The sequence below is a fragment of the Copadichromis virginalis genome, linkage group LG22 (assembly GCF_057382275.1).
Source record: "Copadichromis virginalis isolate Kocher_CV1m ecotype Utaka linkage group LG22, C_Virginalis_male_GT1.1, whole genome shotgun sequence".
Taxonomy (NCBI): domain Eukaryota; kingdom Metazoa; phylum Chordata; class Actinopteri; order Cichliformes; family Cichlidae; genus Copadichromis; species Copadichromis virginalis.
In genome coordinates, this window is record NC_140638.1 from 1,100,771 (window position 1) to 1,168,090 (window position 67,320).

At 46.7% G+C, this 67,320-nt stretch overlaps 2 protein-coding genes across 2 annotated transcripts in view; one reads left to right on the forward strand and one right to left on the reverse strand.

The window, feature by feature from the left end:
- The window catches only part of LOC146682327 (uncharacterized), a 3,748-nt gene extending 2,809 nt beyond the window's left edge, over window positions 1-939 (forward strand). The window contains exons 6-7 of the mRNA XM_085446921.1: window positions 145-322; window positions 703-939. Of these exons, the coding sequence (XP_085303047.1) occupies window positions 145-322; window positions 703-839 (315 nt within the window). The 3' untranslated portion in view covers window positions 840-939. The remainder of the gene's footprint in view (window positions 1-144; window positions 323-702) is intronic.
- Window positions 940-10,391: 9,452 nt separating this feature from the next.
- LOC146682328 (uncharacterized) lies at window positions 10,392-52,722 on the reverse strand. The gene is made up of 30 exons (XM_085446922.1): window positions 52,719-52,722; window positions 49,092-49,879; window positions 46,898-48,377; window positions 45,927-46,630; window positions 43,518-43,629; window positions 35,631-35,788; window positions 34,794-34,844; window positions 34,153-34,412; window positions 33,614-33,784; window positions 31,797-32,569; window positions 31,614-31,676; window positions 31,127-31,517; window positions 30,311-30,478; window positions 30,041-30,157; window positions 28,712-29,281; window positions 27,782-28,297; window positions 26,957-27,106; window positions 25,971-26,362; window positions 25,080-25,640; window positions 24,611-24,695; window positions 24,305-24,397; window positions 23,436-23,701; window positions 22,439-23,156; window positions 21,738-22,135; window positions 19,286-19,936; window positions 17,690-17,974; window positions 17,519-17,641; window positions 15,608-16,027; window positions 13,918-14,050; window positions 10,392-10,491 (listed from the first exon to the last, which is right to left on the reverse strand). Exons 1-30 carry the CDS (start codon window positions 52,720-52,722, stop codon window positions 10,404-10,406), a joined length of 10,689 nt encoding a protein of 3,562 aa, XP_085303048.1. The 3' UTR covers window positions 10,392-10,403.
- Window positions 52,723-67,320: the final 14,598 nt, after the last annotated feature.

Sequence of the window (67,320 nt, forward strand, 5' to 3'; positions counted from 1 at the left end):
GTACACTTTGTAACTATAAAGTGTAATAGCTGTCAGATGTGATTTAAATACATAACAACGGCCTGTTGATTAAACACACAAGCACTTGCATACACATTTAAGACATGAGACACGCTAATTCCATCTCTTAAAATGTGTCTATAGGTGAGACGCTTTGCCTTGATTGGAGGGACCACACTGGAGGTGCGAGTCCGCCGTGTAATGACTTATGCTATTACAAACGAGCTGGCCTCGGTACTAAACTGGGCAGGGAAAAAAACCAAGGACCAGACAAAGCAAAAAAGGGCATTTAAAGATACAGCGCTCTGCAAATGCATATTTGGTAAGTTTTACCGTTTTTTTGCTATATTACTTTTTCTTTCTTAATAACAAGACTTTCATGTCCGGTTAATCTGGAGATGGAGTCTTTGGTCTTTGGCTTGTTTAGTCCTCGGGTTGTAGTTTGTACAGCCCGAGGACCCCATGTTTATTTTGTTTTAAAGGATACACGGCACACCATGCTAATAAGACTTATCACTTTTTCCACTCATAGCTCTTTGGGAATCAAATGCAGCAGTTTGCAGATTTACGCCTGGTGACTTTCATGTTTATCAGCCTAGGAGTTTACATACTTTCTCCCCGCTGAAGACAGTTAAAAAGAGCTTATTCATGTGCTCTAATTCACTTTTTTTGTTTGTGTGTGTGTGTGTATTTTTGTCCTAGATGGCCTGACGCAGCAGTTAGGGGCAAACTCTATGTCCGAGTTTGTCTTTGCACAAGCAGTGCAGAAATGGCTCCGATACGCCCCAGATCGTTTAGGTGGTGCAGGACGCACATCATGCATCCCCATCCCAGAGTAAAAAATTACAATCTTCTGTGAAACATATAAATGTAAATAGGAAACTGTCTTTTAATAAAGTATTTAGCAAACGAAACATGCCTATTGACCTTTTTTTGTTTATTTTTTTCTCTGTTACATCACATGCAATGCTTTCTTATTTTAGGATATTAATATTGACATGATACATTGTGAGACATTTGTTTTTTGTTTTTTGTTTTTTTTATAAAGGGTGTCCAATTTGAGGAATAAGTACAATTATGTGTTTAGTTGGTTTAAGTATTGATGGAAACATGCAGTAGTTTAGTATTGGTTAAAATACCTATAAAGAAAGGTAGATTTCCAGTCATGATTTAACTGTTTTAATAAAAAGCAACTGTGCGAAAGAGGTGGAAAATCAACACCATAGCTCACCCCCAATTTTGTTGATGTTGTGTTGTATATATTTATACAACACAACATCAACAAAGTCTTTCTTTTAAAAGTTCTAGCTGAAACCAAACCTGTGATCGTATAGTAGCAGTATTATTTATTTATTTTTTTCTATACAACAGCATCAATTAAAACTTATACTTAACAGCGCCTACCTGGTACAAAGAAAACAGCACACAGTCTTCATTAACAGTGTGCAAAGCAACTGCAACATTCAGTTCTGTTAAAAAGAATTAGAACAATTACAATCTCATAGAGAAGCACATACACATAGCCTTTAAGCATGTTAAAGTGGCAAACACTCAGTTTTCTCTTTCATCAGGAGTTTTTATTGCATAGCTAGTGTCACTTATCTTTTTGTCCACCTCAAAGGGACCGGAAAACTGAGCATGGAGGCTAGACCCATCTAAAGGAAGCAACACCAGAACCTTTTCACCAGGAGCAAAATGTCGGACCACCGTCTTTTTGTCATACCGGGCTTTCATGTTGCCTTGAGGTTGTTCCAAATTGTCACGGGCCAACTGACATGCACGGAAAAGACGCGCTTTAAAACTGCAAACATAATCTAACACATTATGTTCGGCTTGCTGCAACTCGGATAACCACTTTTCTTTAAGCAGTCGCAGGGGACCGCGCACAGTGTGTCCAAAAACTAAGTCAGCCGGACTAAATCCAAGGGATTCCTGAGTGGTTTCTCTAACAGCAAAAAGCAAAAGTGGAAGTCCCTCATCCCATTCTTTACCGGATTCAAGGCAGTATTTGCGCAACATAGTTTTTAGGGTTTCATGAAATCGTTCCAGTGCACCCTGACTGGGTAACCCAAAAGTTGAAAAGAATTTTGTGAGGGCTTTCACAACGTTCTTTGCCTTTAATGAACGTAATGGAATTGCCTCTGGAAAACGAGTGGCAGCACAACGGGTCCACACAGTCCAGCCGCGCTGGAATCGGGTGAAGAGGCGCTGGCGGAATCAGTTTATTTGGCTTTCCCACTACCTGGCAAGTATGACATGAGCGACAATATTTCACCACATCCGATCACATTCTTCTGCACCTCTGTGGTTGTAAAAGCAGTTGTATGTGAGTGTCAACTGTTAGTTGTGTTAGATTACCACTGTCAAGTTTAATAATCAAATTGGATATTTATGTTGATTGGTTACATTACAAGGAGATATCAGACCCCATAAAACCACAGTCATATAGTCTGGATTATCAGAATCACTCAGACTTTTGCTTTAAAATATGATAATTTTTATGCGTATATACTCTCTCTGTGTGTGTTTATATACAACTGCAGGATGTCACTCAATATTCTCCCACAGTTTGTGCTTGCTTGTTTTGTCTTCCAAATACTGCACGGTCTTTAATTTACAAAATGTGATGAGAGAACTATTGTGAGTTGCAGCAAAATTAAAAAAAAGCTGAATAAGTTAGTATTAACACTGACTATTGTAGAGAAATTGTTATTATGAGAAATTATTCTCATCCTTTTTTTTTTTCTTTTTTTTTTTTTGCCTGTCCCGTTTGGCTCTTTTGCCCTCAGAATTATTGTCTAAAGGCAAAGAAAGATGCCCAACGGATTTACTTTACCAAATTGACCATCCCAGCCTTGCCGTAATGGTCCATTTGATTCATCTTTTATTGTTTATTTTATTTTCACTTACTGAATACGGGACAGACTTGACTGGGGGAAAGAAGGGGAGAAAGAAAGAGGGAAAGAGAAACAGCTGAGAAGAGGGACGGGGGAGAAGGGCAAAAGACAAAAACCAACAGAACGGGCAGAGAAAAAAAAAATGCATATATCAATCACCTGGATCACCTGCTGAGAAAGAAAAAAGAAAACAAGCAGAAGAGAACAAGAGTAATAGAATAAACAGCATCACAATGATATATGGGAATATGACAGTAAATACTAAATATTAAACATTATTGTGCAGCACATAAGATCAACAGAACACAGTGTGCTTTGAGGTAGGAGCCAAAAAGGGTGTAGTTTGTGGGTGTGATCACCCGTGTGTACACCTGTGAGCATGGACGCGCTTCTTTTTTTTTTTTAAAAGGTTCCTTCATGTAATGATCTGCTAGAGGGTGTGGGGGGGCCACAGCCCCGTCCTCCAGGGTGTGAAGCAGGTATGGAGGAGATCAAAACTCCAGACATCCAGAGGCCCCCAGAACACAAGAGACCATGGAAGACCAACAGAGGGGCAGCCACTGTCCCAGTAAGAGCTGAGGAGAGTCCCAGATGAGGGCTCACTCAGCAGCCGCGGAGCAGAAGCCAGGGGGAGTTGCAGTGACGCGCCCGTGAGCTCTGCCGGCAGCCAGCTGTGCCTGAGTGACCGAGCCCCAGGCCGAGAGGCCGGGGGCACCCCACCTCCGAAGTGGCCCGAGCGAGCCCCAGGCTCCAGGCCCCGATAAGCGGCCGCCAAGGAGTGAGCCGGTGTGTACCTGGACGCCCATCCCCGGACACAAAGAACCACCAACGCACCGATGTCTGAGGGAGTCCGCCACTGGCAGGGGACGTGGTGGTGGGGGGAGATAGGCCTCCAAACCTTGGAGGGCCTGAGGTGTCCCCAGAGAGGTGGTGTCTGAAACCCAACCTGACATATAGACACAGACATACAGGCACACACAGATACAAACATCCATTCCCCCCCTCATGCTCTCATATGCACTTACTCCACACTCAACCAACGTGGAGACAGACATAAAGAGACGCTGTACACACGATCACACTCCCCAAGCGTACTCTACAAACCAGGTCTAGGTACCCTTGCCCCTGGAGGGGGGAACTGCACCCAGACCCAGGTGGTGTTACCCTTTTCCCTGCGGTGGGGGGGAGACCGCCCCGACTCCGCAGCAGCAGGGAGGCCCCACACTCCAGACCGCAGTCGGACGGCCAACTCCTCCTCCTAGCCCCCCTGCTCCAGCAGGTCGCAGAGAACGGGGGTGAGAGAAGACTCCAAACCTCCCTCCACCCGCTCATTGTAGTGTTGATGCATGTGTGTTCTAAGGTGCATTTAAAACCCAGGAGGGCATGGAGCTACCTGCCAGAGAGCAGCAGGTAAGCGCATGGTCCCTCCTGCTAGCCCTCAATGTCTACGTGTATTTAACATTGAGAGGTGGGCACCGACGCCAGGGGTGGGGTGTACACCCTGATGGTACTTTGGATTCCGTGTAGCGTGCCCACCCCCAAGATCCTACATGTATGTGTAATGAGAGTGTGAATAATGTGAATGTCTAAGTTGTGGGATAAAATTGAGGCAGAAGCAGCCAGAAGGGGACGGGGACGGGGGGGGGGGGTTGCCTCCTCTGCACCCTGGTGACATACCCCTACTCCAAGGTCCTGCATGTGTGGGTGGTTGTGGTGGAGCGGGAAGAGGGAGGCAGCTGGAGATGGGGAGGGAAGGAAGGGAGGGGCAAGTGATCCCTCCCTGGGGCCAGCTCCCCCGCTGACCCCAGTAGGCACCCCCATACTCGCGACCCACCAGGGAAAGGGGGCCCAGGCCCATCCAGACCGGGGCCCAGCGCAACAGCGCCTCCCGGCCCCACAGAGGCCGGGACAGTCCACCCAACCCCACTACAGAGAAAACTGCACCCACCCCACCATCCACTCTTCTTCCAGACTACATAAGACAATAAACACCCAGGCTGAGATCTTCCTCCACCTCTCCTGTATCTCCCCCTCCTGCAGAGAGAGCCCCTGAGGAGAGGAAAGCTCCTGCAAGATGTGACAATCTTCCCCACCAGTTGAAGAGCCCCCCAGGTGGCTCGATGCACCGGCGGCACCCTGCTCCAGGGCTGGGCCCCCATGCACCCACCCGCCCACAACCCCGGCAACACACCAACCAGGACCCAAGCCCCCGAGGCCCCAGCCTGGGCCCCAGCCCAGAGACGGAGCGCCCCCAGAACCTCACGCCCATCCCGGACCCACCCAGGGGCAGCCAGGCTACCAGGTCAGTAACCCACGTCCGTCAGCACAGACCCTCCCCTAGCCCCGCTGCACGCAGCTGCGAGGAAACAGTCACCTGAGAGCCAACAGAGCCCCTAACCGGACATGACCGCTACCCCGGGTTGAGCCCCCAAGGAAGATGCCTCCGGGGAATCCCCCGACGCCCTAAGCCTGTCCCTACCCCCACACCAATCACAACAGTGAAGGCGGGACCAAACTATGACCCCCCACCCCCACTAGGTGATGGAGCTGATCAAAGGAGCCCAGAGCAATTGATCTGATGTGGTGGCAGAGGCTGTATCAAGACTAATGTAATCTAATAGATAATTTCTATATTGGTTAGAATTAAGATTATTTTTATTTTTCCAGTTCATGAGGACTGTTTTCTTGGCTATGCATAGGGCAGTGAAAACCATATGGGCGATATTCTTTTCTGAAGTGACATTATCTAAGCTGCCCAACAAACACACTAAGGGGGAAGTTGGAATGTTACATTTCAGACACTTCGATAAGTCTTCACATATCTCGCGCCAAAACTTCTGAACTGGTGGACAGAACCAAAGAGCGTGGATATAATTGTCCGGTGAATTGGTTTGGCAGTGTGAGCAGTTGTTGGTAGACGTAAAGCCCATCTTGAACATCCGATGACCTGTATAGTGCACTCTATGTAATATTTTGTATTGAATTAATTGAAGACTGGGATTTCTGATTAGATGAAAGGTTTTTAAGCAAATCTGAGACCAGAAGTTTAGGTCTAAGTTAACTGATAAATCCGCTTCCCATTTTGCAATAGGAAGTGATATTGATTCATCTGTTTTAGAAAGCATTCTGTATATTTTGGAAAGTAATTTGGGGGTTTTAAGAGTAAGAAATTGAACCACACTTGGTGGTGTTTGTAGTTCAACTTGACCCGGTTTAAATTTCTTTTTTACTGTGGATTTAATTTGTTGATATTCTAAAAATCTTTTCTTGTTGATCCCATATTGTGTAACTAGTCCGTCAAATGAAATAAATTCTGTTCCTTCTAGTATATGTTCTAAATATTTGATTCCTTTACCACTCCAATCTGGAAAGTTTATCATATTATTGTTTTGTAATATGTCAGGGTTGTTCCAGATAGGTGTACGTTTGCATGGGATTAATGAAGACGCTGTCAATTTTAGAAACTCCCACCATGCTGTCAGAGAAGAGCTGATGTTGATGCTTTTAAAGCATTCATGTCGTTGGATGTTTGAGCTGATAAATGGTAGGTCTGAGATCTCTAGATTATTGCAAAGTGCTTGTTCTACATCTAGCCAAGGTTCATCTAAGAGGGTGTGTTTTAGCCATCCTGAGATAAATTGAAGCCTGTTGGCTAAGAAGTAGTGCTGAAAGTTAGGCAGTTCTAGTCCTCCTTTATCCTTGGTCTTTTGTAGTGTTTTTAAGCTTATACGTGGGGGTTTATTTTTCCAAAGGAATTTGGACATACATGAATCTAGAGATCTGAACCAATCTTGTGGCGGTTTAGTTGGGATCATTGAGAATAAATAATTAATTTTTGGTAAGACCATCATTTTTATAGCGGCAACCCTTCCCATGAGTGATATGGGTAGACATTTCCATCTAGCCAGATCATCTTCTACCTTCTTTAAAAGTGGGATATGGTTTAATTTAGTTAGATCTGCAAGCTTGGGAGAAACATTAATACCTAAATATTATATATTTCCCGATTGCAGTGGTGTAGAAGAGGAATTATGGAGGGAGCAATTAATCGGTAGAACTGTAGATTTTGGCCAGTTAATTGAGTAATCTGATATTCTTGCAAAAGAGTTTATCAATTCAATCACCCCAGAGATATTGGTTTGTGAATTTTGGAGAAAGAGTAACACATCATCCGCATAAAGGCTGATTTTATGTTCCACATTCTTGCATTTTATGCCCTTAATTACTGAATTCTGTCTAATTGCTGCTGCTAGTGGTTCAATAAAAATTGCAAACAGTGAAGGGGAGAGTGGGCATCCCTGCCTGGTGCCCCTCAAGAGACAGAAGCTGGAGGATGTCTGGTCATTTGTTCTAACACAAGCTGTTGGGGAATTATATAATATTTTTAACCAGTTTATGAAAGAGGATCCAAAACCAAATTTGTGTAAAGTTGCAAATAGAAATTTCCAGTTAACTCTGTCAAATGCTTTTTCTGCGTCTAAAGAGAATATTGTAGTTTCTAGGTTTTTACTGTATGAGTAGTCTATCAAATTAAGTAATCTACGTGTATTTGTTGATGAGTGCCTACCTTTTATGAAACCAGTTTGGTCAGGATGAATTAAGAGGGGGGGTTATTTTCTCCAGTCTCTTTGAGAGAGCTTTGCAGATTATTTTAAGGTCTACATTTATAAGGGATATTGGACGATAGCTTGAGGGATATACAGGGTCTTTGCCTGGTTTTAGCAGGAGATTAATGTTTGCAGAATTCATATTTGATGGAAGTCTGCCCTTTTCTTTAATTTCCAACAACGTTCTGTAGAAAACTGGTGCTAGAATCGACCAGCATTCTTTGTAGAATTCTGCAGGAAAGCCATCTGGACCTGGAGCCTTATTATTGGGCATACTTATCAGGGCTTCCTGGAGTTCACCTGGTGTCAGTGGTGAATCCAGTGCCATTGCTTGAGTGTCCAATAATTTTGGAAGAGTTATGTTGTCCAAAAACTGATCAATTTCTTTTTTAGACGGGTTTATTTGTGGTGAATACAACGTTTTATAGAAATCCCTGAAAATGTTGTTTATTTGTATCGGGTCATATATTGTGTTCCCAGATGAATCTTGAACAGCACATATAGTTGTTTTTTCTTTATTTATTTTTAGCTGGTTTGCTAGAAATTGACCGGATTTATTACCGTGTTCGTAATTTTGTAGGCGTAGTCTTTGTACTAAGAATTTTGTTCTTTTATCAATTATCTCATTTAATTCTAGTTTTGTTTTGCGTATTTTGTTCAATGTTTCCTGATCTTGGTGGGACGCGTAGGCTTCTTCTAGTGATTTGATGTTTTTTTCTAATTCCTGAATATTTTTGTTTTCTTTTTTCTTTTTATGTGATGAGAAAGAAATTATTTTACCTCTCATCACAGCTTTCCCTGCTTCCCATAGAACAGAAGCTGATGTTTCGGGAGTGTCATTATAGTCCAAATATGAAGTCCACTCTTTTTTAAAATATTTAATAAAGTCTTCATCTTTAAGTAGTGATATATTAAATCTCCAGTTTTTTCTTGGCGTAGTATTATTCTTGTGCATTAGTGTTAAAGATACAGGACCATGATCGCTGACAGCTATAGGATGAATCTCAGTGTCTGAAATGTCGTTCAGCAGTGAGCTGCTGACCAAAAAATAATCCAGACGAGAGTAGGAGTGATGGACATGGGAGAAAAAAGTATATTCCTTATAGGGGTGGGTTTTTATAATCGATTCATCGATTAAAATCGATTCTGGCTTGGATAACGTAAAATCGATTCATTTAAATCCTGAATCAATTTTTTTAATATAAATTTATTTTGCTTGAAATGCCAGAATCTTTGGTGACATCTCACAAAATTTCAAGAACCACCAAACAGTTAAGACAGTAAATGAGAGCAGGTACACGGATTCTGCACATAGACTTAAACACACAGTGCGACCCGCGGATCACAATCAGTTAGATGTCGCCTTTCTCACGGTTGGGGCTGAAAGCCGACAGCTCGCTGATCCTGATGTTTCGGCGGGTCCGCGCTTTGTGTTTACGCCCTTTTTGCGCCGATTCTAAAGCTGTTAGTTTGATCTCTCTCCAAACAATATTGACCGAACCAGCAGCAAAAGAAGATCCAAACGATTCACATAAAATTGTCATGAATTCACTCTGACTTTTACTGTTTTGCTTCCACCGCGATGCACAGCTCTCTCTCTCTCTCTCTCCCTCTCTCTCTCTCTCTCTCTCTCCCTCTCTCTCTCTCTCTCTCTGTACTTCAAGAACAGTTTCCCTTTCTTCATTATTCGCTTGCTTGTTACGCACCAGTCTACCGTAGTTTACAGCGCTGTCAGCCGCTGTTTTTTTCCCTTTTACATTCTTCCGAAAAGAAAACCTCATTTCTGCTGTTCAATACTGAACAAATTTAAACTTTTTAAAATTATTCAAAATGCAAAACGCTTAACCGTGTCTCTAATAAAACCGCTGTAACTTCAGAGGTAATGTTCATATGTTGATTAATGGTTTTCTTTCGTTTTTGATGTACTGCAGAATATTTTTATAAAATCCCAGGCCAGGAAAATCACCTTCATGTTTTTCTGTGTTTTATCTTCAGCTACTTTGACACAAAGGCATCTGCTGTGATGCTCACACCTTTGATAAAGTCTTGCGTGTGTCAGCTTCCTTTTTATTGATACAAAAATATGTAAATGTACTGATTTGAATTATAATATTTCTGACTGTCAAAATTTCCTAGATTTAAATCGAATCGAATCGAATTAAATCGAATTAAATCGAATCGTGGATCGAATCGATTCAGGACCTTGTGAATCGGAATTGAATCGATTCTAGAAATCAGTGACGATACCCAGCCCTAATTCCTTACTGGTGGGGTGAAGGGAGCGCCATGCATCGCGAAGACCAAAGTCACTCATATACTGTTTGATTATATTTGTGGACTGCCAATTACGCTGAGTTCGCGCTGTATTGAGCCTATCCATGTCTTCATTTAGTCCAAGGTTGAGGTCGCCTCCAAGAACAAGTGTGCCATCTAAGTGTTCAGAGAGTGCACTGAAAAAACCGTGAAAGAATGAGGGATCATCAACATTGGGACCATATACACTTGCAATACATAGCTTTTTATCACGTATAGATCGTTTAATGATTAAGAATCTGCCCTTATTCTCATCCTTAAAAAGTCAGGGGACATTTATTAATCAATGCAAAAAGACTTTATTTATGATAGTTTTGAAAAGTGCCATGATAAGATCAGTGTTGAGATAGCAGACATTACAATATTTTTATCAGTTATCAAATCAAACGTTTGGATGATACATACACAAACATCATCTCGAGGAGGAAAACACTAAAACTGTTAAAATTAACTTTTCTCTGTCAAACCAAAAGTGATGAACCCACAATGAAGACAAATTAAAATTTACATACTTAATTATTTTACATTTCCACATGTATTTTGGTTTGTGACTTCATTTAACGAATGTGAACGTAAGAGAAAAATATTAAAAATATGAGCTAAGAACATGTGGTATTAGAGCCAGAACTAGGGACAAAAAGCTGAAGTTGTTAACAATAGCAGAGGAGGTGGTTTTTGTTGTGGTTGATGATTTAGTTGGGGTTGATGTTGCTGTACTTCGGGTTGTTGTTGGAGCAGCTGTGGCTGTTGTTGGGGCAGCTGTACTTGTTGTTGCAGCACCTATGGTTGAGGGTGCAGTTGGTATTGAGGTTGGAGCAGCTGTGGTTGTTGTTAGAGAAGCTGTAGTTGTTTTTGGAGCAGCTGTAGTTGTTTTTGGAGCAGCTGTGGTTGTTGTGGGTCCAGTTGTGGTTATTGTTGAGGCAACAGTTGTGGTTGTTGTTGGAGCAGCTGTAGTTGTTGTTGGAACAGCTGTGGTTGTTGTGGGTCCAGTTGTGGTTATTGTTGAGGCAACAGTTGTGGTTGTTGTTGGAGCATCTGTAGTTGTTGTTGGAGCAGCTGTCGTTGTTGTTGGAACAGGTCTAGTTGTTGTTGGAGCAGCTGTGGTTGTGGCCGCAGTTGTGGTTGTTGTTGGAGCAGTTGTGGTTGTTGTTGGAGCAGCTGTGGTTGTTGTTTGATGAGGTGTGGTAGTTGGAGCAGCTGTGGTTGTTGTGGGTGCATCTGCAGTTGTGGGTGCAGCTGTGGTTGTTGTGGCGAAAGTTGTGGTTGTTGTTGGGGCGACAGTTGTGGTTGTTCTTGGAACAGCTGTAGTTGTTGGAGCACCTGTACTTGAGGATCTAGTTGTTGTTGTTGGTGGCAAAGCTGTGGTTGTTGTTGGAGCAGCTGTAGTTGTTGTTGGAGCAGCTGTGGTTGTTGTGGGTGCAGTTGTGGTTGTTGTTGGAGCAGCTGTGGTTATTGTGGGTGCAGTTGTGGTAGTTGTTGGAGCAGCTGTAGTTGTTGTGGGTGCAGCTGTGGTTGAGGGTGTTGTTGTTGTTGTTGGGGAAGCTGTGGTTGATGTTGGAGCAGCTGTAGTTGTTGTTGGAGCAGCTGTGTTTGTTGTGGGTGCAATTGTGGTAGTTGTTGGGGAGACAGTTGTGGTTGTTGTTGGAATAGCTGTAGTTGTTGTTGGAGCAGCTGCAGTTGTGGCCACAGTTGTGGTTGTGGTTGTTGGAGCAGTTGTGGTTGTCTTTGGAGCAGCTGTAGTTGTTGTTGGAGCAGCTGTGGTTGTTGTGGGTGCAGCTGTGGTTGAGGGAGTGTTTGTTGTTGTTGTTGTTGAGGAAGCTGTGGTTGTTGTTGAGGCAGCTGTAGTTGTGGCCGCAGTTGTGGTTGTTGTTGGGGAGACAGTTGTTGTTGTTGTTGGCGCAGTTGTGGTTGTTGTTGGAGCACCTGTAGTTGTTGTTGGAGCAGTTGTGGTTGTTGTTGGGGCAGCTGTGGTTGTTGTGTGTGCAGTTGTGGCTGTTGTTGCAGTTGGGGAATCTGTGGTTGTTGTTGGAGCAGCTGTAGTTTTTGTTGGAGCAGCTGTGGTTGTTGTGGATGCAGCTGTGGTTGAGGGAGTGTTTGTTGTTGTTGTTGTTGAGGAAGCTGTGGTTGTTGTTGAGGCAGCTGTAGTTGTGGCCGCAGTTGTGGTTGTTGTTGGGGAGACAGTTGTTGTTGTTGTTGGCGCAGTTGTGGTTGTTGTTGGAGCACCTGTAGTTGTTGTTGGAGCAGTTGTGGTTGTTGTTGGGGCAGCTGTGGTTGTTGTGTGTGCAGTTGTGGCTGTTGTTGCAGTTGGGGAATCTGTGGTTGTTGTTGGAGCAGCTGTAGTTTTTGTTGGAGCAGCTGTGGTTGTTGTGGATGCAGTTGTGGTAGTTGTTGGGGCGAGAGTTGTGGTTGTTCTTGGAACAGCTGTAGTTGTTGGAGCACCTGTACTTGAGGGTGCAGTTGTTGTTGTTGGTGGCAAAGCTGTGGTTGTTGTTGGAGCAGCTGTGGTTGTTGTTGGAGCAGTTGTGGTTATTGTGGGTGCAGTTGTGGTTGTTGTTGGAGCAGCTGTGGTTATAGTGGGTGCAGTTTTGGTAGTTGTTGGAGCAGCTGTAGTTGTCTTTGGAGCAGCTGTAGTTGTTGTTGGAGCAGCTGTGGTTGTTGTGGGTGCAGCTGTGGTTGAGGGAGTGTTTGTTGTTGTTGTTGTTGAGGAAGCTGTGGTTGTTGTTGAGGCAGCTGTAGTTGTGGCCGCAGTTGTGGTTGTTGTTGGGGAGACAGTTGTTGTTGTTGTTGGCGCAGTTGTGGTTGTTGTTGGAGCACCTGTAGTTGTTGTTGGAGCAGTTGTGGTTGTTGTTGGGGCAGCTGTGGTTGTTGTGTGTGCAGTTGTGGCTGTTGTTGCAGTTGGGGAATCTGTGGTTGTTGTTGGAGCAGCTGTAGTTTTTGTTGGAGCAGCTGTGGTTGTTATGGATGCAGTTGTGGTAGTTTTTGGGGCGAGAGTTGTGGTTGTTCTTGGAACAGCTGTAGTTGTTGGAGCACCTGTACTTGAGGGTGCAGTTGTTGTTGTTGGTGGCAAAGCTGTGGTTGTTGTTGGAGCAGCTGTGGTTGTTGTTGGAGCAGTTGTGGTTATTGTGGGTGCAGTTGTGGTTGTTGTTGGAGCAGCTGTGGTTATAGTGGGTGCAGTTTTGGTAGTTGTTGGAGCAGCTGTAGTTGTTGTGGGTGCAGCTGTGGTTGTGGGTGCAGTTGTGGTTGTTGTTGGGGAAGCTGTGGTTGTTGTTGGAGCAGCTGTAGTTGTTGTTGGAGCAGCTGCAGTTGAGGGTGTTGTTGTTGTTGTTGTTGAGGAAGCTGTGGTTGTTGTTGGGGAAGCTTTAGTTGTTGTTGGAGCAGCTGTGGTTGAGGGAGTTGTTGTTGTTGTTGTTGTTGTTGTTGTTGTTGTTGTTGAGGAAGCTGTGGTTGTTGTTGGGGCAGCTGTGGTTGTTGTTGGTGTAGTTGTGGCTGTTGTTAGGGCGGCAGTTGTGGTTGGCGCAGTTGTGGTTGTGTTTGTTGGAGCAGCGGTTGTTGTTGTTGGAGCACCTGTAGTTGAGGGTGCAGTTGTAGTTGTTGTTGGGGCAACAGTTGTTGTTGTTATTGGAGCAGCTGTAGTTGTTGTTGGAGCATTTTTGGTTGAGGCCGCAGTTGTGGTTGTTGGGGCAACAGTTGTGGTTGTTGTTGTTTGGGCAACGGTTGTGGTTGTTGTTGGAGCAGCTGTAGTTGTTGTTGGAGCAGCTGTGGTTGTTGTGGGTGCAGTTGTTGTAGTTGTTGGGGCGGCAGTTGTGGTTGTTGTTGGAACAGCTGTAGTTGTTGTTGGAGCACCTGTAGTTGATGGTGCAGTTGTTGTTGTTTTTGGGGAAGCTGTTGTTGTTGTTGGAGCAGCTGTAGTTGTTGTTGGAGCAGCTGTGGTTGTTGTGGGTGCAGTTGTGGTAGTTGTTGTGGCGACAGTTGTGGTTGTTCTTGGAACAGCTGTAGTAGTTGAAGCACCTGTACTTGAGGGTGCAGTTGTTGTTGTTGGTGGCAAAGCTGTGGTTGTTGTTGGAACAGCTATAGTTGTTGTTGGAGCAGCTTTAGTTGAGGGTGCAGTTGTGGTTGTTGTTGGGGAGGCTGTGGTTGTTGTTGGAGCAGTTGAAGTTGTTGTTGGAGCAGCTGTGGTTGTTGTTGGAGCAGCTGTGGTTGTTGTGGGTGCAGTTGTGGTAGTTGTTGGAGCAGCTGTGGTTGAGGGTGCAGTTGGTGTTGTTGTTGGGGCAACAGTTGTTGTTGTTATTGGAGCAGCTGTAGTTGTTGTTGGAGCACCTGTAGTTGAGGGTGCAGTTGTAGCTGTTGCTGGGGAGGCTGTGGTTGTTGTTGGAGCAGCTGTAGTTGTTGTTGTAGCAGCTGTGGCTGTTGTGGGTGCAGTTGTTGTAGTTGTTGGGGCGGCAGTTGTGGTTGTTGTTAGGGCGGCAGTTGTGGTTGGTACAGTTGTGGTTGTGGTTGTTGGAGCAGCAGTTGTTGTTGTTGGAGCACCTGTAGTTGAGGGTGCAGTTGTAGTTGTTGTTGCTGTTGGGGAAGCTGTGGTTCTTGTTGGAGCAGCTGTAGTTGTTGTCGTAGCAGCTGTGGCTGTTGTTGGGGCAGCTGTGGTTGTTGTTGGTGCAGTTGTGGCTGTTGTTAGGGCGGCAGTTGTGGTTGGTACAGTTGTGGTTGTGGTTGTTGGAGCAGCAGTTGTTGTTGTTGGAGCACCTGTAGTTGAGGGTGCAGTTGTAGTTGTTGTTGCTGTTGGGGAAGCTGTGGTTCTTGTTGGAGCAGCTGTAGTTGTCGTCGTAGCAGCTGTGGCTGTTGTTGTTGTTGTTGCTGTTGGGGAAGCTGTGGTTCTTGTTGGAGCAGTTGTAGTTGTTGTTGCTGTTGGGGAAGCTGTGGTTGTTGTTGGAGCAGCTGTAGTTGTTGTTGCTGTTGGGGAAGCTGTGGTTGTTGTTGGAGCAGCTGTAGTTGTTGTTGGAGCAGCTGTGGTTGTTGTTGGGGCAGCTGTGGTTGTTGTTGGTGCAGTTGTGGCTGTTGTTAGGGCGGCAGTTGTGGTTGGTACAGTTGTGGTTGTGGTTGTTGGAGCAGCAGTTGTTGTTGTTGGAGCACCTGTAGTTGAGGTTGCAGTTGTAGTTGTTGTTGCTGTTGGGGAAGCTGTGGTTCTTGTTGGAGCAGCTGTAGTTGAGGGTGCAGTTGTAGTTGTTGTTGCTGTTGGGGAAGCTGTGGTTCTTGTTGGAGCAGCTGTAGTTGTTGTTGGAGAAGCTGTGGTTGTTGTTGGAGCATTTGCAGTTGTGGCCAAAGTTGTGGTTGTTGTTGGCGCAGTTGCTGTTGTGGTTGTTGGAGCAACGGTTGTTGTTGTTGGAGCACCTGTAGTTGACGGTGCAGTTGTTGTTGTTGTTGCTGTTGGGGAAGCTGTGGTTCTTGTTGGAGCAGCTGTAGTTGTTGTTGGAGAAGCTGTGGTTGTTGTTGGAGCATTTGCAGTTGTGGCCAAAGTTGTGGTTGTTGTTGGCGCAGTTGCTGTTGTGGTTGTTGGAGCAACGGTTGTTGTTGTTGGAGCACCTGTAGTTGACGGTGCAGTTGTTGTTGTTGTTGCTGTTGGGGAAGCTGTGGTTGTTGTTGGAGCAGCTGTAGTTGTTGTTGTAGCAGCTGTGGCTGTTGTTGGGGCAGCTGTGGTTGTTGTTGGTGCAGTTGTGGCTGTTGTTAGGGCGGCAGTTGTGGTTGGTACAGTTGTGGTTGTGGTTGTTGGAGCAGCAGTTGTTGTTGTTGGAGCACCTGTAGTTGAGGGTGCAGTTGTAGTTGTTGTTGCTGTTGGGGAAGCTGTGGTTCTTGTTGGAGCAGCTGTAGTTGTTGTCGTAGCAGCTGTGGCTGTTGTTGTTGTTGTTGCTGTTGGGGAAGCTGTGGTTCTTGTTGGAGCAGTTGTAGTTGTTGTTGCTGTTGGGGAAGCTGTGGTTGTTGTTGGAGCAGCTGTAGTTGTTGTTGCTGTTGGGGAAGCTGTGGTTGTTGTTGGAGCCGCTGTAGTTGTTGTTGGAGCAGCTGTGGTTGTTGTTGGGGCAGCTGTGGTTGTTGTTGGTGCAGTTGTGGCTGTTGTTAGGGCGGCAGTTGTGGTTGGTACAGTTGTGGTTGTGGTTGTTGGAGCAGCAGTTGTTGTTGTTGGAGCACCTGTAGTTGAGGTTGCAGTTGTAGTTGTTGTTGCTGTTGGGGAAGCTGTGGTTCTTGTTGGAGCAGCTGTAGTTGAGGGTGCAGTTGTAGTTGTTGTTGCTGTTGGGGAAGCTGTGGTTCTTGTTGGAGCAGCTGTAGTTGTTGTTGGAGAAGCTGTGGTTGTTGTTGGAGCATTTGCAGTTGTGGCCAAAGTTGTGGTTGTTGTTGGCGCAGTTGCTGTTGTGGTTGTTGGAGCAACGGTTGTTGTTGTTGGAGCACCTGTAGTTGACGGTGCAGTTGTTGTTGTTGTTGCTGTTGGGGAAGCTGTGGTTCTTGTTGGAGCAGCTGTAGTTGTTGTTGGAGAAGCTGTGGTTGTTGTTGGAGCAGCTGTAGTTGTTGTTGGAGCAGCTGTCGTTGTTGTGGGTGCAGTTGTGGTTGTTGTTGGAGCAGCTGTGGTTATAGTGGGTGCAGTTTTGATAGTTGTTGGGGAGACAGTTGTGGTTGTTGTTGGAACAGCTGTGGTTGTTGTTGGAGCAGCTGTAGTTGTTGTTGGAGCAGCTGTGTTTTTTGTGGGTGCAATTGTGGTAGTTGTTTGGGAGACAGTTGTGGTTGTTGTTGGAACAGCTGTAGTTGTTGTTGGAGCAGCTGCAGTTGTGGCCACAGTTGTGGTTGTTGATGGAGCAGCTGTGGTTGTTGTGTGTGCAGCTGTGGTTGAGGGTGTTGTTGGTGTTGTTGAGGAAGCTGTGGTTGTTGTTGGGGAAGCTGTAGTTGTTGTTGGAGCAGCTGTGGTTGAGGGAGTTGTTGATGTTGTTGTTGTTGTTGAGGAAGCTGTGGTTGTTGTTGGGGCAGCTGTGGTTGTTGTTGGTGCAGTTGTGGCTGTTGTTAGGGCGGCAGTTGTGGTTGGCGCAGTTGTGGTTGTGGTTGTTGGAGCAGCGGTTGTTGTTGTTGGAGAAGCTGTTGTTGTTGTTGGAGCAGCTGTAGTTGTTGTTGGAGCAGCTGTGGTTGTTGTGGGTGCAGTTGTGGTAGTTGTTGTGGCGACAGTTGTGGTTGTTCTTGGAACAGCTGTAGTTGTTGGAGCACCTGTACTTGAGGGTGCAGTTGTAGCTGTTGCTGGGGAGGCTGTGGTTGTTGTTGGAGCAGCTGTAGTTGTTGTTGTAGCAGCTGTGGCTGTTGTTGGGGCAGCTGTGGTTGTTGTTGGTGCAGTTGTGGCTGTTGTTAGGGCGGCAGTTGTGGTTGGTACAGTTGTGGTTGTGGTTATTGGAGCAGCAGTTGTTGTTGTTGGAGCACCTGTAGTTGTTGTTGGAGCAGCTGTGGTTGTTGTGGGTGCAGTTGTGGTAGTTGTTGGAGCAGCTGTGGTTGTTGTTGGAGCAACTGTGGTTGAGGCCGCAGTTGTGATTGTTGGGGCAACAGTTGTGGTTCTTGTTGTTTGGGCAACGGTTGTGGTTGTTGTTGGAGCAGCTGTGGTTGTTGTGGGTGCAGTTGAGGTAGTTGTTGGGGCGGCAGTTGTGGTTGTTGTTGGAACAGCTGTAGTTGTTGTTGGAGCACCTGTAGTTGATGGTGTAGTTGTTGTTGTTGTTGGGGAAGCTGTGGTTGTTGTTGGAGCAGCTGTGGTTGTTGTTGGAGCAGCTGTGGTTGTTGTGGGTGCAGTTGTGGTTGTTGTTGGAGCAGCTGTGGTTATAGTGGGTGCAGTTTTGGTAGTTGTTGGAGCAGCTGTACTTGTTGTGGGTGCAGCTGTGGTTGAGGGTGTTGTTGTTGTTGGGGAAGCTGTGGTTGGTGTTGGAGCAGCTGTGTTTGTTGTGGGTGCAGTTGTGGTTGTTGTTGGAGCAGCTGTGGTTATAGTGGGTGCAGCTGTGGTTGAGGGAGTTGTTGTTGTGGTTGTTTTTGAGGAAGCTGTGGTTGTTGTTGGAGCAGCTGTAGTTGTGGCCGCAGTTGTAGTTGTTGTTGGAGCAGCTGCAGTTGTGGCCACAGTTGTGGTTGTTGTTGGGGAGACAGTTGTTGTTGTTGTTGGCGCAGTTGTGGTTGTTGTTGGAGCACCTGTAGTTGTTGTTGGAGCAGTTGTGGTTGTTGTTGGGGCAGCTGTGGTTGTTGTGTGTGCAGTTGTGGCTGTTGTTGCAGTTGGGGAATCTGTGGTTGTTGTTGGAGCAGCTGTAGTTTTTGTTGGAGCAGCTGTGGTTGTTGTGGATGCAGCTGTGGTTGAGGGAGTGTTTGTTGTTGTTGTTGTTGAGGAAGCTGTGGTTGTTGTTGAGGCAGCTGTAGTTGTGGCCGCAGTTGTGGTTGTTGTTGGGGAGACAGTTGTTGTTGTTGTTGGCGCAGTTGTGGTTGTTGTTGGAGCACCTGTAGTTGTTGTTGGAGCAGTTGTGGTTGTTGTTGGGGCAGCTGTGGTTGTTGTGTGTGCAGTTGTGGCTGTTGTTGCAGTTGGGGAATCTGTGGTTGTTGTTGGAGCAGCTGTAGTTTTTGTTGGAGCAGCTGTGGTTGTTGTGGATGCAGCTGTGGTTGAGGGAGTGTTTGTTGTTGTTGTTGTTGAGGAAGCTGTGGTTGTTGTTGAGGCAGCTGTAGTTGTGGCCGCAGTTGTGGTTGTTGTTGGGGAGACAGTTGTTGTTGTTGTTGGCGCAGTTGTGGTTGTTGTTGGAGCACCTGTAGTTGTTGTTGGAGCAGTTGTGGTTGTTGTTGGGGCAGCTGTGGTTGTTGTGTGTGCAGTTGTGGCTGTTGTTGCAGTTGGGGAATCTGTGGTTGTTGTTGGAGCAGCTGTAGTTTTTGTTGGAGCAGCTGTGGTTGTTGTGGATGCAGTTGTGGTAGTTGTTGGGGCGAGAGTTGTGGTTGTTCTTGGAACAGCTGTAGTTGTTGGAGCACCTGTACTTGAGGGTGCAGTTGTTGTTGTTGGTGGCAAAGCTGTGGTTGTTGTTGGAGCAGCTGTGGTTGTTGTTGGAGCAGTTGTGGTTATTGTGGGTGCAGTTGTGGTTGTTGTTGGAGCAGCTGTGGTTATAGTGGGTGCAGTTTTGGTAGTTGTTGGAGCAGCTGTAGTTGTCTTTGGAGCAGCTGTAGTTGTTGTTGGAGCAGCTGTGGTTGTTGTGGGTGCAGCTGTGGTTGAGGGAGTGTTTGTTGTTGTTGTTGTTGAGGAAGCTGTGGTTGTTGTTGAGGCAGCTGTAGTTGTGGCCGCAGTTGTGGTTGTTGTTGGGGAGACAGTTGTTGTTGTTGTTGGCGCAGTTGTGGTTGTTGTTGGAGCACCTGTAGTTGTTGTTGGAGCAGTTGTGGTTGTTGTTGGGGCAGCTGTGGTTGTTGTGTGTGCAGTTGTGGCTGTTGTTGCAGTTGGGGAATCTGTGGTTGTTGTTGGAGCAGCTGTAGTTTTTGTTGGAGCAGCTGTGGTTGTTATGGATGCAGTTGTGGTAGTTTTTGGGGCGAGAGTTGTGGTTGTTCTTGGAACAGCTGTAGTTGTTGGAGCACCTGTACTTGAGGGTGCAGTTGTTGTTGTTGGTGGCAAAGCTGTGGTTGTTGTTGGAGCAGCTGTGGTTGTTGTTGGAGCAGTTGTGGTTATTGTGGGTGCAGTTGTGGTTGTTGTTGGAGCAGCTGTGGTTATAGTGGGTGCAGTTTTGGTAGTTGTTGGAGCAGCTGTAGTTGTTGTGGGTGCAGCTGTGGTTGTGGGTGCAGTTGTGGTTGTTGTTGGGGAAGCTGTGGTTGTTGTTGGAGCAGCTGTAGTTGTTGTTGGAGCAGCTGCAGTTGAGGGTGTTGTTGTTGTTGTTGTTGAGGAAGCTGTGGTTGTTGTTGGGGAAGCTTTAGTTGTTGTTGGAGCAGCTGTGGTTGAGGGAGTTGTTGTTGTTGTTGTTGTTGTTGTTGAGGAAGCTGTGGTTGTTGTTGGGGCAGCTGTGGTTGTTGTTGGTGTAGTTGTGGCTGTTGTTAGGGCGGCAGTTGTGGTTGGCGCAGTTGTGGTTGTGTTTGTTGGAGCAGCGGTTGTTGTTGTTGGAGCACCTGTAGTTGAGGGTGCAGTTGTAGTTGTTGTTGGGGCAACAGTTGTTGTTGTTATTGGAGCAGCTGTAGTTGTTGTTGGAGCATTTTTGGTTGAGGCCGCAGTTGTGGTTGTTGGGGCAACAGTTGTGGTTGTTGTTGTTTGGGCAACGGTTGTGGTTGTTGTTGGAGCAGCTGTAGTTGTTGTTGGAGCAGCTGTGGTTGTTGTGGGTGCAGTTGTTGTAGTTGTTGGGGCGGCAGTTGTGGTTGTTGTTGGAACAGCTGTAGTTGTTGTTGGAGCACCTGTAGTTGATGGTGCAGTTGTTGTTGTTTTTGGGGAAGCTGTTGTTGTTGTTGGAGCAGCTGTAGTTGTTGTTGGAGCAGCTGTGGTTGTTGTGGGTGCAGTTGTGGTAGTTGTTGTGGCGACAGTTGTGGTTGTTCTTGGAACAGCTGTAGTAGTTGGAGCACCTGTACTTGAGGGTGCAGTTGTTGTTGTTGGTGGCAAAGCTGTGGTTGTTGTTGGAACAGCTATAGTTGTTGTTGGAGCAGCTTTAGTTGAGGGTGCAGTTGTGGTTGTTGTTGGGGAGGCTGTGGTTGTTGTTGGAGCAGTTGAAGTTGTTGTTGGAGCAGCTGTGGTTGTTGTTGGAGCAGCTGTGGTTGTTGTGGGTGCAGTTGTGGTAGTTGTTGGAGCAGCTGTGGTTGAGGGTGCAGTTGGTGTTGTTGTTGGGGCAACAGTTGTTGTTGTTATTGGAGCAGCTGTAGTTGTTGTTGGAGCACCTGTACTTGAGGGTGCAGTTGTAGCTGTTGCTGGGGAGGCTGTGGTTGTTGTTGGAGCAGCTGTAGTTGTTGTTGTAGCAGCTGTGGCTGTTGTGGGTGCAGTTGTTGTAGTTGTTGGGGCGGCAGTTGTGGTTGTTGTTAGGGCGGCAGTTGTGGTTGGTACAGTTGTGGTTGTGGTTGTTGGAGCAGCAGTTGTTGTTGTTGGAGCACCTGTAGTTGAGGGTGCAGTTGTAGTTGTTGTTGCTGTTGGGGAAGCTGTGGTTCTTGTTGGAGCAGCTGTAGTTGTTGTCGTAGCAGCTGTGGCTGTTGTTGGGGCAGCTGTGGTTGTTGTTGGTGCAGTTGTGGCTGTTGTTAGGGCGGCAGTTGTGGTTGGTACAGTTGTGGTTGTGGTTGTTGGAGCAGCAGTTGTTGTTGTTGGAGCACCTGTAGTTGAGGGTGCAGTTGTAGTTGTTGTTGCTGTTGGGGAAGCTGTGGTTCTTGTTGGAGCAGCTGTAGTTGTCGTCGTAGCAGCTGTGGCTGTTGTTGTTGTTGTTGCTGTTGGGGAAGCTGTGGTTCTTGTTGGAGCAGTTGTAGTTGTTGTTGCTGTTGGGGAAGCTGTGGTTGTTGTTGGAGCAGCTGTAGTTGTTGTTGCTGTTGGGGAAGCTGTGGTTGTTGTTGGAGCAGCTGTAGTTGTTGTTGGAGCAGCTGTGGTTGTTGTTGGGGCAGCTGTGGTTGTTGTTGGTGCAGTTGTGGCTGTTGTTAGGGCGGCAGTTGTGGTTGGTACAGTTGTGGTTGTGGTTGTTGGAGCAGCAGTTGTTGTTGTTGGAGCACCTGTAGTTGAGGTTGCAGTTGTAGTTGTTGTTGCTGTTGGGGAAGCTGTGGTTCTTGTTGGAGCAGCTGTAGTTGAGGGTGCAGTTGTAGTTGTTGTTGCTGTTGGGGAAGCTGTGGTTCTTGTTGGAGCAGCTGTAGTTGTTGTTGGAGAAGCTGTGGTTGTTGTTGGAGCATTTGCAGTTGTGGCCAAAGTTGTGGTTGTTGTTGGCGCAGTTGCTGTTGTGGTTGTTGGAGCAACGGTTGTTGTTGTTGGAGCACCTGTAGTTGACGGTGCAGTTGTTGTTGTTGTTGCTGTTGGGGAAGCTGTGGTTCTTGTTGGAGCAGCTGTAGTTGTTGTTGGAGAAGCTGTGGTTGTTGTTGGAGCAGCTGTAGTTGTTGTTGGAGCAGCTGTCGTTGTTGTGGGTGCAGTTGTGGTTGTTGTTGGAGCAGCTGTGGTTATAGTGGGTGCAGTTTTGATAGTTGTTGGGGAGACAGTTGTGGTTGTTGTTGGAACAGCTGTGGTTGTTGTTGGAGCAGCTGTAGTTGTTGTTGGAGCAGCTGTGTTTTTTGTGGGTGCAATTGTGGTAGTTGTTTGGGAGACAGTTGTGGTTGTTGTTGGAACAGCTGTAGTTGTTGTTGGAGCAGCTGCAGTTGTGGCCACAGTTGTGGTTGTTGATGGAGCAGCTGTGGTTGTTGTGTGTGCAGCTGTGGTTGAGGGTGTTGTTGGTGTTGTTGAGGAAGCTGTGGTTGTTGTTGGGGAAGCTGTAGTTGTTGTTGGAGCAGCTGTGGTTGAGGGAGTTGTTGATGTTGTTGTTGTTGTTGAGGAAGCTGTGGTTGTTGTTGGGGCAGCTGTGGTTGTTGTTGGTGCAGTTGTGGCTGTTGTTAGGGCGGCAGTTGTGGTTGGCGCAGTTGTGGTTGTGGTTGTTGGAGCAGCGGTTGTTGTTGTTGGAGAAGCTGTTGTTGTTGTTGGAGCAGCTGTAGTTGTTGTTGGAGCAGCTGTGGTTGTTGTGGGTGCAGTTGTGGTAGTTGTTGTGGCGACAGTTGTGGTTGTTCTTGGAACAGCTGTAGTTGTTGGAGCACCTGTACTTGAGGGTGCAGTTGTAGCTGTTGCTGGGGAGGCTGTGGTTGTTGTTGGAGCAGCTGTAGTTGTTGTTGTAGCAGCTGTGGCTGTTGTTGGGGCAGCTGTGGTTGTTGTTGGTGCAGTTGTGGCTGTTGTTAGGGCGGCAGTTGTGGTTGGTACAGTTGTGGTTGTGGTTATTGGAGCAGCAGTTGTTGTTGTTGGAGCACCTGTAGTTGTTGTTGGAGCAGCTGTGGTTGTTGTGGGTGCAGTTGTGGTAGTTGTTGGAGCAGCTGTGGTTGTTGTTGGAGCAACTGTGGTTGAGGCCGCAGTTGTGATTGTTGGGGCAACAGTTGTGGTTCTTGTTGTTTGGGCAACGGTTGTGGTTGTTGTTGGAGCAGCTGTGGTTGTTGTGGGTGCAGTTGTGGTAGTTGTTGGGGCGGCAGTTGTGGTTGTTGTTGGAACAGCTGTAGTTGTTGTTGGAGCACCTGTAGTTGATGGTGTAGTTGTTGTTGTTGTTGGGGAAGCTGTGGTTGTTGTTGGAGCAGCTGTGGTTGTTGTTGGAGCAGCTGTGGTTGTTGTGGGTGCAGTTGTGGTTGTTGTTGGAGCAGCTGTGGTTATAGTGGGTGCAGTTTTGGTAGTTGTTGGAGCAGCTGTACTTGTTGTGGGTGCAGCTGTGGTTGAGGGTGTTGTTGTTGTTGGGGAAGCTGTGGTTGGTGTTGGAGCAGCTGTGTTTGTTGTGGGTGCAGTTGTGGTTGTTGTTGGAGCAGCTGTGGTTATAGTGGGTGCAGCTGTGGTTGAGGGAGTTGTTGTTGTGGTTGTTTTTGAGGAAGCTGTGGTTGTTGTTGGAGCAGCTGTAGTTGTGGCCGCAGTTGTAGTTGTTGTTGGAGCAGCTGCAGTTGTGGCCACAGTTGTGGTTGTTGTTGGAGCAGCTGTAGTTGTTGTGGGTGCAGCTGTGGTTGTGGGTGCAGTTGTTGTTGTTGTTGTTGGGGAAGCTGTGGTTGTTGTTGGAGCAGCTGTGGTTGTTGTGGGTGCAGTTGTGGTTGTTGTTGGAGCAGCTGTGGTTATAGTGGGTGCAGTTTTGGTTGTTGTTGGAGCAGCTGTAGTTGTTGTTGGAGCAGCTGTGTTTGTTGTGGGTGCAATTGTGGTAGTTGTTGTTGGAGCAGCTGTGGTTGTTGTGTGTGCAGCTGTGGTTGAGGGTGTTGTTGGTGTTGTTGAGGAAGCTGTGGTTGTTGTTGGGGAAGCTGTAGTTGTTGTTGGAGCAGCTGTGGTTGAGGGAGTTGTTGATGTTGTTGTTGTTGTTGAGGAAGCTGTGGTTGTTGTTGGGGCAGCTGTGGTTGTTGTTGGTGCAGTTGTGGCTGTTGTTAGGGCGGCAGTTGTGGTTGGCGCAGTTGTGGTTGTGGTTGTTGGAGCAGCGGTTGTTGTTGTTGGAGAAGCTGTTGTTGTTGTTGGAGCAGCTGTAGTTGTTGTTGGAGCAGCTGTGGTTGTTGTGGGTGCAGTTGTGGTAGTTGTTGTGGCGACAGTTGTGGTTGTTCTTGGAACAGCTGTAGTTGTTGGAGCACCTGTACTTGAGGGTGCAGTTGTAGCTGTTGCTGGGGAGGCTGTGGTTGTTGTTGGAGCAGCTGTAGTTGTTGTTGTAGCAGCTGTGGCTGTTGTTGGGGCAGCTGTGGTTGTTGTTGGTGCAGTTGTGGCTGTTGTTAGGGCGGCAGTTGTGGTTGGTACAGTTGTGGTTGTGGTTATTGGAGCAGCAGTTGTTGTTGTTGGAGCACCTGTAGTTGTTGTTGGAGCAGCTGTGGTTGTTGTGGGTGCAGTTGTGGTAGTTGTTGGAGCAGCTGTGGTTGTTGTTGGAGCAACTGTGGTTGAGGCCGCAGTTGTGATTGTTGGGGCAACAGTTGTGGTTCTTGTTGTTTGGGCAACGGTTGTGGTTGTTGTTGGAGCAGCTGTGGTTGTTGTGGGTGCAGTTGTGGTAGTTGTTGGGGCGGCAGTTGTGGTTGTTGTTGGAACAGCTGTAGTTGTTGTTGGAGCACCTGTAGTTGATGGTGTAGTTGTTGTTGTTGTTGGGGAAGCTGTGGTTGTTGTTGGAGCAGCTGTGGTTGTTGTTGGAGCAGCTGTGGTTGTTGTGGGTGCAGTTGTGGTTGTTGTTGGAGCAGCTGTGGTTATAGTGGGTGCAGTTTTGGTAGTTGTTGGAGCAGCTGTACTTGTTGTGGGTGCCGCTGTGGTTGAGGGTGTTGTTGTTGTTGGGGAAGCTGTGGTTGGTGTTGGAGCAGCTGTGTTTGTTGTGGGTGCAGTTGTGGTTGTTGTTGGAGCAGCTGTGGTTATAGTGGGTGCAGCTGTGGTTGAGGGAGTTGTTGTTGTGGTTGTTTTTGAGGAAGCTGTGGTTGTTGTTGGAGCAGCTGTAGTTGTGGCCGCAGTTGTAGTTGTTGTTGGAGCAGCTGCAGTTGTGGCCACAGTTGTGGTTGTTGTTGGAGCAGCTGTAGTTGTTGTGGGTGCAGCTGTGGTTGTGGGTGCAGTTGTTGTTGTTGTTGTTGGGGAAGCTGTGGTTGTTGTTGGAGCAGCTGTGGTTGTTGTGGGTGCAGTTGTGGTTGTTGTTGGAGCAGCTGTGGTTATAGTGGGTGCAGTTTTGGTTGTTGTTGGAGCAGCTGTAGTTGTTGTTGGAGCAGCTGTGTTTGTTGTGGGTGCAATTGTGGTAGTTGTTGTTGGAGCAGCTGTGGTTGTTGTTGGAGCAGCTGTGGTTATAGTGGGTGCAGTTTTGGTAGTTGTTGGAGCAGCTGTACTTGTTGTGGGTGCAGCTGTGGTTGTTGTGGGTGCAGTTGTGGTAGTTGTTGGAGCAGCTGTGGTTGTTGTTGGAGCAACTGTGGTTGAGGCCGCAGTTGTGATTGTTGGGGCAACAGTTGTGGTTGTTCTTGGAACAGCTGTAGTTGTTGGAGCACCTGTACTTGAGGGTGCAGTTGTAGCTGTTGCTGGGGAGGCTGTGGTTGTTGTTGGAGCAGCTGTGGTTGTTGTTGGAGCAGCTGTAGTTGTTGTTGGAGCAGCTGTGGTTGTTGTTGGAGCAGCTGTGGTTGTTGTGGGTGCAGTTGTGGTTGTTGTTGGAGCAGCTGTGGTTATAGTGGGTGCAGTTTTGGTAGTTGTTGGAGCAGCTGTGGTTGTTGTGGGTGCAGCTGTGGTTGAGGGTGTTGTTGTTGTTGGGGAAGCTGTGGTTGGTGTTGGAGCAGCTGTGTTTGTTGTGGGTGCAGTTGTGGTTGTTGTGGGTGCAGTTGTGGTAGTTGTTGGAGCAGCTGTGGTTGTTGTTGGAGCAACTGTGGTTGAGGCCGCAGTTGTGATTGTTGGGGCAACAGTTGTGGTTCTTGTTGTTTGGGCAACGGTTGTGGTAGTTGTTGGAGCAGCTGTACTTGTTGTGGGTGCAGCTGTGGTTGTTGTGGGTGCAGTTGTGGTAGTTGTTGGAGCAGCTGTGGTTGTTGTTGGAGCAACTGTGGTTGAGGCCGCAGTTGTGATTGTTGGGGCAACAGTTGTGGTTCTTGTTGTTTGGGCAACGGTTGTGGTTGTTGTTGGAGCAGCTGTAGTTGTTGTTGGAACAGCTGTGGTTGTTGTGGGTGCAGTTGTGGTAGTTGTTGGGGCGGCAGTTGTGGTTGTTGTTGGAACAGCTGTAGTTGTTGTTGGAGCACCTGTAGTTGATGGTGTAGTTGTTGTTGTTGTTGGGGAAGCTGTGGTTGTTGTTGGAGCAGCTGTAGTTGTTGTTGGAGCAGCTGTGGTTGTTGTTGGAGCAGCTGTGGTTGTTGTGGGTGCAGTTGTGGTTGTTGTTGGAGCAGCTGTGGTTATAGTGGGTGCAGTTTTGGTAGTTGTTGGAGCAGCTGTGGTTGTTGTGGGTGCAGCTGTGGTTGAGGGTGTTGTTGTTGTTGGGGAAGCTGTGGTTGTTGTTGGAGCACCTGTAGTTGACGGTGCAGTTGTTGTTGTTGTTGCTGTTGGGGAAGCTGTGGTTGTTGTTGGAGCAGCTGTAGTTGTTATTGGAGCAGCTGTGGTTGAGGGAGTTGTTGTTGTTGTTGTTTTTGAGGAAGCTGTGGTTGTTGTTGGAGCAGCTGTAGTTGTGGCCGCAGTTGTAGTTGTTGTTGGAGCAGCTGCAGTTGTGGCCACAGTTGTGGTTGTTGTTGGAGCAGCTGTAGTTGTTGTTGGTGCAGTTGTGGCTGTTGTTAGGGCGGCAGTTGTGGTTGGCGCAGTTGTGGTTGTGGTTGTTGGAGCAGCGGTTGTTGTTGTTGGAGAAGCTGTTGTTGTTGTTGGAGCAGCTGTAGTTGTTGTTGGAGCAGCTGTGGTTGTTGTGGGTGCAGTTGTGGTAGTTGTTGTGGCGACAGTTGTGGTTGTTCTTGGAACAGCTGTAGTTGTTGGAGCACCTGTACTTGAGGGTGCAGTTGTAGCTGTTGCTGGGGAGGCTGTGGTTGTTGTTGGAGCAGCTGTGGTTGTTGTTGGAGCAGCTGTAGTTGTTGTTGGAGCAACTGTGGTTGAGGCCGCAGTTGTGATTGTTGGGGCAACAGTTGTGGTTCTTGTTGTTTGGGCAACGGTTGTGGTTGTTGTTGGAGCAGCTGTAGTTGTTGTTGGAGCAGCTGTGGTTGTTGTGGGTGCAGCTGTGGTTGAGGGTGTTGTTGTTGTTGGGGAAGCTGTGGTTGGTGTTGGAGCAGCTGTGTTTGTTGTGGGTGCAGTTGTGGTAGTTGTTGGGGAGACAGTTGTGGTTGTTGTTGGAACAGATGTAGTTGTTGTTGGAACAGCTGCAGTTGTGGCCACAGTTGTGGTTGTTGTTGGAGCAGCTGTAGTTGTTGTTGGAGCAGCTGTGGCTGTTGTTGGGGCAGCTGTGGTTGTTGTTGGTGCAGTTGTGGCTGTTGTTAGGGCTGCAGTTGTGGTTGTGGTTGTTGGAACAACTGTTGTTGTTGTTGTTGGAGCACCTGTAGTTGACGGTGCAGTTGTTGTTGTTGTTGCTGTTGGGGAAGCTGTGGTTGTTGTTGGAGCAGCTGTAGTTGTTATTGGAGCAGCTGTGGTTGAGGGAGTTGTTGTTGTTGTTGTTGTTTTTGAGGAAGCTGTGGTTGTTGTTGGAGCAGCTGTAGTTGTGGCCGCAGTTGTAGTTGTTGTTGGAGCAGCTGCAGTTGTGGCCACAGTTGTGGTTGTTGTTGGAGCAGCTGTAGTTGTTGTGGGTGCAGCTGTGGTTGTGGGTGCAGTTGTTGTTGTTGTTGTTGGGGAAGCTGTGGTTGTTGTTGGAGCAGCTGTGTTTGTTGTTGGAGCAGCTGTGGTTGTTGTGGGTGCAGTTGTGGTTGTTGTTGGAGCAGCTGTGGTTATAGTGGGTGCAGTTTTGGTTGTTGTTGGAGCAGCTGTAGTTGTTGTTGGAGCAGCTGTGTTTGTTGTGGGTGCAATTGTGGTAGTTGTTGTTGGAGCAGCTGTGGTTGTTGTTGGAGCAGCTGTGGTTGTTGTGGGTGCAGTTGTAGTAGTTGTTGTGGCGACAGTTGTGGTTGTTCTTGGAACAGCTGTAGTTGTTGGAGCACCTGTACTTGAGGGTGCAGTTGTGGTTGTTGTTGGGGAGGCAGTTGTGGTTGTTGTTGGAGCAGCTGTGGTTGTTGTGGGTGCAGTTGTGGTTGTTGTTGGAGCAGCTGTGGTTATAGTGGGTGCAGTTTTGGTTGTTGTTGGAGCAGCTGTAGTTGTTGTTGGAGCAGCTGTGTTTGTTGTGGGTGCAATTGTGGTAGTTGTTGTTGGAGCAGCTGTGGTTGTTGTGTGTGCAGCTGTGGTTGAGGGTGTTGTTGGTGTTGTTGAGGAAGCTGTGGTTGTTGTTGGGGAAGCTGTAGTTGTTGTTGGAGCAGCTGTGGTTGAGGGAGTTGTTGATGTTGTTGTTGTTGTTGAGGAAGCTGTGGTTGTTGTTGGGGCAGCTGTGGTTGTTGTTGGTGCAGTTGTGGCTGTTGTTAGGGCGGCAGTTGTGGTTGGCGCAGTTGTGGTTGTGGTTGTTGGAGCAGCGGTTGTTGTTGTTGGAGAAGCTGTTGTTGTTGTTGGAGCAGCTGTAGTTGTTGTTGGAGCAGCTGTGGTTGTTGTGGGTGCAGTTGTGGTAGTTGTTGTGGCGACAGTTGTGGTTGTTCTTGGAACAGCTGTAGTTGTTGGAGCACCTGTACTTGAGGGTGCAGTTGTAGCTGTTGCTGGGGAGGCTGTGGTTGTTGTTGGAGCAGCTGTAGTTGTTGTTGTAGCAGCTGTGGCTGTTGTTGGGGCAGCTGTGGTTGTTGTTGGTGCAGTTGTGGCTGTTGTTAGGGCGGCAGTTGTGGTTGGTGCAGTTGTGGTTGTGGTTATTGGAGCAGCAGTTGTTGTTGTTGGAGCACCTGTAGTTGTTGTTGGAGCAGCTGTGGTTGTTGTGGGTGCAGTTGTGGTAGTTGTTGGAGCAGCTGTGGTTGTTGTTGGAGCAACTGTGGTTGAGGCCGCAGTTGTGATTGTTGGGGCAACAGTTGTGGTTCTTGTTGTTTGGGCAACGGTTGTGGTTGTTGTTGGAGCAGCTGTGGTTGTTGTGGGTGCAGTTGTGGTAGTTGTTGGGGCGGCAGTTGTGGTTGTTGTTGGAACAGCTGTAGTTGTTGTTGGAGCACCTGTAGTTGATGGTGTAGTTGTTGTTGTTGTTGGGGAAGCTGTGGTTGTTGTTGGAGCAGCTGTGGTTGTTGTTGGAGCAGCTGTGGTTGTTGTGGGTGCAGTTGTGGTAGTTGTTGGAGCAGCTGTGGTTGTTGTTGGAGCAACTGTGGTTGAGGCCGCAGTTGTGATTGTTGGGGCAACAGTTGTGGTTCTTGTTGTTTGGGCAACGGTTGTGGTTGTTGTTGGAGCAGCTGTAGTTGTTGTTGGAGCAGCTGTGGTTGTTGTGGGTGCAGCTGTGGTTGAGGGTGTTGTTGTTGTTGGGGAAGCTGTGGTTGGTGTTGGAGCAGCTGTGTTTGTTGTGGGTGCAGTTGTGGTAGTTGTTGGGGAGACAGTTGTGGTTGTTGTTGGAACAGATGTAGTTGTTGTTGGAACAGCTGCAGTTGTGGCCACAGTTGTGGTTGTTGTTGGAGCAGCTGTAGTTGTTGTTGGAGCAGCTGTGGCTGTTGTTGGGGCAGCTGTGGTTGTTGTTGGTGCAGTTGTGGCTGTTGTTAGGGCTGCAGTTGTGGTTGTGGTTGTTGGAACAACTGTTGTTGTTGTTGTTGGAGCACCTGTAGTTGACGGTGCAGTTGTTGTTGTTGTTGCTGTTGGGGAAGCTGTGGTTGTTGTTGGAGCAGCTGTAGTTGTTATTGGAGCAGCTGTGGTTGAGGGAGTTGTTGTTGTTGTTGTTGTTTTTGAGGAAGCTGTGGTTGTTGTTGGAGCAGCTGTAGTTGTGGCCGCAGTTGTAGTTGTTGTTGGAGCAGCTGCAGTTGTGGCCACAGTTGTGGTTGTTGTTGGAGCAGCTGTAGTTGTTGTGGGTGCAGCTGTGGTTGTGGGTGCAGTTGTTGTTGTTGTTGTTGGGGAAGCTGTGGTTGTTGTTGGAGCAGCTGTGTTTGTTGTTGGAGCAGCTGTGGTTGTTGTGGGTGCAGTTGTGGTTGTTGTTGGAGCAGCTGTGGTTATAGTGGGTGCAGTTTTGGTTGTTGTTGGAGCAGCTGTAGTTGTTGTTGGAGCAGCTGTGTTTGTTGTGGGTGCAATTGTGGTAGTTGTTGTTGGAGCAGCTGTGGTTGTTGTTGGAGCAACAGTTGTGGTTGTTGTGGGTGCAGTTGTAGTAGTTGTTGTGGCGACAGTTGTGGTTGTTCTTGGAACAGCTGTAGTTGTTGGAGCACCTGTACTTGAGGGTGCAGTTGTGGTTGTTGTTGGGGAGGCAGTTGTGGTTGTTGTTGGAGCAGCTGTGGTTGTTGTGGGTGCAGTTGTGGTTGTTGTTGGAGCAGCTGTGGTTATAGTGGGTGCAATTTTGGTTGTTGTTGGAGCAGCTGTAGTTGTTGTTGGAGCAGCTGTGTTTGTTGTGGGTGCAATTGTGGTAGTTGTTGTTGGAGCAGCTGTGGTTGTTGTGTGTGCAGCTGTGGTTGAGGGTGTTGTTGGTGTTGTTGAGGAAGCTGTGGTTGTTGTTGGGGAAGCTGTAGTTGTTGTTGGAGCAGCTGTGGTTGAGGGAGTTGTTGATGTTGTTGTTGTTGTTGAGGAAGCTGTGGTTGTTGTTGGGGCAGCTGTGGTTGTTGTTGGTGCAGTTGTGGCTGTTGTTAGGGCGGCAGTTGTGGTTGGCGCAGTTGTGGTTGTGGTTGTTGGAGCAGCGGTTGTTGTTGTTGGAGAAGCTGTTGTTGTTGTTGGAGCAGCTGTAGTTGTTGTTGGAGCAGCTGTGGTTGTTGTGGGTGCAGTTGTGGTAGTTGTTGTGGCGACAGTTGTGGTTGTTCTTGGAACAGCTGTAGTTGTTGGAGCACCTGTACTTGAGGGTGCAGTTGTAGCTGTTGCTGGGGAGGCTGTGGTTGTTGTTGGAGCAGCTGTAGTTGTTGTTGTAGCAGCTGTGGCTGTTGTTGGGGCAGCTGTGGTTGTTGTTGGTGCAGTTGTGGCTGTTGTTAGGGCGGCAGTTGTGGTTGGTACAGTTGTGGTTGTGGTTATTGGAGCAGCAGTTGTTGTTGTTGGAGCACCTGTAGTTGTTGTTGGAGCAGCTGTGGTTGTTGTGGGTGCAGTTGTGGTAGTTGTTGGAGCAGCTGTGGTTGTTGTTGGAGCAACTGTGGTTGAGGCCGCAGTTGTGATTGTTGGGGCAACAGTTGTGGTTCTTGTTGTTTGGGCAACGGTTGTGGTTGTTGTTGGAGCAGCTGTGGTTGTTGTGGGTGCAGTTGTGGTAGTTGTTGGGGCGGCAGTTGTGGTTGTTGTTGGAACAGCTGTAGTTGTTGTTGGAGCACCTGTAGTTGATGGTGTAGTTGTTGTTGTTGTTGGGGAAGCTGTGGTTGTTGTTGGAGCAGCTGTGGTTGTTGTTGGAGCAGCTGTGGTTGTTGTGGGTGCAGTTGTGGTTGTTGTTGGAGCAGCTGTGGTTATAGTGGGTGCAGTTTTGGTAGTTGTTGGAGCAGCTGTACTTGTTGTGGGTGCAGCTGTGGTTGAGGGTGTTGTTGTTGTTGGGGAAGCTGTGGTTGGTGTTGGAGCAGCTGTGTTTGTTGTGGGTGCAGTTGTGGTTGTTGTTGGAGCAGCTGTGGTTATAGTGGGTGCAGCTGTGGTTGAGGGAGTTGTTGTTGTGGTTGTTTTTGAGGAAGCTGTGGTTGTTGTTGGAGCAGCTGTAGTTGTGGCCGCAGTTGTAGTTGTTGTTGGAGCAGCTGCAGTTGTGGCCACAGTTGTGGTTGTTGTTGGAGCAGCTGTAGTTGTTGTGGGTGCAGCTGTGGTTGTGGGTGCAGTTGTTGTTGTTGTTGTTGGGGAAGCTGTGGTTGTTGTTGGAGCAGCTGTGGTTGTTGTGGGTGCAGTTGTGGTTGTTGTTGGAGCAGCTGTGGTTATAGTGTGTGCAGTTTTGGTTGTTGTTGGAGCAGCTGTAGTTGTTGTTGGAGCAGCTGTGTTTGTTGTGGGTGCAATTGTGGTAGTTGTTGTTGGAGCAGCTGTGGTTGTTGTTGGAGCAGCTGTGGTTGTTGTTGGAGCAGCTGTGGTTATAGTGGGTGCAGTTTTGGTAGTTGTTGGAGCAGCTGTACTTGTTGTGGGTGCAGCTGTGGTTGTTGTGGGTGCAGTTGTGGTAGTTGTTGGAGCAGCTGTGGTTGTTGTTGGAGCAACTGTGGTTGAGGCCGCAGTTGTGATTGTTGGGGCAACAGTTGTGGTTCTTGTTGTTTGGGCAACGGTTGTGGTTGTTGTTGGAGCAGCTGTAGTTGTTGTTGGAACAGCTGTGGTTGTTGTGGGTGCAGTTGTGGTAGTTGTTGGGGCGGCAGTTGTGGTTGTTGTTGGAACAGCTGTAGTTGTTGTTGGAGCACCTGTAGTTGATGGTGTAGTTGTTGTTGTTGTTGGGGAAGCTGTGGTTGTTGTTGGAGCAGCTGTAGTTGTTGTTGGAGCAGCTGTGGTTGTTGTTGGAGCAGCTGTGGTTGTTGTGGGTGCAGTTGTGGTTGTTGTTGGAGCAGCTGTGGTTATAGTGGGTGCAGTTTTGGTAGTTGTTGGAGCAGCTGTACTTGTTGTGGGTGCAGCTGTGGTTGAGGGTGTTGTTGTTGTTGGGGAAGCTGTGGTTGGTGTTGGAGCAGCTGTGTTTGTTGTGGGTGCAGTTGTGGTAGTTGTTGGGGAGACAGTTGTGGTTGTTGTTGGAACAGATGTAGTTGTTGTTGGAACAGCTGCAGTTGTGGCCACAGTTGTGGTTGTTGTTGGAGCAGCTGTAGTTGTTGTTGGAGCAGCTGTGGCTGTTGTTGGGGCAGCTGTGGTTGTTGTTGGTGCAGTTGTGGCTGTTGTTAGGGCTGCAGTTGTGGTTGTGGTTGTTGGAACAACTGTTGTTGTTGTTGTTGGAGCACCTGTAGTTGACGGTGCAGTTGTTGTTGTTGTTGCTGTTGGGGAAGCTGTGGTTGTTGTTGGAGCAGCTGTAGTTGTTATTGGAGCAGCTGTGGTTGAGGGAGTTGTTGTTGTTGTTGTTTTTGAGGAAGCTGTGGTTGTTGTTGGAGCAGCTGTAGTTGTGGCCGCAGTTGTAGTTGTTGTTGGAGCAGCTGCAGTTGTGGCCACAGTTGTGGTTGTTGTTGGAGCAGCTGTAGTTGTTGTTGGTGCAGTTGTGGCTGTTGTTAGGGCGGCAGTTGTGGTTGGCGCAGTTGTGGTTGTGGTTGTTGGAGCAGCGGTTGTTGTTGTTGGAGAAGCTGTTGTTGTTGTTGGAGCAGCTGTAGTTGTTGTTGGAGCAGCTGTGGTTGTTGTGGGTGCAGTTGTGGTAGTTGTTGTGGCGACAGTTGTGGTTGTTCTTGGAACAGCTGTAGTTGTTGGAGCACCTGTACTTGAGGGTGCAGTTGTAGCTGTTGCTGGGGAGGCTGTGGTTGTTGTTGGAGCAGCTGTAGTTGTTGTTGTAGCAGCTGTGGCTGTTGTTGGGGCAGCTGTGGTTGTTGTTGGTGCAGTTGTGGCTGTTGTTAGGGCGGCAGTTGTGGTTGGTACAGTTGTGGTTGTGGTTATTGGAGCAGCAGTTGTTGTTGTTGGAGCACCTGTAGTTGTTGTTGGAGCAGCTGTGGTTGTTGTGGGTGCAGTTGTGGTAGTTGTTGGAGCAGCTGTGGTTGTTGTTGGAGCAACTGTGGTTGAGGCCGCAGTTGTGATTGTTGGGGCAACAGTTGTGGTTCTTGTTGTTTGGGCAACGGTTGTGGTTGTTGTTGGAGCAGCTGTAGTTGTTGTTGGAGCAGCTGTGGTTGTTGTGGGTGCAGCTGTGGTTGAGGGTGTTGTTGTTGTTGGGGAAGCTGTGGTTGGTGTTGGAGCAGCTGTGTTTGTTGTGGGTGCAGTTGTGGTAGTTGTTGGGGAGACAGTTGTGGTTGTTGTTGGAACAGATGTAGTTGTTGTTGGAACAGCTGCAGTTGTGGCCACAGTTGTGGTTGTTGTTGGAGCAGCTGTAGTTGTTGTTGGAGCAGCTGTGGCTGTTGTTGGGGCAGCTGTGGTTGTTGTTGGTGCAGTTGTGGCTGTTGTTAGGGCTGCAGTTGTGGTTGTGGTTGTTGGAACAACTGTTGTTGTTGTTGTTGGAGCACCTGTAGTTGACGGTGCAGTTGTTGTTGTTGTTGCTGTTGGGGAAGCTGTGGTTGTTGTTGGAGCAGCTGTAGTTGTTATTGGAGCAGCTGTGGTTGAGGGAGTTGTTGTTGTTGTTGTTGTTTTTGAGGAAGCTGTGGTTGTTGTTGGAGCAGCTGTAGTTGTGGCCGCAGTTGTAGTTGTTGTTGGAGCAGCTGCAGTTGTGGCCACAGTTGTGGTTGTTGTTGGAGCAGCTGTAGTTGTTGTGGGTGCAGCTGTGGTTGTGGGTGCAGTTGTTGTTGTTGTTGTTGGGGAAGCTGTGGTTGTTGTTGGAGCAGCTGTGGTTGTTGTTGGAGCAGCTGTAGTTGTTGTTGGAACAGCTGCAGTTGTGGCCACAGTTGTGGTTGTTGTAGAAGCAGCTGTGGTTGTTGTTGGAGCAGCTGCAGTTGTGGCCGCAGTTGTAGTTGTTGTTGGAGCAGCTGCAGTTGTTGTTGTAGCAGCTGTGGCTGTTGTTGGGGCAGCTGTGGTTGTTGTTGGTGCAGTTGTGGCTGTTGTTAGGGCGGCAGTTGTGGTTGGTACAGTTGTGGTTGTGGTTGTTGGAGCAGCAGTTGTTGTTGTTGGAGCACCTGTAGTTGAGGGTGCAGTTGTAGTTGTTGTTGCTGTTGGGGAAGCTGTGGTTCTTGTTGGAGCAGCTGTAGTTGAGGGTGCAGTTGTAGTTGTTGTTGCTGTTGGGGAAGCTGTGGTTCTTGTTGGAGCAGCTGTAGTTGTTGTTGGAGCATTTTTGGTTGAGGCCGCAGTTGTGGTTGGCGCAGTTGTGGTTGTGGTTGTTGGAGCAGCGGTTGTTGTTGTTGGAGAAGCTGGGGTTGTTCTTGGAACAGCTGTAGTTGTTGGAGCACCTGTACTTGAGGGTGCAGTTGTTGTTGTTGGAGCAGTTGTGGTTATTGTGGGTGCAGTTGTGGTTGTTGTTGGAGCAGCTGTGGTTATAGTGGGTGCAGTTTTGGTAGTTGTTGGAGCAGCTGTAGTTGTTGTGGGTGCAGCTGTGGTTGTGGGTGCAGTTGTTGTTGTTGTTGTTGGGGAAGCTGTGGTTGCTGTTGGGGAAGCTGTGGTTGTTGTTGGAGCAGCTGTAGTTGTTGTTGGAGCAGCTATGGTTGTTGTGGGTGCAGTTGTGGTAGTTGTTGGGGCGATAGTGGTGGTTGTTGTTGGAAAAGCTGTAGTTGTTGTTGGAGCACCTGTAGTTGAGGGTGCAGTTGTAGTTGTTGTTGCTGTTGGGGAAGCTGTGGTTCTTGTTGGAGCAGCTGTAGTTGTTGTTGTAGCAGCTGTGGCTGTTGTTGGGGCAGCTGTGGTTGTTGTTGGTACAGTTGTGGCTGTTGTTAGGGCGGCAGTTGTGGTTGGTACAGTTGTGGTTGTGGTTGTTGGAGCAGCAGTTGTTGTTGTTGGAGCACCTGTAGTTGAGGGTGCAGTTGTAGTTGTTGTTGCTGTTGGGGAAGCTGTGGTTCTTGTTGGAGCAGCTGTAGTTGTTGTTGGAGCAGCTGTGGTTGAGGGTGTTGTTGTTGTTGGGGAAGCTGTGGTTGGTGTTGGAGCAGCTGTGTTTGTTGTGGGTGCAATTGTGGTAGTTGTTGGGGAGACAGTTGTGGTTGTTGTTGGAACAGATGTAGTTGTTGTTGGAACAGCTGCAGTTGTGGCCACAGTTGTGGTTGTTGTAGAAGCAGCTGTGGTTGTTGTTGGAGCAGCTGCAGTTGTGGCCAAAGTTGTGGTTGTTGTGGCCTCAGTTGTGGTTGTTGTTGGAGCAGTTGTAGTTGTTGTTGGAGCAGCTGTGGTTGTTGTGGGTGCAGTTGTGGTAGTTGTTGGAGCAGCTGTGGTTGTTGTTGGAGCAGCTGTGGTTGAGGGTGTTGTTGTTTTTGTTGTTGAGGAAGCTGTGGTTGTTGTTGGGGCAGCTGTAGTTGTTGTTGGCGAAGCTGTGGTTGTTGTGGCCTCAGTTGTGGTTGTTGTTGGAGCAGTTGTGGTTGTTGTTGGAGCAGCTGTAGTTGTTGTTGGAGCAGCTGCAGTTGTGGCCACAGTTGTTGTTGTTGTTGTTGGAGCAGCTGTGGTTGAGGGTGTTGTTGTTTTTGTTGTTGAGGAAGCTGTGGTTGTTGTTGGGGCAGCTGTAGTTGTTGTTGGCGAAGCTGTGGTTGTTGTGGCCTCAGTTGTGGTTGTTGTTGGAGCAGTTGTGGTTGTTGTTGTAGCAGCTGTAGTTGTTGTTGGAGCAGCTGTGGTTGTGGCCACAGTTGTGGTTGTTGTTGGAACAGCTGTAGTTGTTTTTGGAGCAGCTGTGGTTGTTGTTGTAGCAGCTGTGGCTGTTGTTGGAGCACCTGTAGTTGAGGGTGCAGTTGTGGTTGTTGTTGGAGCAGCTGTGGTTATAGTGGGTGCAGTTTTGGTAGTTGTTGGAGCAGCTGTGGTTGTTGTTGGTGCAGTTGTGGCTGTTGTTAGGGCGGCAGTTGTGGTTGGAGCAGTTGTAGTTGTTGTTGGAGCAGCTGTAGTTGTTGTTGGAGCAGCTGTGGTTGAGGGTGTTGTTGTTGTTGTTGGTGGCAAAGCTGTGGTTGTTGTTTGAGCAGCTGTAGTTGTTGTTGGCGAAGCTGTGGTTATTGTGGCCTCAGTTGTGGTTGTTGTTGGAGCAGTTGTGGTTGTTGTTGGAGCAGCTGTAGTTGTTGTTGGAGCAGCTACAGTTGTGGCCACAGTTGTTGTTGTTGTTGGAGCAGCTGTGGTTGAAGGTGTTGTTGTTTTTGTTGTTGAGGAAGCTGTGGTTGTTGTTGGGGCAGCTGTAATTGTTGTTGGAGCAGCTGTAGTTGTTGTTGGAGCAGCTGTGGTTGAGGGTGTTGTTGTTGTTGGTGGCAAAGCTGTGGTTGGTGTTTGAGCAGCTGTAGTTGTTGTTGGCGAAGCTGTGGTTGTTGTGGCCTCAGTTGTGGTTGTTGTTGGAGCAGTTGTAGTTGTTGTGGTTGTTGTGGTTGTTGTTGGAGCACCTGTAGTTGAGGGTGCAGTTGTTGTTGTTGTTGCTGTTGAGGAAGCTGTGGTTGTTGTTGGGGCAGCTGTGGTTGTTGTGGGAGCAGCTGTAGTTGTTGTTGGAGCAGCTGCAGTTGTGGCCACAGTTGTGGTTGTTGTTGGAACAGCTGTAGTTGTTGTTGGAGTAGCTGTGGTTGTTGTTGGGGCAGCTGTAGTTGTTGTTGGAGCAGCTGTGGTTGAGGGAGTTGTTGTTGTTGTTGTTGTTGTTGTTGTTGAGGAAGCTGTGGTTGTTGTTGGAGCAGCTGTAGTTGTTGTTGGAGCAGCTGCAGTTGTGGCCACAGTTGTTGTTGTTGTTGGAGCAGCTGTGGTTGAAGGTGTTGTTGTTTTTGTTGTTGAGGAAGCTGTGGTTGTTGTTGGGGCAGCTGTAGTTGTTGTTGGAGCAGCTGTAGTTGTTGTTGGAGCAGCTGTGGTTGAGGGTGTTGTTGTTGTTGGTGGTGGCAAAGCTGTGGTTGTTGTGGCCTCAGTTGTGGTTGTTGTTGGAGCAGTTGTGGTTGTTGTTGGAGCAGCTGTAGTTGTTGTTGGAGCAGCTACAGTTGTGGCCACAGTTGTTGTTGTTGTTGGAGCAGCTGTGGTTGAAGGTGTTGTTGTTTTTGTTGTTGAGGAAGCTGTGGTTGTTGTTGGGGCAGCTGTAGTTGTTGTTTGAGCAGCTGTAGTTGTTGTTGGCGAAGCTGTGGTTGTTGTGGTTGTTGTGGTTGTTGTTGGAGCACCTGTAGTTGAGGGTGCAGTTGTTGTTGTTGTTGCTGTTGAGGAAGCTGTGGTTGTTGTTGGGGCAGCTGTGGTTGTTGTGGGAGCAGCTGCGGTTGTTGTTGGAGCAGCTGCAGTTGTGGCCACAGTTGTGGTTGTTGTTGGAACAGCTGTAGTTGTTGTTCGAGCAGCTGTGGTTGTTGTTGGGGCAGCTGTAGTTGTTGTTGGAGCAGCTGCAGTTGTGGCCACAGTTGTGGTTGTTGTTAGAGCACCTGTAGTTGAGGGTGCAGTTGTTGTTGTTGTTGCTGTTGAGGAAGCTGTGGTTGTTGTTGGAGCAGCTGTAGTTGTTGTTGGAGCAGCTGCAGTTGTGGCCACAGTTGTGGTTGTTGTTAGAGCACCTGTAGTTGAGGGTGCAGTTGTTGTTGTTGTTGCTGTTGAGGAAGCTGTGGTTGTTGTTGGAGCAGCTGTGGTTGTTGTGGTTGCAGCTGTGGTTGAGGGTGTTGTTGTTGTTTTTGGGGAAGCTGTGGTTGTTGTTCTAGCAGCTGCAGTTGTGGCCACAGTAGTGGTTGTTGTTGGAGCAGCTGTAGTTGTTGTTGGAGCAGCTGTGGTTGTTGTGGGTGCAGCTGTGGTTGTTGTTGGAGCAGCTGTGGTTGTTGTGGGTGCAGTTGTGGTAGTTGTTGGGGCGGCAGTTGTGGTTGTTGTTGGAACAGCTGTAGTTGTTGTTGGAGCACCTGTAGTTGATGGTGTAGTTGTTGTTGTTGTTGGGGAAGCTGTGGTTGTTGTTGGAGCAGCTGTAGTTGTTGTTGTTGTTGGAGCAGCTGTGGTTGAAGGTGTTGTTGTTTTTGTTGTTGAGGAAGCTGTTGGGGCAGCTGTAGTTGTTGTTGGAGCAGCTGTGGTTGTTGTGGTTGCAGCTATGGTTGAGGGTGTTGTTGTTGTTGTTGGGGAAGCTGTGGTTGTTGTTGGAGCAGCTGTAGTTGTTGTTGGAGCAGCTGCAGTTGTGGCCACAGTTGTGGTTGTTGTTAGAGCAGTTGTGGTTGTTGTTGGAGCAGCTGTAGTGGTTGTTGGAGCAGCTGTGGTTGTTGTGGTTGCAGCTGTGGTTGAGGGTGTTGTTGTAGTTGTTGGGGAAGCTGTGGTTGTTGTTGGAGCAGCTGTAGTAGTTGTTTCAGCAGCTGTGTTTGTTGTGGGTGCAATTGTGGTAGTTGTTGGGGAGACAGTTGTGGTTGTTGTTGGAGCAGTTGTGGTTGTTGTTGGAGCAGCTGTAGTTGTTGTTGGAGCAGCTGTGGTTGTTGTGGGTGCAGCTGTGGTTGTTGTTGGAGCAGCTGTAGTTGTTGTGGGTGCAGCTGTGGTTGAGGGTGTTGTTGTTGTTGTTGTTGAGGAAGCTGTGGTTGTTGTTGGAGCAGCTGTGGTTGTTGTTGGGGAAGCTGTGGTTGGTGTTGGAGCAGCTGTGGTTGTTGTGGCCTCAGTTGTGGTTGTTGTTGGAGCAGTTGTAGTTGTTGTTGGAGCAGCTGTGGTTGTTGTGGGTGCAGTTGTGGTAGTTGTTGGAGCAGCTGTGGTTGTTGTTGGAGCAGCTGTGGTTGAGGGTGTTGTTGTTTTTGTTGTTGAGGAAGCTGTGGTTGTTGTTGGGGCAGCTGTAGTTGTTGTTGGCGAAGCTGTGGTTGTTGTGGGTGCAATTGTGGTAGTTGTTGGGGAGACAGTTGTGGTTGTTGTTGGAGCAGTTGTGGTTGTTGTTGGAGCAGCTGTAGTTGTTGTTGGAGCAGCTGTGGTTGTTGTGGGTGCAGCTGTGGTTGTTGTTGGAGCAGCTGTGGTTGTTGTGGGTGCAGCTGTGGTTGTTGTTGGAGCAGCTGTGGTTGTTGTGGGTGCAGCTGTGGTTGTTGTTGGGGCAGCTGTAGTTGTTGTTGGCGAAGCTGTGGTTGTTGTGGCCTCAGTTGTGGTTGTTGTTGGAGCAGTTGTGGTTGTTGTTGGAGCAGCTGTAGTTGTTGTTGGAGCAGCTGCAGTTGTGGCCACAGTTGTTGTTGTTGTTGGAGCAGCTGTGTTTGTTGTGGGTGCAATTGTGGTAGTTGTTGGGGAGACAGTTGTGGTTGTTGTTGGAGCAGTTGTGGTTGTTGTTGGAGCAGCTGTAGTTGTTGTTGGAGCAGCTGTGGTTGTTGTTGGAGCAGCTGTAGTTGTTGTTGGAGCAGCTGCAGTTGTGGCCACAGTTGTTGTTGTTGTTGGAGCAGCTGTGGTTGAAGGTGTTGTTGTTTTTGTTGTTGAGGAAGCTGTTGGGGCAGCTGTAGTTGTTGTTGGAGCAGCTGTGGTTGTTGTGGTTGCAGCTATGGTTGAGGGTGTTGTTGTTGTTGTTGTTGGGGAAGCTGTGGTTGTTGTTGGAGCAGCTGTAGTTGTTGTTGGAGCAGCTGCAGTTGTGGCCACAGTTGTGGTTGTTGTTAGAGCAGTTGTGGTTGTTGTTGGAGCAGCTGTAGTGGTTGTTGGAGCAGCTGTGGTTGTTGTGGTTGCAGCTGTGGTTGAGGGTGTTGTTGTAGTTGTTGGGGAAGCTGTGGTTGTTGTTGGAGCAGCTGTAGTAGTTGTTTGAGCAGCTGTGTTTGTTGTGGGTGCAATTGTGGTAGTTGTTGGGGAGACAGTTGTGGTTGTTGTTGGAGCAGCTGTAGTTGTTGTGGGTGCAGCTGTGGTTGAAGGTGTTGTTGTTGTTGTTGTTGAGGAAGCTGTGGTTGTTGTTGGAACAGCTGTAGTTGTTGTTGGAGCAGCTGTGGTTGTTGTGGTTGCAGCTGTGGTTGAGGGTGTTGTTGTAGTTGTTGGGGAAGCTGTGGTTGTTGTTGGAGCAGCTGTAGTAGTTGTTTGAGCAGCTGTGTTTGTTGTGGGTGCAATTGTGGTAGTTGTTGGGGAGACAGTTGTGGTTGTTGTTGGAGCAGCTGTAGTTGTTGTGGGTGCAGCTGTGGTTGAAGGTGTTGTTGTTGTTGTTGTTGGGGAAGCTGTGGTTGGTGTTGGAGCAGCTGTGGTTGTTGTGGCCTCAGTTGTGGTTGTTGTTGGAGCAGTTGTAGTTGTTGTTGGAGCAGCTGTGGTTGTTGTGGGTGCAGTTGTGGTAGTTGTTGGAGCAGCTGTGGTTGTTGTTGGAGCAGCTGTGGTTGAGGGTGTTGTTGTTTTTGTTGTTGAGGAAGCTGTGGTTGTTGTTGGGGCAGCTGTAGTTGTTGTTGGCGAAGCTGTGGTTGTTGTGGCCTCAGTTGTGGTTGTTGTTGGAGCAGCTGCAGTTGTGGCCACAGTTGTTGTTGTTGTTGGAGCAGCTGTGTTTGTTGTGGGTGCAATTGTGGTAGTTGTTGGGGAGACAGTTGTGGTTGTTGTTGGAGCAGTTGTGGTTGTTGTTGGAGCAGCTGTAGTTGTTGTGGGTGCAGCTGTGGTTGAGGGTGTTGTTGTTGTTGTTGTTGAGGAAGCTGTGGTTGTTGTTGGAACAGCTGTGGTTGGTGTTGGAGCAGCTGTGGTTGTTGTGGCCTCAGTTGTGGTTGTTGTTGGAGCAGTTGTGGTTGTTGTTGGAGCAGCTGTAGTTGTTGTTGGAGCAGCTGCAGTTGTGGCCACAGTTGTTGTTGTTGTTGGAGCAGCTGTGGTTGAAGGTGTTGTTGTTTTTGTTGTTGAGGAAGCTGTTGGGGCAGCTGTAGTTGTTGTTGGAGCAGCTGTGGTTGTTGTGGTTGCAGCTATGGTTGAGGGTGTTGTTGTTGTTGTTGGGGAAGCTGTGGTTGTTGTTTGAGCAGCTGTAGTTGTTGTTGGAGCAGCTGCAGTTGTGGCCACAGTTGTGGTTGTTGTTAGAGCAGTTGTGGTTGTTGTTGGAGCAGCTGTAGTGGTTGTTGGAGCAGCTGTGGTTGTTGTGGTTGCAGCTGTGGTTGAGGGTGTTGTTGTAGTTGTTGGGGAAGCTGTGGTTGTTGTTGGAGCAGCTGTAGTAGTTGTTTGAGCAGCTGTGTTTGTTGAGGAAGCTGTGGTTGTTGTTGGGGCAGCTGTAGTTGTTGTTGGCGAAGCTGTGGTTGTTGTGGCCTCAGTTGTGGTTGTTGTTGGAGCAGTTGTGGTTGTTGTTGGAGCAGCTGTAGTTGTTGTTGGAGCAGCTGCAGTTGTGGCCACAGTTGTGGTTGTTGTTGGAGCAGCTGTAGTTGTTGTTGGAGCAGCTGCAGTTGTGGCCACAGTTGTGGTTGTTGTTAGAGCAGTTGTGGTTGTTGTTGGAGCAGCTGTAGTGGTTGTTGGAGCAGCTGTGGTTGTTGTGGGTGCAGCTGTGGTTGAGGGTGTAGTTGTTGTTGGTGGTGGCAAAGCTGTGGTTGTTGTTGGAGCAGCTGTACTTGTTGTGGGTGCAGCTGTGGTTGAGGGTGTTGTTGTTGTTGGGGAAGCTGTGGTTGGTGTTGGAGCAGCTGTAGTTGTTATTGGAGCAGCTGTGGTTGAGGGAGTTGTTGTTGTTGTTGTTGTTTTTGAGGAAGCTGTGGTTGTTGTTGGAGCAGCTGTAGTTGTGGCCGCAGTTGTAGTTGTTGTTGGAGCAGCTGCAGTTGTGGCCACAGTTGTGGTTGTTGTTGGAGCAGCTGTAGTTGTTGTGGGTGCAGCTGTGGTTGTGGGTGCAGTTGTTGTTGTTGTTGTTGGGGAAGCTGTGGTTGTTGTTGGAGCAGCTGTGTTTGTTGTTGGAGCAGCTGTGGTTGTTGTGGGTGCAGTTGTGGTTGTTGTTGGAGCAGCTGTGGTTATAGTGGGTGCAGTTTTGGTTGTTGTTGGAGCAGCTGTAGTTGTTGTTGGAGCAGCTGTGTTTGTTGTGGGTGCAATTGTGGTAGTTGTTGTTGGAGCAGCTGTGGTTGTTGTTGGAGCAGCTGTGGTTGTTGTGGGTGCAGTTGTAGTAGTTGTTGTGGCGACAGTTGTGGTTGTTCTTGGAACAGCTGTAGTTGTTGGAGCACCTGTACTTGAGGGTGCAGTTGTGGTTGTTGTTGGGGAGGCAGTTGTGGTTGTTGTTGGAGCAGCTGTGGTTGTTGTGGGTGCAGTTGTGGTAGTTGTTGGAGCAGCTGTGGTTGTTGTTGGAGCAACTGTGGTTGAGGCCGCAGTTGTGATTGTTGGGGCAACAGTTGTGGTTCTTGTTGTTTGGGCAACGGTTGTGGTTGTTGTTGGAGCAGCTGTAGTTGTTGTTGGAGCAGCTGTGGTTGTTGTTGGTGCAGTTGTGGTAGTTGTTGGGGCGGCAGTTGTGGTTGTTGTTGGAACAGCTGTAGTTGTTGTTGGAGCACCTGTAGTTGATGGTGTAGTTGTTGTTGTTGTTGGGGAAGCTGTGGTTGTTGTTGGAGCAGCTGTAGTTGTTGTTGGAACAGCTGCAGTTGTGGCCACAGTTGTGGTTGTTGTAGAAGCAGCTGTGGTTGTTGTTGGAGCAGCTGCAGTTGTGGCCGCAGTTGTAGTTGTTGTTGGAGCAGCTGCAGTTGTTGTTGTAGCAGCTGTGGCTGTTGTTGGGGCAGCTGTGGTTGTTGTTGGTGCAGTTGTGGCTGTTGTTAGGGCGGCAGTTGTGGTTGGTACAGTTGTGGTTGTGGTTGTTGGAGCAGCAGTTGTTGTTGTTGGAGCACCTGTAGTTGAGGGTGCAGTTGTAGTTGTTGTTGCTGTTGGGGAAGCTGTGGTTCTTGTTGGAGCAGCTGTAGTTGAGGGTGCAGTTGTAGTTGTTGTTGCTGTTGGGGAAGCTGTGGTTCTTGTTGGAGCAGCTGTAGTTGTTGTTGGAGCATTTTTGGTTGAGGCCGCAGTTGTGGTTGGCGCAGTTGTGGTTGTGGTTGTTGGAGCAGCGGTTGTTGTTGTTGGAGAAGCTGGGGTTGTTCTTGGAACAGCTGTAGTTGTTGGAGCACCTGTACTTGAGGGTGCAGTTGTTGTTGTTGGAGCAGTTGTGGTTATTGTGGGTGCAGTTGTGGTTGTTGTTGGAGCAGCTGTGGTTATAGTGGGTGCAGTTTTGGTAGTTGTTGGAGCAGCTGTAGTTGTTGTGGGTGCAGCTGTGGTTGTGGGTGCAGTTGTTGTTGTTGTTGTTGGGGAAGCTGTGGTTGCTGTTGGGGAAGCTGTGGTTGTTGTTGGAGCAGCTGTAGTTGTTGTTGGAGCAGCTATGGTTGTTGTGGGTGCAGTTGTGGTAGTTGTTGGGGCGATAGTGGTGGTTGTTGTTGGAAAAGCTGTAGTTGTTGTTGGAGCACCTGTAGTTGAGGGTGCAGTTGTAGTTGTTGTTGCTGTTGGGGAAGCTGTGGTTCTTGTTGGAGCAGCTGTAGTTGTTGTTGTAGCAGCTGTGGCTGTTGTTGGGGCAGCTGTGGTTGTTGTTGGTACAGTTGTGGCTGTTGTTAGGGCGGCAGTTGTGGTTGGTACAGTTGTGGTTGTGGTTGTTGGAGCAGCAGTTGTTGTTGTTGGAGCACCTGTAGTTGAGGGTGCAGTTGTAGTTGTTGTTGCTGTTGGGGAAGCTGTGGTTCTTGTTGGAGCAGCTGTAGTTGTTGTTGGAGCAGCTGTGGTTGAGGGTGTTGTTGTTGTTGGGGAAGCTGTGGTTGGTGTTGGAGCAGCTGTGTTTGTTGTGGGTGCAATTGTGGTAGTTGTTGGGGAGACAGTTGTGGTTGTTGTTGGAACAGATGTAGTTGTTGTTGGAACAGCTGCAGTTGTGGCCACAGTTGTGGTTGTTGTAGAAGCAGCTGTGGTTGTTGTTGGAGCAGCTGCAGTTGTGGCCAAAGTTGTGGTTGTTGTGGCCTCAGTTGTGGTTGTTGTTGGAGCAGTTGTAGTTGTTGTTGGAGCAGCTGTGGTTGTTGTGGGTGCAGTTGTGGTAGTTGTTGGAGCAGCTGTGGTTGTTGTTGGAGCAGCTGTGGTTGAGGGTGTTGTTGTTTTTGTTGTTGAGGAAGCTGTGGTTGTTGTTGGGGCAGCTGTAGTTGTTGTTGGCGAAGCTGTGGTTGTTGTGGCCTCAGTTGTGGTTGTTGTTGGAGCAGTTGTGGTTGTTGTTGGAGCAGCTGTAGTTGTTGTTGGAGCAGCTGCAGTTGTGGCCACAGTTGTTGTTGTTGTTGTTGGAGCAGCTGTGGTTGAGGGTGTTGTTGTTTTTGTTGTTGAGGAAGCTGTGGTTGTTGTTGGGGCAGCTGTAGTTGTTGTTGGCGAAGCTGTGGTTGTTGTGGCCTCAGTTGTGGTTGTTGTTGGAGCAGTTGTGGTTGTTGTTGTAGCAGCTGTAGTTGTTGTTGGAGCAGCTGTGGTTGTGGCCACAGTTGTGGTTGTTGTTGGAACAGCTGTAGTTGTTTTTGGAGCAGCTGTGGTTGTTGTTGTAGCAGCTGTGGCTGTTGTTGGAGCACCTGTAGTTGAGGGTGCAGTTGTGGTTGTTGTTGGAGCAGCTGTGGTTATAGTGGGTGCAGTTTTGGTAGTTGTTGGAGCAGCTGTGGTTGTTGTTGGTGCAGTTGTGGCTGTTGTTAGGGCGGCAGTTGTGGTTGGAGCAGTTGTAGTTGTTGTTGGAGCAGCTGTAGTTGTTGTTGGAGCAGCTGTGGTTGAGGGTGTTGTTGTTGTTGTTGGTGGCAAAGCTGTGGTTGTTGTTTGAGCAGCTGTAGTTGTTGTTGGCGAAGCTGTGGTTATTGTGGCCTCAGTTGTGGTTGTTGTTGGAGCAGTTGTGGTTGTTGTTGGATCAGCTGTAGTTGTTGTTGGAGCAGCTACAGTTGTGGCCACAGTTGTTGTTGTTGTTGGAGCAGCTGTGGTTGAAGGTGTTGTTGTTTTTGTTGTTGAGGAAGCTGTGGTTGTTGTTGGGGCAGCTGTAATTGTTGTTGGAGCAGCTGTAGTTGTTGTTGGAGCAGCTGTGGTTGAGGGTGTTGTTGTTGTTGGTGGCAAAGCTGTGGTTGGTGTTTGAGCAGCTGTAGTTGTTGTTGGCGAAGCTGTGGTTGTTGTGGCCTCAGTTGTGGTTGTTGTTGGAGCAGTTGTAGTTGTTGTGGTTGTTGTGGTTGTTGTTGGAGCACCTGTAGTTGAGGGTGCAGTTGTTGTTGTTGTTGCTGTTGAGGAAGCTGTGGTTGTTGTTGGGGCAGCTGTGGTTGTTGTGGGAGCAGCTGTAGTTGTTGTTGGAGCAGCTGCAGTTGTGGCCACAGTTGTGGTTGTTGTTGGAACAGCTGTAGTTGTTGTTGGAGTAGCTGTGGTTGTTGTTGGGGCAGCTGTAGTTGTTGTTGGAGCAGCTGTGGTTGAGGGAGTTGTTGTTGTTGTTGTTGTTGTTGTTGAGGAAGCTGTGGTTGTTGTTGGAGCAGCTGTAGTTGTTGTTGGAGCAGCTGCAGTTGTGGCCACAGTTGTTGTTGTTGTTGGAGCAGCTGTGGTTGAAGGTGTTGTTGTTTTTGTTGTTGAGGAAGCTGTGGTTGTTGTTGGGGCAGCTGTAGTTGTTGTTGGAGCAGCTGTAGTTGTTGTTGGAGCAGCTGTAGTTGTTGTTGGAGCAGCTGTGGTTGAGGGTGTTGTTGTTGTTGGTGGTGGCAAAGCTGTGGTTGTTGTGGCCTCAGTTGTGGTTGTTGTTGGAGCAGTTGTGGTTGTTGTTGGAGCAGCTGTAGTTGTTGTTGGAGCAGCTACAGTTGTGGCCACAGTTGTTGTTGTTGTTGGAGCAGCTGTGGTTGAAGGTGTTGTTGTTTTTGTTGTTGAGGAAGCTGTGGTTGTTGTTGGGGCAGCTGTAGTTGTTGTTTGAGCAGCTGTAGTTGTTGTTGGCGAAGCTGTGGTTGTTGTGGTTGTTGTGGTTGTTGTTGGAGCACCTGTAGTTGAGGGTGCAGTTGTTGTTGTTGTTGCTGTTGAGGAAGCTGTGGTTGTTGTTGGGGCAGCTGTGGTTGTTGTGGGAGCAGCTGCGGTTGTTGTTGGAGCAGCTGCAGTTGTGGCCACAGTTGTGGTTGTTGTTGGAACAGCTGTAGTTGTTGTTCGAGCAGCTGTGGTTGTTGTTGGGGCAGCTGTAGTTGTTGTTGGAGCAGCTGCAGTTGTGGCCACAGTTGTGGTTGTTGTTAGAGCACCTGTAGTTGAGGGTGCAGTTGTTGTTGTTGTTGCTGTTGAGGAAGCTGTGGTTGTTGTTGGAGCAGCTGTAGTTGTTGTTGGAGCAGCTGCAGTTGTGGCCACAGTTGTGGTTGTTGTTAGAGCACCTGTAGTTGAGGGTGCAGTTGTTGTTGTTGTTGCTGTTGAGGAAGCTGTGGTTGTTGTTGGAGCAGCTGTGGTTGTTGTGGTTGCAGCTGTGGTTGAGGGTGTTGTTGTTGTTTTTGGGGAAGCTGTGGTTGTTGTTCTAGCAGCTGCAGTTGTGGCCACAGTAGTGGTTGTTGTTGGAGCAGCTGTAGTTGTTGTTGGAGCAGCTGTGGTTGTTGTGGGTGCAGCTGTGGTTGTTGTTGGAGCAGCTGTGGTTGTTGTGGGTGCAGTTGTGGTAGTTGTTGGGGCGGCAGTTGTGGTTGTTGTTGGAACAGCTGTAGTTGTTGTTGGAGCACCTGTAGTTGATGGTGTAGTTGTTGTTGTTGTTGGGGAAGCTGTGGTTGTTGTTGGAGCAGCTGTAGTTGTTGTTGTTGTTGGAGCAGCTGTGGTTGAAGGTGTTGTTGTTTTTGTTGTTGAGGAAGCTGTTGGGGCAGCTGTAGTTGTTGTTGGAGCAGCTGTGGTTGTTGTGGTTGCAGCTATGGTTGAGGGTGTTGTTGTTGTTGTTGGGGAAGCTGTGGTTGTTGTTGGAGCAGCTGTAGTTGTTGTTGGAGCAGCTGCAGTTGTGGCCACAGTTGTGGTTGTTGTTAGAGCAGTTGTGGTTGTTGTTGGAGCAGCTGTAGTGGTTGTTGGAGCAGCTGTGGTTGTTGTGGTTGCAGCTGTGGTTGAGGGTGTTGTTGTAGTTGTTGGGGAAGCTGTGGTTGTTGTTGGAGCAGCTGTAGTAGTTGTTTCAGCAGCTGTGTTTGTTGTGGGTGCAATTGTGGTAGTTGTTGGGGAGACAGTTGTGGTTGTTGTTGGAGCAGTTGTGGTTGTTGTTGGAGCAGCTGTAGTTGTTGTTGGAGCAGCTGTGGTTGTTGTGGGTGCAGCTGTGGTTGTTGTTGGAGCAGCTGTAGTTGTTGTGGGTGCAGCTGTGGTTGAGGGTGTTGTTGTTGTTGTTGTTGAGGAAGCTGTGGTTGTTGTTGGAGCAGCTGTGGTTGTTGTTGGGGAAGCTGTGGTTGGTGTTGGAGCAGCTGTGGTTGTTGTGGCCTCAGTTGTGGTTGTTGTTGGAGCAGTTGTAGTTGTTGTTGGAGCAGCTGTGGTTGTTGTGGGTGCAGTTGTGGTAGTTGTTGGAGCAGCTGTGGTTGTTGTTGGAGCAGCTGTGGTTGAGGGTGTTGTTGTTTTTGTTGTTGAGGAAGCTGTGGTTGTTGTTGGGGCAGCTGTAGTTGTTGTTGGCGAAGCTGTGGTTGTTGTGGGTGCAATTGTGGTAGTTGTTGGGGAGACAGTTGTGGTTGTTGTTGGAGCAGTTGTGGTTGTTGTTGGAGCAGCTGTAGTTGTTGTTGGAGCAGCTGTGGTTGTTGTGGGTGCAGCTGTGGTTGTTGTTGGAGCAGCTGTGGTTGTTGTGGGTGCAGCTGTGGTTGTTGTTGGGGCAGCTGTAGTTGTTGTTGGCGAAGCTGTGGTTGTTGTGGCCTCAGTTGTGGTTGTTGTTGGAGCAGTTGTGGTTGTTGTTGGAGCAGCTGTAGTTGTTGTTGGAGCAGCTGCAGTTGTGGCCACAGTTGTTGTTGTTGTTGGAGCAGCTGTGTTTGTTGTGGGTGCAATTGTGGTAGTTGTTGGGGAGACAGTTGTGGTTGTTGTTGGAGCAGTTGTGGTTGTTGTTGGAGCAGCTGTAGTTGTTGTTGGAGCAGCTGTGGTTGTTGTGGGTGCAGCTGTGGTTGTTGTTGGAGCAGCTGTAGTTGTTGTTGGAGCAGCTGCAGTTGTGGCCACAGTTGTTGTTGTTGTTGGAGCAGCTGTGGTTGAAGGTGTTGTTGTTTTTGTTGTTGAGGAAGCTGTTGGGGCAGCTGTAGTTGTTGTTGGAGCAGCTGTGGTTGTTGTGGTTGCAGCTATGGTTGAGGGTGTTGTTGTTGTTGTTGTTGGGGAAGCTGTGGTTGTTGTTGGAGCAGCTGTAGTTGTTGTTGGAGCAGCTGCAGTTGTGGCCACAGTTGTGGTTGTTGTTAGAGCAGTTGTGGTTGTTGTTGGAGCAGCTGTAGTGGTTGTTGGAGCAGCTGTGGTTGTTGTGGTTGCAGCTGTGGTTGAGGGTGTTGTTGTAGTTGTTGGGGAAGCTGTGGTTGTTGTTGGAGCAGCTGTAGTAGTTGTTTGAGCAGCTGTGTTTGTTGTGGGTGCAATTGTGGTAGTTGTTGGGGAGACAGTTGTGGTTGTTGTTGGAGCAGCTGTAGTTGTTGTGGGTGCAGCTGTGGTTGAAGGTGTTGTTGTTGTTGTTGTTGAGGAAGCTGTGGTTGTTGTTGGAACAGCTGTAGTTGTTGTTGGAGCAGCTGTGGTTGTTGTGGTTGCAGCTGTGGTTGAGGGTGTTGTTGTAGTTGTTGGGGAAGCTGTGGTTGTTGTTGGAGCAGCTGTAGTAGTTGTTTGAGCAGCTGTGTTTGTTGTGGGTGCAATTGTGGTAGTTGTTGGGGAGACAGTTGTGGTTGTTGTTGGAGCAGCTGTAGTTGTTGTGGGTGCAGCTGTGGTTGAAGGTGTTGTTGTTGTTGTTGTTCGGGAAGCTGTGGTTGGTGTTGGAGCAGCTGTGGTTGTTGTGGCCTCAGTTGTGGTTGTTGTTGGAGCAGTTGTAGTTGTTGTTGGAGCAGCTGTGGTTGTTGTGGGTGCAGTTGTGGTAGTTGTTGGAGCAGCTGTGGTTGTTGTTGGAGCAGCTGTGGTTGAGGGTGTTGTTGTTTTTGTTGTTGAGGAAGCTGTGGTTGTTGTTGGGGCAGCTGTAGTTGTTGTTGGCGAAGCTGTGGTTGTTGTGGCCTCAGTTGTGGTTGTTGTTGGAGCAGCTGTAGTTGTTGTTGGAGCAGCTGCAGTTGTGGCCACAGTTGTTGTTGTTGTTGGAGCAGCTGTGTTTGTTGTGGGTGCAATTGTGGTAGTTGTTGGGGAGACAGTTGTGGTTGTTGTTGGAGCAGTTGTGGTTGTTGTTGGAGCAGCTGTAGTTGTTGTGGGTGCAGCTGTGGTTGAGGGTGTTGTTGTTGTTGTTGTTGAGGAAGCTGTGGTTGTTGTTGGAACAGCTGTGGTTGGTGTTGGAGCAGCTGTGGTTGTTGTGGCCTCAGTTGTGGTTGTTGTTGGAGCAGTTGTGGTTGTTGTTGGAGCAGCTGTGGTTGGTGTTGGAGCAGCTGTGGTTGTTGTGGCCTCAGTTGTGGTTGTTGTTGGAGCAGTTGTGGTTGTTGTTGGGGCAGCTGTAGTTGTTGTTGGAGCAGCTGTGGTTGTTGTGGTTGCAGCTATGGTTGAGGGTGTTGTTGTTGTTGTTGGGGAAGCTGTGGTTGTTGTTTGAGCAGCTGTAGTTGTTGTTGGAGCAGCTGCAGTTGTGGCCACAGTTGTGGTTGTTGTTAGAGCAGTTGTGGTTGTTGTTGGAGCAGCTGTAGTGGTTGTTGGAGCAGCTGTGGTTGTTGTGGTTGCAGCTGTGGTTGAGGGTGTTGTTGTAGTTGTTGGGGAAGCTGTGGTTGTTGTTGGAGCAGCTGTAGTAGTTGTTTGAGCAGCTGTGTTTGTTGAGGAAGCTGTGGTTGTTGTTGGGGCAGCTGTAGTTGTTGTTGGCGAAGCTGTGGTTGTTGTGGCCTCAGTTGTGGTTGTTGTTGGAGCAGTTGTGGTTGTTGTTGGAGCAGCTGTAGTTGTTGTTGGAGCAGCTGCAGTTGTGGCCACAGTTGTGGTTGTTGTTGGAGCAGCTGTAGTTGTTGTTGGAGCAGCTGCAGTTGTGGCCACAGTTGTGGTTGTTGTTAGAGCAGTTGTGGTTGTTGTTGGAGCAGCTGTAGTGGTTGTTGGAGCAGCTGTGGTTGTTGTGGGTGCAGCTGTGGTTGAGGGTGTAGTTGTTGTTGGTGGTGGCAAAGCTGTGGTTGTTGTTGGAGCAGCTGTACTTGTTGTGGGTGCAGCTGTGGTTGAGGGTGTTGTTGTTGTTGGGGAAGCTGTGGTTGGTGTTGGAGCAGCTGTGGTTGTTGTGGGTGCAATTGTGGTAGTTGTTGGGGAGACAGTTGTGGTTGTTGTTGGAACAGCTGTAGTTGTTGTTGGAGCAGCTGAGGTTGTTGTTGGAGCAGCTGTGGTTGAGGGAGTTGTTGTTGTTGTTGTTGTTGAGGAAGCTGTGGTTGTTGTTGGGGCAGCTGTGGTTGTTGTTGGTGCAGTTGTGGCTGTTGTTAGGGCGGCAGTTGTGGTTGGAGCAGTTGTAGTTGTTGTTGGAGCAGCTGTAGTTGTTGTTGGAGCAGCTGTGGTTGTGGGTGTTGGAGCAGCGGTTGTTGTTGTTGGAGCACCTGTAGTTGAGGGTGCAGTTGTTGTTGTTGTTGCTGTTGGGGAAGCTGTGGTTGTTGTTGGAGCAGCTGTAGTTGTTGTTGGAGAAGATGTGGTTGTTGTGGGTGTAGTTGTTGTTGTTGAGGGTGCAGTTGTGGTTGTTGTTGGAGCAGCTGTAGTTGTTGTTGGAGCAGCTGTGGTTGTTGTGGTTGCAGCTGTGGTTGAGGGTGTTGTTGTTGTTTTTGGGGAAGCTGTGGTTGTTGTTGGAGCAGCTGTAGTAGTTGTTTGAGCAGCTGTGTTTGTTGTGGGTGCAATTGTGGTAGTTGTTGGGGAGACAGTTGTGGTTGTTGTTGGAACAGCTGTAGTTGTTGTTGGAGCAGCTGAGGTTGTTGTTGGAGCAGCTGTGGTTGAGGGAGTTGTTGTTGTTGTTGTTGTTGAGGAAGCTGTGGTTGTTGTTGGGGCAGCTGTAGTTGTTGTTGGAGCAGCTGTGATTGAGGGAGTTGTTGTTGTTGTTGTTGTTGTTGAGGAAGCTGTGGTTGTTGTTGGAGCAGCTGTGGTTGTTGTTGGTGCAGTTGTGGCTGTTGTTAGGGCGGCAGTTGTGGTTGGAGCAGTTGTAGTTGTTGTTGGAGCAGCTGTAGTTGTTGTTGGAGCAGCTGTGGTTGTTGTGGGTGCAGTTGTGGTTGTTGTTGGAGCAGCTGTGGTTGTTGTTGGAGCAGCTGTAGTTGTTGTTGGAGCAGCTGCAGTTGTGGCCACAGTTGTGGTTGTTGTTGGAGCAGCTGTGGTTGAGGGTGTTGTTGCTGTTGTTGTTGTTGAGGAAGCTGTGGTTGTTGTTGGGGCAGCTGTGGTTGTTGTTGGTGCAGTTGTGGCTGTTGTTAGGGCGGCAGTTGTGGTTGGAGCAGTTGTAGTTGTTGTTGGAGCAGCTGTAGTTGTTGTTGGAGCAGCTGTGGTTGTTGTGGGTGCAGTTGTGGTTGTTGTTGGAGCAGCTGTGGTTGTTGTTGGAGCAGCTGTAGTTGTTGTTGGAGCAGCTGCAGTTGTGGCCACAGTTGTGGTTGTTGTTGGAGCAGCTGTGGTTGAGGGTGTTGTTGCTGTTGTTGTTGTTGAGGAAGCTGTGGTTGTTGTTGGAGCAGCTGTAGTTGTTGTGGGTGCAGCTGTGGTTGAGGGTGTTGTTGTTGTTGTTGGGGAAGCTGTGGCTGTTGTTGGAACAGCTGTAGTTGTTGTTGGAGCAGCTGCAGTTGTGGCCACAGTTGTGGTTGTTGATGAAGCAGTTGTAGTTGTTGTTGGAGCAGCTGTGGTTGTTGTGGGGGTAGCTGTGTTTGTGGGTGCAGCTGTTGTAGTTGTTTGAGCAGTTGTGGCTATCACTGTGGTTGTTGTTGGAGCATCTGTAGTTGTTACCGCAGTTATGGTTGTTGTTGGGGCTGCAGTTGTTGATATTGGTGTGGTAGCTGTGCAGACTTAGTAGAAACTATTTTGTTATTTTTACATGTGGTTAGATAATTAAACTAAATATAACAGTTTCTCATGAATATACGTTTGTCTTACCAACAAATAGAAGAAATCTGACACCAATCTTTTCACCCATGGTGATGGTGTTTCCCTGTTGCCTTCTCTAAAAATGATAATTGATGTGGATAACATGTATTAGAGAGCCTAAAAACATAATCTGTCCACAATAGAAATTTTATTTTCTTTAACCATCCATAGAATAAAAAATTTTATTTCATTAAAAACTTTAAACATTAAAGTTCTAGCATATTCCTTTTTTAATTCATGATGGAAACTTTACATTTAAAAGTCCCTTGTATTCTTTCTAGTCATAAATATTTTTCCTACCAGGGCTTTCTCGGTATACTTCTGCAACTTTTCACTTTTCTTTAGTTCATAATAGTTTCACAATTAGTCTACATGTTTCAGTACACTGTTTGTTTGAACGAAAAGCATAGTATTAATAATGGATGACAGAAAAAACTTTATAGTTGATTGGTCATCAAAGTATCATTGAATATTAGAGAAAGGGATGATTCAGTTAGACATGCTGTACATCATGTTGAATGCGATATTGTAAACCATTATTCTCTCAAACACCTTAAGTTTTCTTCCTAGTATTTTTGAAACAAAAAACTTTCCAGGAGAAAAAAATAGGCAAAGAAGTTATAAATAAATACATTTTTGTTAATATTTTATCAGTGATTTTTTGAACGTCGTTGAGTAACTCATGTGTGACTCAATATATTCTAAACTGATTACAGACGGAAAAAAGAACACACAAAAACAGTTCACCTTAAATATCACATGTTGATGTCAGTTATTTCTTTTTTTATAGGATTACTTACATATTACTTCTCTGCTTGTATGTCGTCTTCTGAAGTGGAAGAAAGTGCTTTCTGATTTGAGCTCCTCCTTTTATGAGCAGGCAAATATGTGCAGGTGGAGCAATGGTAGTTATTGTCATGGTTAAAGGTGTGTGCATTAACCATCCAATTACCTTTCTCCTATTGTCCTCCTGAAACAGTCAGCTGGGTGTGTAACACCCAGCTGACTGCCAAATCTTGATTGAGGTTTTCATTATAATGCATGACAGGTTAAATAAAAATAAGTACAATGAACCATCATACATCTATAGTAGCATTAAACAACCAGTAGGTGGCAGGGTATGGAATGGCACATCAGTGACACAAATACACTGACACAAATACAAGAAAACAAACAGAGAACAAAAAATCAAAATCCTTATCCGAAAATTACAAGACTTCAGCCATAAAGAATGCAAGATTAAGGATACTCTTAACTAAGAATAAGGAATTGCAATTCAAAATACTGAGTCAAAGACCCAGGACCATGACATAGAATGCCTTTTGGACACCTCCTAGGTGAGGTGCGGCTCACCTCACCTAGGAGATATTCTTGATCCCTACTGGGAGGAGCTCCCAGGGCAGACTCAGGACTTTGTGGAGAGATTATATCTGAACGACTCTGTGTTCCTCCTGATCAGCCAGAACAGCCAGCTGGTGAGAGGTAAGTCCGGGTTCCTCTGCTCAGACTGATGCCCCACAGCAAAAACCTGAATAAGCGGTGGAAAATTAATGGATTGATGCTTTTAAAGTAGACCCTAAACTTAAGGAAAAGGCTCATCATAACACTCCAAAGTAAGTTAAGGAACAAGTTGTAGTAAAGCACATAAAACAAGTAAAATGCCAAGCATTGTTTTAGTCTCTTTTACATCAAGTTCATACAAACCCTACCTTTATTCTGCAGATTCTACTCTTGGTTCCGAGAGGAGAAAAATAGATTTCAGTGTAGTGGCAGCCTATCCTATCCTATCCTATCCTATCCTATCCTAGCCAACCCATCTGAGATGGCAAAGCACTTTACACAACTTGCCTCATTCACCCATTCATACAAGCACTCTTTTTAGACACTTCTTCTGCACAAGTGCTTTCTATCTAACATTTATTCTTTGATGGATCCATTGGACAGCAACTTGCCCAAGGACATGTAGCGGACTGGAACAGATGAGGATCAAACCACAGAGCTTCCCATTAGTAGATGAGCTGTTCTACGTCCTTAGCCGCAGCCAGGAGCCACACGGGTGACTGCGGAATAAATGCTACCATTCATATCAATCCATAAGTTCTTTTTCAAATGTCCACTGACATTTTAAGAGTGCTACAGGAAAGCACACAAAACATTCATCAAATGCTTGTCAAAATCATTTGGGGATTGTTTTTCACCCATTTTTATGAGGTGATTTTATGTTGTTCCACCTAACTTCACTAACTCCCCATCTGCTCACCTCATTTTTCCTTCCAGTCTCTAACTTTGACTACCTTCACTGTTACCTGTTTCTTTTCGGTCTCTCCTTTTGTCTTTTTGCTGTTTCAGCTTCTCTGTCCTTCATCTGCAGTATTTGTGCTGTCACAATATATACCAGAATATAAAATATACACAGAGTAAGACAATAAAAGTACATCAGCTCCTTGGCTGGCAGCTACCGATATACCAGTGTACTGTGGCTCAGAAAGCTAATAATAATAAGCTAATAATGGCTAGTGATGTAGCTGATCCAGCTAACGTGTACTATTACCTATTTAGAGAACAAATATAGATAAGCAGACGTTATTCAATTTACAGTATATAAAGTTTCGGCTGTGCAGCAGCATAAGTCATATTTGAGAATAACAAGGCATTCACAACGCCTCTGTGTGAGAGCAGTGTAACATCATTTTTTGTACTCTGTTATAGCCTTTTATCTTATATCTTGTATTTAAACCTTGTTGTAAAGCTCTTTGGTGTACCTTCGGTTTTAAATGTGCTTTATAAATAAAGTTGTATTGTATTGTATCATGAGATCAAGAATAGTGGAATTAAAAGTTGTTTTCATTCTGACCTGCAGTAGCTTCAATAAACAAAAAAACATTAATCAAACTATGTCAGAAAAAAATTATAATCAAATGCATGACTTTTGCTTCTGTTCTACTTAGTTTTAGGACTTGAAAGATTTAAGCCAATAGAGCAAATATTCTGTTTATTCAGTAGTTTGCTGGGACCTAGCAGGAAACACACACACACACGCAGATTCAGTGTCTGTAACCCTGTGATCTCTCCAGGGTGTTCCCTGCTTCTCTTACAGCAGTTACAGTATATACCACATTGCTACGTACTGAATAGTGATGTGTCGGTCGCGAACAAAATGGCTCTTAGAGCAGTCTTTGAAGTGAACGACGCAAGCTGGCTCCTTAGTGGGAGCCATGTTTTGTTTTGTTTTTTCTTTCTCTCACCCTCTCTCTTGCACTTTTTCCCGCTTCACTCCGCACGTGAGCCTTGTGCTTGCACTGGGCACAGGAACAGAGCGGGAGGGAAAGAGAGAGAAAGAAGGCCAGGGACAACAACGTCACATTAGAAAGGTATGGTAATCATCCACAACTATATACAGTTGATAAAGGATTCAGAAAGTTTATTCATGCAGGCCCATATGACAGATAATGTGCATCTTCTTTTTGTTTTCATATTATAATTTAGATTTAATTGTGTTGTGGTTTGCTATGTTTTGTGTTGTTTCACTTTAAATTTGTTTAAAAGGAAAAAGCTGAAAATTTAAATAGTTAAAAGTTGAAATGTTCTTTGTATTATATGATTTATTTATTACATTTTATGTGGAGTGAATAAATGAAAGTATATTTAAGGTGGCCCATGAGACAAAACACATACAAGCTCCAAAACACGTAAAAACTCAGAAGCACGTACAAACTCCAAAACACAACAGAAGTGCTCCAGGATGCTAGGGGGCAGTGTTGAGCTTTTGTTACCTAGAGGCTACACAAGCCAAGAAGTACCAACGACCGGATTTGGTGTGTGGTACTAACAGGTAAATAAAAATAAATTGTAAATTATTTGAATATATATGAGTGCTTGTGTATAAATATACACATATCAGGGCTCTAGAGTGCGACCAATTTGGTCGCAAATGCGACCAAATTTTTCAGTGGTGCGACTAAAAAAAAAAATTTGGTTGCACCTGTGCGACCAACTGTTCGGGTAGCAAAAAAAAAAAAAAATCTGCAACCTTCCCTGTGGTCAACAACAGACACACATTTTGCCCCTATCGTGGACTAAACCAATCAGAGATGGTAAGGGGCGGGACCTCTCTGATTGGCCGTGGTCCAGTTGAAAGTGCAGGTGGAAGTGGGAGGTGAGTAGCTTGAATAAAGCGATATCAATTCATTAAATCCTGAATCGACTTTTAAATATAACTGTGTTTTGCCAGAAACGCCAGATTCTCAGATTAAAGCTCACAAAACCATTTCAACAACAACCAAACAGCAGATGAGAGCAGGTACACGGACTCCACACAAAGACGTAAACACAGACCCGACGCATCAGAATCAGCTTTGTCTTTCTCGGCTTTCTCACCCGACGGCCCGCAGACGGACACGCTGTCGGAGCTCAGCGATCCTGATGCGTCCGGTCCGCGCTGTGTTTACGTCTTTTTGCGCTGATTCTGAGCTGCAGGTTTTGTCTCTCCAACCAAAATTCACCGAGCCAGCAGCAAAAGAAGCAGCAAACTGCGCTTCACATTTGATCAATGCGTCATGAATTTTGCTGTTTTGCTTCCACGACTATTAAAATCACACTCCATGCACAGCTTTCTTTCAAAAGAGGAGTGAAATGTCATGAACCGAAGTTCCACGCACAAGCTGGACCCAGGAGCAGAACACACACACACAGCGGTACGAGAGAACAAAAAATAAACTTTATTATAACTGAGGGTGTCCCGGGAGGGTAGAAGGGAAAAAACGCACGGAACCAGAAAAACCGAGGGACCGGGAGGTGAATCGCGCAGGAACGCCGAGAGCGGGACTGTGGGAGGCTGAAACAGAAAAAGGAAAAAAGGATTATTGGGGTGTGGGAAAACGGCAGCATACGAAGGGAAGTAGAGTACGCGTCTTACGATGATAGCGGGGCCGAGGGAACCGGAGGGAGGGGTGAGGGTCCGTGGGGAGAAGCTTCAGAAAGGTCGAGGCGGCTGGGGCTGATTTTGATCCAAATTCCGGACAGGCAGGTGGACAGGCTGGTGGCTCAAACACGCCGAGCTGTGATCTGAGTATACAAGGCAGAGTTAGTGTTAGTTCACACGGATAGGTTTACATAAGGGCTTTCCCGCAGGTGTACGTTACCGCAGAAGGACGACTACGGACTGGCGTGGAGCAGCAGGCTGGGCAGCATTAAATAGTCCACCTGGTGATCGCCCGGGATGGGATGCAGGTGTGGAGTTAGCAGCCACGCCCACGGGAGTGGGCATCCCATCAGCACCTCGGACGCTGGGCCGCGGACCATGACATGAAAGAAGCCATCTATGTCCACTGTGAGCGACCATCTTTGAACAGAGGCGGGGTTTACGACACCAACTCTCTGCCATCTATAATCCAGTTTTGAGATCCTCCCCAGGCGCCTTAACACCCACTCACATCCTGGGCCATCTGACCTCAGGAATTCGCATGATAAGGTGGGGCCAGGTTTCACAATGAACTCACCCAAAACTGTGGCTGATTGGGACCCACACCCAGTTTCACACCTTGGCTCAGGCGATTAGAGGGTCCTTTTGTCCCTCTGTGGGGGGAAACTCCCACTAGGTTTATATCTGGGACTCTCCACCATTTGACCTTAGAACTGAAGAAGCTTCTCGGATGAGAGGTGAAACGTCTTCAAGTAACTTAAAGAAGTCCAGACGCTTTTCTTTGCAAGCTCCTTTGACTTTACTAAACATAGATGTTTACATTTTTCATTTATTTTTTATATTGCAAACATTTGCACTGTTATCAGTATTTGCACACTATTTTATATTATTTTTTGAGCTTTTGATGTTTAAAGTCATTATTCAATACATTGTTATTGTTAAATAAATATCGTCAAATAATCGAGATCTCAATTTCAGTGAAAATAATCATGATTATCATTTTTGCCATAATCGAGCAGCCCTTCTCTCGGTGTTTGCTGATATCAAACTGTGGTATGAGGACCACTGTGGGTTAATCTTTCTAGTGATACTCAAAAGGTCTATCTTATAAAGTCTTTTTTTTTTTATTAAGACCTGGTTTAATTCTGGTATAGAACCAATTGAATATTTGTATATAATCCCTGCAACTGTCAGATTCTATAACAGGGATCACCAGCCTTTTTTAAAACTGAGAGCTAGATAAAATTGTGAACAGTTTGGTTCATCTTTAGTTATATGATAATAACAATTCTATCTTGATATGCTGTCTTATCACAGGTTAATTTTTCAAAAAAGGCCTGGGTCGTGTAGCAGCCAAAAACTCCTCCAGAGAGGCTGTCCTGGTGAGGGAGAAGTTCATGGCCCACTTCTCGGCGGAGGGAGCAGCGTCTTGGCAAACAAAAAAATAGCCCATTTAAAGTCTCAGTGACTTCCCCCACAACGGCTCTGAGCCACCCACAAACCTCTAAAGAGCGTTCCTGCCTTTCTAAAAATATTCTTAATAAATGGAGCTTGCCTCCAAAATAAACTAACCTCTCTTTATTCTCTTAAATAATTGGTCTTCACTATGTTCCTATATAGCAATATTTTTTTTTATTAGTATAATATGAAATTAATTCTACATGTGTCAAATTGTGTGCCAATATTTGCTGGGTAGTAGAACTGAGACATTAGTCATTACAAAAATTTATTTGAAATAATATTAAAATTCTCAAACAGAAAAACATTAAACATAAATATATAAAATATAACTATTTACAGAGAAAGTATATACAGTGGTCCCTCATTTATTACAACAGGGGTTCTCAGAATAACTAGCCCTTCACCACGCACTTTATACACTTTTTGTCACACACATAAACATTAGTCACAGTTCTCACAAGTTGATTCTCAAAGTGCAAACTTTTCTAGATTTTAAAACGTAAAAGTATTATTATGCCGCGTTTTTTCTTTGTCTATGTGCCACTTTTGTGCGCCTTTTTCCCTCCCGGTGCAGGGGTCTATTTCCGAATGAGGGTTCATAGTTATGGGTGTTTTTGTGCTGTTTTTTTTATTGGACGTGATGGTTATCAAAACCAAACATAATAAATTTGGCAAGCGCAGGAGACACGACACGGAGGAGATTTGTCAATCAGGCTGCAGAATGCAATGTGCATTGTTGAAAGTTGTACCGTGCAATAAAAAAATCTGTGAAAAAGCAATTCAGCGACAGATGAACAGTGGGACCACTGTATACTGTTTATTAATAAACAATAACATATATACCTATATGACAACATACATAAATGAACTGCCTACATTAATTCATTGTAAACATACCTTCTGACTGGGACTCCCCTGCTGCCTCTGCGGGCTGTCCCTGGTCCTCGGGGGGGATGTTCTCCACGGTCTTCACCATATTGCTGCTAATCTCCCGCGGGGTGAGGAAGGAGTCCAGAAACCCCATGACCACGAAGAACTTCCATCTCCTCCCTGATCCTGCTGCAGACCCACTCCTCTTTCCTTCTCCGTCCTCTTCTCTTTGTTGTATGTGTCCCTGAGGCTCTTCCACTTTCTCCTGCAGATGTCCTCTGAATAAACACATTATCTTGTTAGCGGAAAGGTATATGTTCATCAGTGGGAAAATAGCGGGACAGTAAGCGGGCTTGCTAGCTTTTGTGCGGCTTCCACGGGTCAGTCAAAAAATTTTAAAAGAGAAATGAATGAACTTACCAGGTTGCCCGATCTCTTCGCTTATCTTCTTCCAAGCTAGGTCCTTTTTATTCCTGTCACGGTACAGAAAGGAGATGGCGTCGTAAACCGTCACCAGGCTTCTGATTGGTTGTCGTGGCGCGACTTGACGCTGGAGTTCAGATTTTTCCAACTTGAGCGGTAGACGCGATACGGGCGAATACACAAAATATACTACTTGGACGCGTGACTGAGGCATTTTCGAGACACAAATCTGATTCTGAATTATCTGGTCGCGTCTATTGCGTTTGGTGTGAACGCACCGTTACACGCCTCTATGCAGCTTCTCTCTTCCTGTTACACCCCCCCCCCCCCCCCCCCCCCCCAAAAAAAAAAAAACCATCTCCACTGAGACTGTGTCAGCTCCAAAAAAGACAAAAAACAAACTAAAACCAGCAACAAACAACTTAACTAACCCTAACATAAAAAAATCAAAAAGAAAGAACAATACAGCATCCACATCTGAAGCAAAGAGTAAAACAGAGAAATGTGGGTTATTAAATATTAGGTCTCTCTCCTCCAAGTCTCTGTTAGTACATGACTTAATAATTGATCAACAAATTGATTTACTCTGCCTTACAGAAACCTGGTTGCAGCAGGATGATTATGTTAGTTTAAATGAATCAACACCCCCGAGTCATTCTAACTACCAGAAATCTCGAAGCACAGGCCGAGGGGGCGGTGTGGCAGCAATTTTTCACACCAGCCTATTAATCAACCAAAGACCCAGACAGACTTTTAATTCATTTGAAGGCTGCTGCTTAGCCTCGTCCACCCCAGCTGTGAAACTCAGAAACCAGTCTTACTTGTTATCATCTATCGTCCACCTGGGCCTTACACAGAGTTTCTGTCTGATTTCTCAGACTTTTTATCTAATTTAGTTCTGAGCTCAGATAAAATAATTATTGTGGGTGATTTTAACATCCATGCAGATGCTAAAAATGACAGCCTCAACATGGCATTTAATCTGTTATTAGTTTCCTGAAAACCCTCTCCTGTCTGATCATTTCCTGATAACATTTACATTTACAATAATTGATTACACAGCAGTGGAGAGTAGACTTTATCACAGTAGATGTCTTTCTGAAAGCGCTGTAACTAAATTTAAGAATATAATCCACCCACTGTTATCAGTTCTCTGACGACTCTGCAATAGTCGGCCTCATCACTGATGGGGATGACAAAGAGTACAGAGAACTGATCCATGACTTTGTGGACTGGTGCCAGCAGAACTACCTCCAGATCAACACTAATAAAACCAAGGAGCTGGTGGTAGACTTCCACAGGCACAAACATCCTCCACTGCAACCACTGAACATTCAAGGTATGGACATTGAGGCTGTGGACAGCTACAGGTACCTTGATGTTCATCTAAACAATAAACTAAAGTGGACTCATAATTCTGAAGCCCTCTACAGGAAAGGGCAGAGCAGGCTGTACCTGCTGTGGAGACTCAGGTCGTTTGGAGTGAAGGGCCCACTCCTGAAGACCTTCTATGACTCTGTGGTGGCCTCAGCCATCTTTTATGGTGTGGTCTGCTGGGGCAGCAGCATCTCTGCCGGGGTAAGGAAGAGACTGAAAAGGCTGATCCGCATGGCCAGCTCTGTTCTAGGATGCCCTCTGGACCCAGTGGAGGTGGTGAGTGACAGGAGAATGGTGGCTAAGCTGTCACCCCTGTTGGACAACATCTCCCACCCCATGCAGGAGACTCTGACAGCACTGAGCAGCTCCTTCAGTGGCTGCAGCACCCACGGTGTGGGATGGAGAGATTTTGCAGGTCTTTCCTCCCCACTGCTGTCAGACTCCACAACAAAGACTTTAACTGAACAAACACACACATCCACACATGTGCAATAACACTAAGTGCAATAATCTTTTCTGCCATTGTTGTATTTTTACTCAGTTGTATATAGCATTTGTATTCTATTTTTATCCTATTGTTTATAATATTTTATTTTATTCTATTCTATTCTGTACGGTTGTGTACAGTATCTTATTCTTATTGTATTCCAGGGTTCTCTAATTTTTGCTATATATCTTTGCACTGACCACTTTCTGCTGTGACAAAACAAATTTCCCATGTGTGGGACTAATAAAGGTTATCTTATCTTAATGATATCCATTTAGACTCTTTTTCTCCAATTGATCTTTCTGAGTTAACTTCAATAATTACTTCCTCCAAACCATCAACGTGTCTTTTAGACCCCATTCCTACAAAACTGCTCAAAGAAGTCCTGCCATTAATTAATGCTTCAATCTTAAATATGATCAACCTATCTCTAATAATCAGCTATGTACCACAGGCCTTCAAGCTGGCTGTAGTTAAACCTTTACTCAAAAAGCCTCTCTAGACCCAGCAGTCTTAGCTAATTATAGGCCAATCTCCAACCTTCCTTTATATCAAACATCCTTGAAAGAGTAGTTGTCAAACAGCTAACAGATCATCTGCAGAGGTTTATTTGAAGAGTTTCAGTCAGGTTTCAGAGCTCATCACAGCACAGAAACAGCTTTAGTGAAGGTTACAAATGATCTTCTTATGGCCTCTGACAGTGGACTCATCTCTGTGCTTGTCCTGCTAGACCTCAGTGCAGCGTTCGATACTGTCGACCATAATATCCTATTAGAGCGATTAGAACATGCTGTAGGTATTACAGGTACTGCACTGCAGTGGTTTGTATCATATCTATCTAATAGACTCCAGTTTGTGCATGTAAATGGAGAGTCCTCTTCACACACTGAGGTTAATTATGGAGTTCCACAGGGTTCAGTGCTAGGACCAATTCATCATTAGAAGACATAGCATACATTTACACTGCTATGCAGATGACACCCAGCTCTATCTGTCCATGAAGCCAGATAACACACACCAATGAGTTAAACTGCAGGAATGTCTTAAAGACATAAAGACCTGGATGGCCGCTAACTTTCTGCTTCTTAATTCAGATCAAACTGAGGTTATTGTACTCGGCCCTGAAAAGCTTAGAAATATGGTATCTAAGCAGATTCTTACTCTGGATGGCATTACCTTGGCCTCCAGTAACACTGTGAGGAACCTTGGAGTCATTTTTGACCAGGACATGTCCTTCAATGCACATATTAAACAAATATGTAAGACTGCTTTCTTCCATTTGTGCAACATCTCTAAAGTTAGAAATATCCTGTCTCAGAGTGACGCTGAAAAACTAGTTCATGCATTTATTACTTCCAGGCTGGACGACTGTAATTCATTATTATCAGGAAGTCCTAAAAACTCCCTGAAAAGCCTTCAGCTAATCCAAAATGCTGCAGCAAGAGTCCTGACAGGGACTAGAAAGAGAGAGCATATTTCTCCTGTTTTGGCTTCCTGTTAAATCCAGAATTCAAAATCCTGCTCCTCACATACAAGGTCTTAAATAATCAGGCCACATCTTATCTTAATGACCTTGTAGTACCATATCACCCTATTAGAGCACTTCGCTCTCGCTCTGCAGGCCTACTTGTTGTTCCTAGAGTATTTAAAAGTAGAATGGGAGGCAGAGCCTTCAGTTTTCAGGCCCCTCTTCTGTGGAACCAGCTTCCAGTTTGGATTCAGGAGACAGACACTATCTCTACTTTCAAGATTAGGCTTCAAACTTTCCTTTTTGCTAAAGCATATAGTTAGGGCTGGACCAGGGGACCCTGAATCCTCCCTTAGTTATGCTGCAATAGACGTAGGCTGCCGGGGGATTCCCATGATGCATTGAGTTTTTCCTTTCCAGTCACCTTTCTCACTCACTATGTGTTAACAGACCTCTCTGCATTGAATCATATCTGTTATTAACCTCTGTCTCTCTTCCACAGCATGTCTTCATCCTGTCTTCCTTCTCTCACCCCAACCAATCACAGCAGATGGCCCCACCCCTCCCTGACCCTGGTTCTGCTGGAGGTTTCTTCCTGTTAAAAGGGAGTTTTTCCTTCCCACTGTCGCCAAAGTGCTGCTCATAGGGGCTCATATGATTGTTGGGTTTTCTCTGAATCTATTATTGTAGGATCTACTGTACAATATAAAGCGCCTTGAGGCGACTGTTGTTGTGATTTGGCACTATATAATTAAAATGGAATTGAATTGAATTGAACCAGCAACACACACCAGACAACACAGGGCTTATATACACAAAGAGACAAAGAGACACTGACCTTCAAAATAAAGCAGGAACTCTCACATTCAAAGAAACACAGACTTACACGGAGGGAACACACAGGCAGGGATGACTAACACTAAACTGAGGAAGAACTGAACCCAAACCAACGAGCTAGAAACCACAACCAGAATATATTACAATAATAGTTCATACTGTCACGGTTAGCAGGGCAAACCATGTGGAATTATTAAAGGACCCAAGATGCAGGCACTACTGATGTGAGGGAGCTGTATTTATGGAGAGGGAACATACAAGAAAGGCGAGGGTGGCAAAAACAGAACTGAGAAAGAACCGAACCAAAACCAACGCGCAAGAAACCATGACCAGAATATATTACAATAATAGAAAACACAAAACGATGGGTCAAATGACCCAGGACCATGAGAATTTTTTATCGTATTGCTATAGAAGAAATAAAGACACATATGAGTTGACGGAACTATCAGAATCCTCACGTAATCGTCTAAACTAAAGACTCCAGCCAGCGTACATATGATGGTGTTTAGATTTGCTTGATACTCATTTACAAACATATTTGTTTAAGTTCATTGTGTCCCAGAAAGAGAAAAACAAATATTTTCTGAATATCTACAAAATATTTTGGAATACAAATTTATTGATGCTCATTTGTTGCTATCGAAACCTTTAAGAACACCAAACAGTTTACACAAGTGCTACAGTTTATAATTGTGAACTGCAGTGACGGCTGCAGGTGCCTGTGGCGTCCCTGTTTTGTATTGTGCAGTCAGCTAACTCCACAAAGAGCACTAAACCTCAGAGCTGGATCGGCAGCATGTCAGCTGAACACAGCCTGGCCGCAAAAGAAACCAAACTATTGGAGCTCACAAAGTCTTTTTCTTTTTTCTTCACTTCTTTCCCACTGCACTTTTACACAGGACAAGGTTTAGAAGGTCGCCCTTTTAATAGTCCACTTTAACCCCTTGAACTAGTTATATTTTTGTTATTTATTATGTTTTGGAGTAATTCAACTTATCAGAAGCCAGGAAAATGTATCTTTTTATTTAGATATTTTTTCCTCACAGTCTGACTGCAACACCTGCAAACACATATGCATTGACGTTAAGGTTTGTCGGGACAGTGACTAATTGTCCCATTTGATGTGGAACCTCACAGCCTTTTTTTCTCGCTTATTGCCATATCCCATAAAGAGACACAATATCCCAGATTACCATTGCCTACAGCTTAAACTTGTGAATAACTAAGAAATCACAAGCAATATGGATTTTAGCCATTCTCAGAAAACCTAATGGTTATATATGTATGTATTTTAAATCTAAAATATATGTATATGCTATAAATAAATATGCATGTCTAATACACAGATTCATGTTATCATAACAAGGAAGGCTATGACTCTTAGTATATTTCATTAGACTAAATAAAAAGCTTCCATATATGTTTATTGTATTTACTTTTACCTGTGAAATATAATGGTGATAAAATATGAAGCACGACAGATTAAGTAAATCCCAAACCTGTTGTGTGCGATTCTCAGTTCAATAAGGAAATGGTCAATGGCATTTAGACTGCTCTTATTTTTCTACTCTATCTGATCTCTGAGCACTTTACACAACTTGGCTCAGTCACTCAATCACAGCAGCACTTTGACGAACTAAGTGCTTTCCACCTGACATTCACACACATTCACACTCAGAGAGATGGACGCATCGAAAAGCAATTTAGGGTTAGTATCTTGCCCGAGGATATTTGGCTTTGCAGACTGGAAGGATGGAACCACCAACCTTCTAATTAGCAGATGACCTACTCTACCACCTGAGAGATTATTAGAAAGACATGAACACGATTTATTGATGTACAGAATTTAGATAGAGGTGTTTGGCAGTTAGACTTCGATGGCCGTCTTGGTGGAACGGAACCCCAGGGATAGGCGACAGGCATTAGGGGAGGACCCCTAGAATCTAGACGCTGGTGGAGGTGAAGATGGAGGCTTGAATGGAGGTGATGGGGAGAAGGTGGTTTCACAAAGGTGCCTGCAAAGGAGAATGACAGATGCACAGAGAGATTAAAAGTACGAGGCATGAAGGCTGCTTGGCCTGGGGAAGGCTGGCAGAAAGATGATAGGACTGGACCAGTGATGTCACAAACAGCTTGACAGCGTGGGAAAGTGGACGTGATGCGAAGCTTAGATTTGGCTGGGAGCACCTGGGAGCAGACAAATGTGAGGCCATAGATCTTCCTTACTGAACTTGCACATAAGCTTCATTTTCAATTCATGGCATACAACCTTTTCAAAATAAAACTACCCTGTCACTGCTGAATGAGCACTCACAGCTCGCTAACAAACTGGATGGATCAGTATTAGTTTATTAGCGTCCTATTTGCTAAGACAATGAAGAGTTCCTGGTCTGTCTGACAAAGGGCAGCATTTTGGATCCAAACCATATACAACTGTGCTTTTTTTCTTTCTAGCAGCAGCTTTTATGGAAGGTACAGAATTTCACTGTTTTTGGTGATGAAAGCTTATAATGCTCAAAACTTGCACCAGTATCTTTTTTCTTGTTCTTGTCCTGCGAATGAACTGAAAAATATATCATGAAACTTCAGTTTGGACTTGACCCCGTGTATTTCACGTTTAGCACTTTTGCAAAAATGAATAAGGGGAAATCATGGGGTGCTAAATTCCAGCTTGCATCTGGTAGATCTGGTAACAGTGGGATCCACGTGAACCTTTTCCTGTTTGTGTAAAAAACAACACTGACTATATGATTCATCATATTTTGCAAACAAGGGCTTCAAATGCAGGTAATAAAGTCAT

What these genes read in the sequence shown, in the direction of transcription:
- LOC146682328 (XM_085446922.1), bottom strand. An exon ending in CTCCAACAACAACTACAGCT is followed by an intron (nt 35,789 to 43,517) that starts GCTCCAACAAGA and finishes CCACAACTGCAG; the next exon opens with CTGTTCCAACAACAACTACA. An exon ending in CAACCACAACTGTGGCCACA is followed by an intron (nt 31,677 to 31,796) that starts ACTGCAGCTGCT and finishes GCTGCACCCACT; the next exon opens with ATAACCACAGCTGCTCCAAC.